Source organism: Oryctolagus cuniculus, chromosome 2 (assembly GCF_051225735.1).
Source record: "Oryctolagus cuniculus isolate XC-2025 breed Fujian yellow rabbit chromosome 2, ASM5122573v1, whole genome shotgun sequence".
Lineage (NCBI taxonomy): Eukaryota > Metazoa > Chordata > Mammalia > Lagomorpha > Leporidae > Oryctolagus > Oryctolagus cuniculus.
The window spans coordinates 93,275,782-93,347,629 of NC_142868.1; the positions used below are offsets into that span (position 1 = coordinate 93,275,782).

A 71,848-nucleotide genomic window follows, 5' to 3' on the forward strand; every position below is an offset into this window, starting at 1 on the left:
ATTAGAGGTGCCTGGGTTTAAGACCCAGCTCCCGCTCCTGGCTCGAGCCTTCTGATAACCAGATCCTGGGAGGAAGCAATGATGGCTCAAGTAATTGGGTTCCTGTCTCTCACATGGAGACACAGACTGAGTTCCTGGCTCCTGGCTTTGGCCTGGTGCAGACCTGGCCAGCCATTGTGGGCATCTGGGGAGTGAAGCAGCAGATGGGAGCTTTTTGCCTGTCTGTGTCTCTCTGCCTCTCAAAATAAATGGATAAATAGAAAAAGAAATAGAGTTACACTGGATTGCAATTGGTCATTTTGAACCCGTTGCACTAGAAAGATGTCTCATTCTAAACAGGAAGCATCTTTCAAAGTTTCATGGAAATTATGCATTATTTGAACTCTTAACATAGAGTTAGCCATATGTGTATAAAGTTAGCTGAAAATAGATCTTAGTAAAAAATAAGAATGGGAATAGGAGAGGAAGGAGGAAGAGGAGGGGTGGGAGAGTGGATGGGAGGGTGGGAAGGGTGGGAAGAATCACTATGTTCCTAAAGTTGTAATTATGAAATGTAAGAACTTTGTATTCCTTAAATAAAAGGTTTCTGGGGAATAAAACTGCACATGATTTCAAATTTTTTCGCATCAAAATAAACTCCTCTTTTAATTTCATTTTTCCACAAATTTTTGAAGTCCTCCTGTATCATATTTAGAGTGTAACTTACTTCCCATCTTTGTGACAGACTCCTTCCTTGACAAACCCTAAGCCATTTCTTCTCTGAGCCCTGAGCACTTGTCTGTGAGCCTTGCCATTAATAGCCGGAGTTAGCAAGAATCTTGCTAAACGCAGTTATCCAGAATCCTCACCCCGGATATCCAAGCACCTTGTCCTGCCTTCAGCAAGAATCCTATCGGATGAATTCACCAAGAATTCCTTAGCTCTGTTTTTCATCCACTGCCACATCCACCCTGCTGTTTTATTACAAATTTTCCCTTTTCTATACTGTATTTAGAATTGAGCCAAGTTCTATCCTGACGTCTCTTCTCTTCTATTTCAATAGTCTCTGGTTAAAATTTGCTTTTACTGCTTTAACTGCTGTTCAGTTCAGTTGTTTTTGACAATGGAGGTGTGACTGTTCTTGATCAAACAGTTTCTTTTTTGTTTTTTAAGTTTATTTGTTTGAAAGTCAGAGTTACAGACAGGGAGGGAAAGACAGAAAGAAAGAGAGATCATCCATCTGCTGGTTCACTCCCCAGATGGCCACAACAATCAGTGCTGGGCCAGACCCAAGCCAGGAGCCAGGAGCTTCTTTCTGGTCTCCCACATGGGTGGCAGGGACCCAGGTACTTGGGCCGTCTTCTGCTGCTTTTCCCAGGTCATTAGCAGGGAGCTGGATTCAAAGTGGAGCAGCCGGGACTTGACTGGGCACCCATATGGGCTACTGGCATTGGAGGGGGAGGCTTAACCAAACAGTTTCTTATGAGAGATCCAGAAATGGCTTGGAAAGTACAGAGAGAAGATACTTGGGAAATCTCTACCTCCCAGTACTTGACACATCATAAAAGAAGTACTGTACTGGGTGCATGGCATTCAACCTGGAATGTGCTACCCAGAACACTTGGATGCTTGGCTGACTCCTTTTCGGGGGCCTCTGGCCGTGTGGAAACCCTGAGCCGCTGAAGGCATAGGTCTCAGGGAAGAAGCGGTGGCCATGGATGAAGCATTGACCCTAAAGGAGATAGAAAAGCTGCCTGGGCTTTATAGCAACCTGGCCACGTCCATGCAGAGACAGATCAATACATTAAAGAAAAACAGTGCGTGAGAGCGAGTCTGAATCTGTGGTCTCCGAGAGCAGACTTTTCCAGAGCTTTTTCAGTTGATTCTTTGTTGTGCACGCCTCCCTACAGCACCAACACAGGCTGCCGGGACCTGCTGGGGTCATCCAGTGACAGTGAAGCCACAGGCAGGGAGGCCGTCTCATCGGAGCTTGATGAGGAGTCAAAACAGAGACCATAGGGGCCTTGTTCCTTAGCCCTGAGATGTGATCAGGGCAGCGGGTTTCTGTCCTAACAGGCAAAGACTTGAGCCATTGTGGTTTGCCCAGTAAAACTGAATGGTCCTGTATTTATACTGGGAACTGAGAAAGTCTGTGCCATGGGACTCTCCTGCCCGATGTCAAATACGTAGGCCCCCAGAGTCGACAAGAGCAAGGCAGGGCCAGCTAAACGCTCCGGCTTGGAATCAGACTACAGCAGGTTTTTGTTGAGAGGGGACCCTAGGGAAAAAGCTGCCTCTCCAACGAGCTTGTGTGCCACCCAGTACCAAAGCAGAGTCAGTTGCTGAGCCCAGAGGTGACTGGGGACACTCAGCAGTGCCAGCTCCCTCCACTCTTACCTTGGGGCGATCACTATTACCATCAATTCAGCACTGCAGGTCAAAAATAGCAACACAGAAAATGTGAAATCTCTGTGTTTTGGCTGCAGGAGCTGGGTTTTGACAGTAGAACCAAATCGCTTAATAGTTTCCAATTTAAGCACTCGCAGTCTCAATTCACAATAGGTAACTAATTGAGCAAAGTGGAAAATATTCAAGGATGATTTCTACTAAAACTCCTAAATAACAAGGCAAGGGGAAAACAGTGGAAGCTTTATTGAAGATTTTTTAAACTCCCCTTTCAAGTAATGTTGTCTAGATTCTTTTGACCAACTATCCCACTGAGCACAGATAAATAATACATTACTTCTTTTTTTTTCCATCTTGAAAGTCTTGACGATGTTAGGATGTGTAGAAAAGAATCATCAGGAGAAAATCTAGGGAAAGGAAGGAGCTGGTGAAGTCAAGATGACAAAGACCATTTTTGCTTTGGGAGTATCTGTCTACCCTGGAGCATTAGAAACTTCGGTCATGGCCTCCTGCCTTGGGGGAGGGGAACCAAGCCCAAAGAGTTACAGAGACCGAGAGGTGACCTTCAGACAGTAAGTGGTGGCCCCAGAGAGCTTTCCTCCCCAAGTAAACATAAGCTAAAAATACACTCACCTCCGTGCTCACACTCAGGGGACTTCTAGAGGAATCCCTGTATCCTCAGTAAGCGAGGATGAGGTCACACCGTCCCCAAGAAGCTGTAGGTGCAAGCCAGCCTTTTTGCTGATTAGAAGTCAAATTCGCATCTCCCAAGTAGCCAAAACCAAAAACAACCCTGCAGGCTGTAAATTCAGTTGAGAGTTCCAGGATGATGAGTTTTCTTCAGGACCTTGCATATGAGAGAGAGCTCTTTCTAAAAGTTAATGGAAAATGCATCCATGAGAAAACAAAAACATACACAGATTTTGGGTGCAAACTGTTTTGCACCCAAATACATTTTTATTTTAATTCTATTTCCCATGCAGAACGTCTGAAAGGCGCCTGGTATAAATGTTCCTGTAGCGTAGGCCTCAAAGCACAAACGTTCAGAAGAAATCTTTGAAAAACTATAATGGAGCACCTAACTACAAAGTAAACCATGAGCAAACAGCATCAAAACCAAAACTAAGTGCACTAACAGGCCGGCACCGCAGCTCACTAGGCTAATCCTCCGCTTTGCGGCGCCGGCACCCCAGGTTCTAGTCCCGGTCGGGGCACTGGATTCTGTCCCGGTTGCCCCTCTTCCAGGCCAGCTCTCTGCTGTGGCCCGGGAGTGCAGTGGAGGATGGCCCAAGTGCTTGGGTCCTGCACCCCATGGGAGACCAGGAGAAGTAAATGGCTCCTGCCATCGGATCAGCGCGGTCCGCAGGCCGCAGCGCACTGGTCGCGGCAGCCATTGGAGGGTGAACCAAAGGCAAAGGAAGACCTTTCTCTCTGTCTCTCTCTCTCACTGTCCACTCTGCCTGTCCAAAAAAAAAAAAAAAAGCGCACTAACAAATGTGTCAAACACTTCTGAAAAGTGTGGATAAAGTATAGATTATAAAATACAATATCTATGCAAGAAGAAAGAAAAAGGGCCAACTTGCAGTAACTGCCAAGAACCAGAAACTATAGAGAGTCATCCAAGTTTATTAAAAGAGATCTAAGTAGAAATGCTGGAGATGATGACTGGGTTAAAATCTTTGAACTAAAACAACCGTTTAGATGCATTGAAAAGCCAGTAGGACACAGGGATATGTAAATGCATGAGCTGGAAATGATGTCAGAAGAAATACTGTAGAAAGTAGAGTAGAGCATCAAGAAGGTGGAAACGCTGGCGACGAGATAGGAAATAGTAACAGCCGAAGAGAAAATACAATATGGGAGCATTCAAATAATTCATGGAAATACGTATTACCAAAAGTTGCAAGGATTTCAAAATGTTGTTGCAATGAAATGAGTTTATCATTTAATTCCGTTTTTCACTTTTGGAAGTACCTGCATGTATATTTAGTTGGAATCACTGAAGGAAAAGAGAGAGAACAGAGTAAATGTGTGCAAATGGAGGCTGCCATACTTCCAGACACAATGCCAGACATTGAAGAATCCCAGCTCATCGCTAGCAAGTAATTTTTCATTCTTACATCTAAAGACATCCAGTAAAGTACAGAGCACCACAGATAAAGAGAGTATCTTAAACATAGTCAAAGATACGGGGTATTGCCCGCAAAGGAGCTGTAACTGACTTGTAAGCAGAAGCATTGGAAAATCAGGAGATAATGAAATTAGGTCTTCAATTTGCTAAAAGAAAACTATTGCTAATCTACAAAATCTCTGTCCAGAGAACCAGCCAGTACAAAAAATTAATTTTATGTTCAAATATTACTTATTTCTTAAAGGCAGAGGGTTAGAGAGAGAGAGAAAACTTCCATTTGCTGGTTTCTTCCCCAGATGCCTGCAAACAGCTGGGGCTGAGCCAGGCCAAAGTCCAAACTCAGAAGCTCAACTTGGTCTCCCACGCAGGGGGCAGGAACCTAACCACTGATGTTACCACTTGCTGACTCCCTGGGTGTGCATTAGTAGGGACTCAAACCCAGACACTAAAATGGAACGTGGGCATTCCAAGTGGCATCTTATTCCAAATGCAGCCTTCTTCAAATACTACGCACAGACATTTGTTGGGGTCAGAGAAAACTGAAGGGAAGCACAAATAACTAATGCTGGTCATGGAAGACGCTACAGGCCAGAGGTCAGCCAACTCCGGCTCACACATTTGCTACTGTTTTAAATAAAGATTTATTCAAACACAGCCACACCCATTCACTTCTACACCATGAATGTGCTTTTCACAATACAATGCAGAGCTGATTAATTGTGACAGAAGCTTCGTGAGCTTCAGGTCTGCATGTTTAATATTCTACCCCAGAAGGAAAAGAGCACACCGTGAGGCAATGCGTGGTAATAAATCTCACACAGAATACGCTTTGTGCAAAAGGTAAGGCTCAACGTAGAGATGGAAGCCCAGCTCCATTATGCAGATTTCAAAAGCAGACCAAGCCAGGCAGAGGCTGTATAAAGGTGCAAACCCAGCTGGTAACACTGAAGAAAAGAACTATCTGGAAAGCCAGAAGCTTGGTTCCATCTGGTGTGAAACGGGAGCAGGCGAGGACTCCCGGGCTGTGTGTTTGGGAAGGGTGCCTTCTTGGTCTGCACCTCGACTGTGCGTTTGGTTCGTGATTGTTCAAGGCCTTGTACTTGCATGCTAACCGCACCATCGCGGGCAGCTTCTGCCTCGGCTGAGTTCCTCCGGCCCTGCCCTAGCCCCCGTGAGACGGGTGTTGGAGAGATGGCCTCTAAAGAAGACGAAGAGACACAAGCAATGCGAATGCACAGAGACGTTATGTGAGGCCCTGGGAAGGGTGCCATCTGCAAGCCAAGGGCAACCAACCTCAGGGGAAACCCAACCATCTGGCCTTGGGCTTGGCCTTCTGCCTCCGGGAGTGTGAGACCGGAACTCTCCACTGTTCAAGCCACAGACGGGGATATTTCACCACAGCATCCACGTAGAGGATTAAGAAGGCACTTTTCAGTTCATGTTAAACTTTACAGTTGTTAAAGATGGAGGATTTCTACACACTTTACATGCATTTCTCAAAAAAGTGGAGACTGGATTACATAACTTCCTAAAGGGCAGTTTTCCTAAATAGAGGTATATTAGCTGTTCAATTCTGGGGACACCCTGGGTCCTGTCCTAGCTATCTGTTCATGAAGCCATATGTTTTTGTTAAGCTCCCCCGTGAAGAACCTTAAAAATCAAACCAAGATGGAGTGACTTAAGCTAACACTATTAAAAACAAGAAGTCACCTTTGCCCCAAATAAAATTAAAGTTTAAAAATTATAGCCCTAAACTTTTTCCCCCAAAGCTAAAATTAGGTGCAACTGTAAAAATAAGGGACCCTATGCTTAGCTAGCTGCGACACTTGTGCCTGGCTGTGCTAAGACCTAACCCAGTTTGTATACCTCCTGATACTCAGATAACGGTGTGGGAAGCGGGACGCCGCTCTCCCTCCAGGGGAACGAAGGGAGCGAGACGTCGTCCCCCTCAGGGTGAACAAGATGACGCTGGCAGGGGAAGGAACTGCTGAAGAAGTAAACAACAAAATGGCGACGAGGTGCATGCCTCCCATGTGATCCCGTAGCTGATTGGATAGAAGACGCATGCCTTTCACATGATCAGCTCACGGATTGGACTGCTGTGTGTGTGGACACTATAGTGCTTTTTTTTTTTTTTTTTTTTTTTTTTTTTGACAGGCAGAGTGGACAGTGAGAGAGAGACAGAGAGAAAGGTCTTCCTTTGCCGTTGGTTCACCCTCCAATGGCCGCCGCGGCCAGTGCACCACGCTGATCTGAAGCCAGGAGCCAGGTGCTTCTCCTGGTCTCCCATGGGGTGCAGGGCCCAAGCACTTGGGCCATTCTCCACTGTCCTCCCTGGCCACAGCAGAGAGCTGGCCTGGAAGAGGGGCAACTGGGATAGAATCCGGAGCCCCGACTGGGACTAGAACCTGGTGTGCCGGCGCCGGAAGGCGGAGGATTAGCCTAGTGAGCCACGGCGCCGGCCTACTATAGTGCTTTTGATTGGTTGCTGCGGGTATATAAACCGTGTGGCTCTGTGCTGGGGCCGTTCTCTGGACTCCCGAGTTCAGGAGGCCCGTCTGCGCAGACGCCGAATAAATCCTCTTGCTTTTGCATTAGCCGGTCTGGACTCTGAGTCTTTGGGGTGTGCCTCTCGACGTGTTAGCATCATCACTCAGAGGGTCTAACACCCGTCATGGTATAAGTGTGATCTATTAAGACTGACCTAATTTGCAGCCTCCTTGGGTCTCTGGGTTCTTATCAGAGGGGCTATGTTTGGTGAGGGAACTGCAGGGGTCATTAGTTCTGTTGGGGATACATTTAGTTTGCGTTGAGTGGGATCTACTGTTTGGTTCCCAGTCACTTCTGGGAATAGTTAATTTAGTTAGCCATCTGGAGCCGTAGTTTGCATCACACTACAAATATTTGTCTCCTAACAGGAAAGCGTCCACCACAGGAGGCGTCTTGATAGTCAAAGAGAAAGAAGTGTGAAATGTTTGAACTACAAGATCTGGTGTGGGAATTGTTTTCCAAATCATGTCCTATACAAAATTATAAGCAATACCCAGTAAAAAGATGCTGTCTCATATCCAGGATATATTAATAAGCAATATGTATTTTTTGATTAAAATTGTGCGAAATAGAATTTATCATGATTCTTATTTGTGAAGCTTAAATCTCTAGCAGTACTACCAATAGCAGCTACATTTATAAATGAAAAGAAACTTCACAGGAGTTTTTTTTAAATGCTTGTTTATTTATTTGAAAGGTAGAGTTACCGATGAAGAGGGAGAGACAGAGAGAGAAGAATCTTCCATCTGCTGGTTCGCTGCCCAGATGGCCAGGAGCCTCTTCCAGGTCCCTCATGAGGGTAGCAGGGGCCAAGCACTTGGGCCATCCTCCACTGCTTTTCCCAGGCTATTAGCAGGGATCCAGATCGGAAGTGGAGCAGCTGGGACAGGAACCGGCATCCATGTGGGATAATGGCATCACAAGGGGCAGCTCCATAGATTATTTTTTTTAAACAAGATCTATTTTATTTGTTTGAAATGCAGCGTTACACATAGAAGGAGAGACAATGGCCAGGGTTGAGCCAGGCTGATGCCAGGAGCCTGGAACTCCCCCTGCACCTCCCAGGTGGGTGGCAGGAGTTTGGCCATTATCCGCTGCTTCCTCAGGCACCTTAGCAGGGAGCTGGATCTCAGTCAGGATTTGAACCCGAGACTGTATGGATGCCATCATCTCAGGTGGCAGCTTAACTCGTGCCCCACAATTCTGGCCTTATTGATAAGATTTTTCAGATTTGACAACAATCCTAGTAGTCTATAATTACCAACACCAAGTGATGAAGCAGAACCAATCTTTTCTAAATCATCAGTAATAAAAGTTTGATCAGTGATGCTGAAGGAAAATTGACTATCTTTCTATGCTTTGTGCAGAAAATATTACCAGAAAACTCTTGTCATATGAAAAGGCAATCAAAGCAGCAGGATCAGGCCGGCGCCGTGGCTCAATAGGCTAACCCTCCGCCTAGCGGCGCCAGCACACCAGGTTCTAGTCCGGGTCGGGGCGCCGGATTCTGTCCAGGTTGCTCCTCTTCCAGGCCAGCTCTCTGCTGTGGCCCAGGAGTGCAGTGGAGGATGGTCCAAGTGCTTGGGCCCTGCACCCCATGGGAGACCAGGAGAAGCACCTGGCTCTTGCCATCGGATCAGCGTGGTGCGCCGGCTGCAGCACGCCGGCCACGGCGGCCATTGGAGGGTGAACCAACGGCAAAAGGAAGACCTTTCTCACTCTCTCTCTGTCTCTCTCTCTCTCACACTGTCCACTCTGCCTGTAAAAAAACAAAAACAAAAACAAAAACAGCAGGATCAAAATGCAAGAAGAATCATCTAATCATCTTAGGTAGGTGTGTCCTTAGCCATTGTTTGTTTCTTCGGATTTGGTGATATGTTTAACACTAAATACATTTGTAATTTATTGTGATTTCTTTTCTCATTCTAGATTAATATTCACTGCTACAAAAATCTTTGCATCCACAGTGCAGCTTTTTAAAGAACGTCCCCCCAAATTATGTAAGCTTTAGGCTCCCCCAAATCTGGATCTGCCTTAATCTAAACCATCAGATATTTGTCTGCTGCTTGTCTTGTCTAATAGTCTGTCTGCCCTGTGCAAAGCTGCAATTTTTCCGTAGCTCTATCTTGTCCTATTTTTGCACAGTAATCCTATTTGTGAAATTACTGTTACTCATCGATTAGCGTCACATTGGTTCGCGCTATCCTCTCCGTGGAAAGAGCTATTTCCACAGGTTTAATCTTGAGATGTGACCCTCAGTTATGCCGACTGCAGGAAACCCACCTGAACTCTTAGTAATTTCGACCTTGTAAGTCTTCAACCTCACACCCAGTGTTTTAGGGACTTTGATGTCTTCCTATGATTCTCCAGTGAAAAAATTTGCTTCCGTCTCACATGCTTTTAATGCTGTTATAGTTCACCTGCTACCTTAGTCTAACCATTTTGAACAACCCCTTCAGATTTTATTTCTGTCTGTTTTCATCATCCTTTCAAGTGCCTGATTTTCCCAACCAACTAAATTATTTAATAACATTAATCCCAAGATTCCAGTTAAAAGCTCCGAGCTGGAAGCAGGTAAAGAAGGAGTCTCAATTTAGACCTGTCAGGCAGTCACAATTTAATCTACTTTTCTCGGCATGCTTGAAATAGTTCTGTGGCAAAGAACGGAATTCTCCCAGCTACTAGGCTTCCTTACTTGCAAATAACAAGAAGCCTTCAAGATCATTTAGGACTGAAGTTAATCTACCACACACAGGCATTTAATCAAGCTGTGGAGGATGTGGCATTCGTAGTCCTTCATTGCTTTTATTTTTTTCTTAAAGATTTATTTATTTATTTGAAAGAGTTACACAGAGAGAAGGAGAGGCAGAGAGAGGGAAAGAGAGAAGTCTTCCATCCGTTGGTTCACTCCCCAGTTGGCCATAACAGCCTGAGCTGGGCCAATCCAAAGCCAGAAGCCAGGAGCTTCTTCCAGGTCTCCCACATGGGTGCAGGGGTCCAAGCACTTGGGCCATCTTCTACTGCTTTCCCAGGCCACAGCAGAGAGCTGGATGGGAAGTGGAGCAGCTGGGTCTCGAACCGGTACCCATATGGGATGCCAGCACTGCAGGTGGTGGCTTTACCCGCTACGTCACAGTGCCGGCCCCGTCCTTTATTGCTTTACAAACACTTTGTACTCAGGGCTGAGCTAGGTGCTATGGCCACTGTTAAGTAGATGATGCCAAATTGACTTGTAGGAGGTTGTATCTAAGTGGTATGCACAAGGGGAAGATCTAAAAACAGTTAACTCCAGTATCAACGCAAACAGGAAGGAGACCTTACCCTCAATGTAAATAAAGTCAGATAAATAAGCAGGATTGGGAAGGATTTCATTTTTTTTAAAAGATTTATTCCATTTATTTGAAAGCCAGAGTGAGAGAGACATGGAGAGTTGAATGAAAGAGATCTTCCAGCCGCTGGTTCAGTCCCCAAATGGTTACAATGGCTGAGACTGGGCCAGGCTGAAGTCAGGAGCGTGGAATTCATCTGGGTCTCCCCTGTGGGTGGTGGATGTCCAAGTACTTGGACCTTCTTCCGCTGATTTTCCAAGTGCATTAACAGGGAGCTGTTTGGGAAGTGGGGCAGCTGGGACTTGAACCAGCGCTCACATGGGATGCCAGCATCACAGGTGATGGCTTAACCTGCTGCACCCAACACTGGCCCTGGGAAGGATTTCGAAAATGAATTTAAGCAGATAAGCCAAAAATGTGATCTGTTAGGTATCAAGCATTTGACATCAGTGTTGGCAGATGACTCATCTCTCCAGGTCTAAAGCTCCTAAATCTAACGCCTTCCCAAGCTAACTGATCAGAATGTAGCATTCCATTCTCTTAGCTCTCTGCGCTTCTCTTGATGCAAATTGGCCAATTCAGACATAGACAACTCACCCATCACAGGGCAGTCCTGGACCCTCATACATGTAATAAAGCAAATAGTACATACCACAATATTATATGAAGACACTTAAAAGACACTTTGTTTCCATCTGTGGCAAGGGCAAAGATGGGTTTTTTAATGGAATGGAAAAAACCCTGCAGGGTCGGGTGTGGTGTAGCCTGCTCAGCTGCGGATTGCAAGGCCAGCATCCTATATTTGAGAGCTGGGTGGAGTCTCTGCTGCTCTGCTTCCAAGCCAGTTCTCTGCTAATGTTCCTGGGAGGCAGCAAAGGATGGTCCAAGTGCTTGTGTCCCAGCCAACTATGTGGGAGACTCGGATGGAGTTCCTGACTCCTGGACATTTTGGCCTTTTGGGGAGGGAGCCAGCAAGCAAAAGGTCTGTTTCTCCCTTCTTCTCTCTCTATCACTCTGCTCTCAAGTATAGAAATAAATGTTTAAAAATTTAAAAAAAATTACATGGATGAGGAAAAGTACAACCAGGCTGACACCAAATTAACAGGACGATCAAGTAGGCTACGCGATTTCAGGCACAACTGAAAATGATTTGCATAGTAAGCACCAGACACACGACAGTGAAGAGGGACTTGTTGAAAATAAAACAATGAAACAATTATAATTTTGATAATGCACACTGTGGATTAGAATGAGAGAAAGAGTGAAGCAGAGATATCAAAATTGTAAGCCATGGATGCAGATTGTCCATTAATGGAGATAGAGAGATGTTCATTTAAAAACTGTATGGAAAAGATAAGAAAAACTAAGGGACTAAGGATATATGTGTTGAGGAGGGAAGTAGTTCATGATGGTTTATAATATTTGCTTTGGATAGATATTTGGAGAGAGAGGAGGGAAGTATGAAGTATGTTTTATCTTAAATAAAATATGCCTTTAAACTCAACAGATGAACAACTATCTTAGAGTACGTGTTTTGAGCAGCACGGAGGAGCTTGAGTGAAAAGCGAGCAGGAGAAGAGAGAAGCCATTATCAGTGCTCATTCGGTAGTGGAAGCTGATACATTGAAGGCAGTTTCTTTCCAAAGGAGTCAGCGAGTACGAAACTGAAAATGACTGGTGGCCACCGGGAAGAAGAGAAAGATGCCGAATTGCCCAGGTTCAGGGAGGGGGTGAGAAGTTCAGTTGACTTGGCTAAGCTGGACTGGAAAGGAGAGAAAGATAAGAAGACAGTTGCAAATGGCAACAAGTCGCATTGAACTCACATCTCAGTGAGAAGCAGTGATTAAAAAGACAGCAGCCAAGTGTCACAGCAGAAATCCCTAATGGGAGGAAAGACTGAGCTTCATGGCCAAGGGCACAGATTACTCTTTCTTGGTCTTGCAGGGGAGAGTGTCTGCATTTTACTGACTTGGCCAAAGGGTGTCTGGGAGGTGCTCTTTCTCACCAAGTTCTAACACTGTCTCTCCTGCCTGGGGGAAGGGCATTCGCTTAAAGTGGGGGAAGAATCAGGAGAAGCCAGGAGAAAAATCCCTAGTGTTTAGGTGGAAGAAATTATGGGATGCTTCTGAAGTCTGGAGAGTCCACCAGGATGCATGGGCTGCTCGTCAGTGTGGGCAAAGGAGAGCATTATCCAAGCTGACTCCACACAAGGAGGAAAGGACTACAGGGAGACCTTGCAGAGCAAGGACAGCGAGCTCTGCTCACCCCACTCCCGCTGTAGGGAGCAGCGAGGCTGGGTGATGGCTGCTTCCGTATCAGCAGCTGATACTGATCAGCTGATCCAGGGCAGGCTTCCTGGATCCACTTCTAAATCATCCTGTGACTTGGAGACATTTCTTAACCCCCTCGGCCTCATATTTCCCAGAAGTAAAAGAGTGTAGCAATAGTAACCCATGTGAAAGGGTTGATGTTAAAAATCAACAAGATACCTTACAATAATGTCAGATTCATGGTGCACATAAATGCTACGTACTACTTTTAGATACCTCTGGATTTGGGTTTTGACAAAGAAAATCTTGGATAAGGACTCTGAAGACTAACCTAAGATGTGGTGAGACCTCAATGAATTGAGCTTTAAAAACTATTTGAAAACACTCTTGGTATTTTCAAATAGTTCTGTTGTTACAGCGAATGTATTTATTTTTACATTTAAACCAATGGTATATTTATACAAGGTTTTATTATGGATGTCATTTAGAAGACAGTCATCCGAACTCAGTAGCCTGAAGTACATGGCTACAGATTGTTCAACTTGGGTCATTAATTTGCTCATTGTTGATGAACCCACTCACTCGTGTACTGAATCAGCTAGTATTTATATCAAGCATCTATAATTGCATGGTTAAGAGTCTACTTTTATGAAAACCATGGAGAGAGAATTAATTACTGCACTTTGAATAGAAACGTATGCAGCGCCATTGCCTGTAAGATAATTCTCTTTACAATGTCACCCAAGACTTAACTTTTGTGAGATTTAAGTGTATGATTGTAAATGTTTACCAATCTGAAGACAATTCTGCTATGTAATACAAGACCAGCTGGGGACAATGCAAGTAAGAAAATGATGTGTTTGATACACACATCTTTTTTTGTTGTTGTTTAAAAAGTTTATATAATTTATTTTAGAGGGGAGAGAGAGAGAGAGAGAGAGAGAGAGTTGCTTCTATCTGTCTGCAATAGCTCAGGCTGGAGCCAAACGGGGATCCACTAACTCATCCCAGGTCCCCATAAGGGTGGCAAGCACCCAATGACTTGGGCCATCGCCTGCTCCTCCCAGCATGTGCATTGGCAGGAAGCTGGAGTCAGGAGCTGGGTATCAAACCCGGGTGCTCTGATGTGGGGTGTGGGCATTCTAACCACTAAGTGAATTGCCCACCCCTAACTTAAACAGTTCTAAAGGGAGTTTAATTGCATCTCATCCTGGCAGTAATTTGCATTACTTAGTGGTTCATGGCCTTCAGCATCTTTTCCTGGGCCTACTTATCCATTTACCACTTTTGATGACATGCTTCTATACATCGTTGTTCCACTTGTATCCCCTCCCTCCCTCCCTTATTATCGAGCTGTAAAAGTTCTGGAAGTTTACTGCGGATGCCAGTCCTTTATCAATTATGGGTTCTGCAAAATTTTCTACCATATCCTGTCCCTTTTATTTTCTTTTTTTTTTTTTTCTTTTTGACAGGCAGAGTGGATAGTGAGAGAGAGAGACAGAGAGAAAGGTCTTCCTTTTGCCGTTGGTTCACCCTCCAATGGCCACTGCAGCAGCACACCGCGCTGATCCGAAGGCAGGAGCCAGGTACTTCTCCTGGTCTCCCATGGGGTGCAGGGCCCAAGCACTTGGGCCATCCTCCACTGCACTCCCGGGCCACAGCAGAGAGCTGGCCTGGAAGAGGAGCAACCAGGACAGAATTCGGTGCCCCGACCGGGACTAGAACCCGGGGTGCCGGGGCCGCAAGGCGGAGGATTAGCCTAGTGAGCCACAGCGCCAGCCCTTTTATTTTCTTAATAATGTTTTTCAAAGAGCACATTTTTTGGTTTTTGATGAAGTCTAGTTTTATCAACTTTGATTTTATAGTTTGTGTTTTCTTTGTTTTACCTCAGAAATACTTGTCTCACTCAAGGTTGCAAAGAGGTTTTCGTTATCCTAGAAATTTTAGTTTTCAGATTTAGGCCTACAATCCATCTAGAATTAGTTTTTTAATGAGATGCTAGTAAAAGTCAAAGTTCATCATTTTGGTTATGGATATCCAATTGTAGCAGCACTGTTTTGTTGTTGTTGTTTGTTTGTTTTCTCTTTCTTTTTTTTTTTTTTTTTTTTTTTTTTTTTGGTAAGACAGATCTTTCTCTTCTGAATTGCTTTGGCATCTTTGTCCAAATTCTATTGACCATATTATGCGTGGGTGTATTTCTGGACTCCGTTGTTCCCTATCGATCTATGGATCTATTCCCTTATCTATAGAACACGAACTCTATAACTGGCACCTTAAAGTAAGTCAAGTAGCTCAGGTCTGTAACTTTGTTCTTTTTCCAAATTGTCTTAATCCAATTCCATAGGATTTCTATGTAAATTTTAGAGTCACTCTATTGATTTCTACAAAATAAGACCTTGCTTCAGTATTAGAATTGCATTGACTCTATGGGTAATTGAGGGAAAATTGACACAGACAGCAACAATATTGAGTCTATGAATCTGTGAGCATGGTATCACTCACTCTGTTTATTTAATATTTTTGCGTTTCCCTCTTCAATGTTGCTCTGCAATATTTGATGCTATTGGAAGCAACACTTTAAAATTTTCAATTTCGATTTATTGTCATCTTTAGGAACAGAAGAGCTTTTTGTATATCGTCCTGTCCTGCACCTTTACTAACTCCAGGTTATTGGTCCTCCCAGCTTTATTGCAGATTCTTTACATTCGCGATTTCTACAGGGACAATTAGGTCTTATCTGTGAATTAACGCAGTTGTAATATTTCTTTTCAACTATGTGCTTCTATTATTCCCTTTTCTAGGTGTATTACATTAGCTTTGTCTTCCATTATGGGTGGAAAGGAGAGGGGAAAATGGCATGCTGACTTAATTTCCCATCTTAAGAGAAAGCATTCAGCATTCAATGTAGAATGTACTTTGTTTTCGTAAGATTTAGTTTGGGTACCAGTTATAAGGTTAGGAATGGGCGCTGCTAGGTGGAGGATTAGCCTAGTGAGCCGCGGCGCTGGCACACTGGGTTCTAGTCCCAGTCAGGGTGCCGGATTCTTTCCCGGTTGCCCCTCTTCCAGGCCAGCTAGACTCTGCTGTGGCCCGGGAGTGCAGTGGAGGATGGTCCAAGTGCTTGGGCCCTGCACCCCATGGGAGACCAGGATAAGTACCTGGCTCCTGCCTTCGGATCAGCACGGTGCGCCGGCCACAGCGCGCCAGCTGTGGAAGCCATTGGAGGGTGAACCAATGGCAAAAAAGGAGGACCTTTCTCTCTGTCTCTCTCTCACTGTCCACTCTGCCTGTCAAAAAAAAAAAAAAAAAGGTTAGGAATGCTCCTTTTAATTCTTTCTTTGGATAGGGATTTTTGCATGCCTTCTTTTTCTTATTTTTATTTTTTATTATTATATCTTTAGCTTTCAGAACTAAATCTGTTTAAAAAATTAACCTCATTCACGGTTTTTGAGCAAACTTTAGCTTTATGGGATCATGCTGCTGATTCTTCACAAACATGAGAAAGACTTCACGGCTGAGTCGCGTGGTTGCAGGGTTGCCATAGGATGAAAGTGTTCTTTCCCATGTCAGCCTTCCAGAAACACAGAATCAGAAAAAAATCCACACCTCCCTCATTACAGAGGAAAGTCGGTGTGACGCGGCCCGGACCAACTGCACTCCTTCTAGTGTAGCTGTGTCATCAGCAAATCACAGATTTCACTTCCAAAACCTAACTGTGTGGCAACATTATTCAAATTCAGTTTTCCTTCATAAAGAATAATCATTGAACAATATCTTTTTTTCTTTTAGTCTTTAAGAAATAAGTTCTGGAGCAGTGGCATAGTGGGTTAAGCCGTGGCTTTCCGGCCTGGCATCCCATATGAGTGCTGGTTGCAGTCCCGTCTGCTTCATTTTTGATCCAGCTTCCCGTCAATACCTGGGAAAGCAGTGGAAGACAACTCAAGTGCTTGGGCCCCTGCCACCGACATGGGAGGCCTGGAAGAAGCTCCTGGTTCCTGGCTGCGGCCTGGTCCAGCTTGGGCTGTTGCAGCCCCAAACCCAGCAGACAAAAGAGCGCTCTCTCTCTCTCTCTCTCTGTAACTCTTGCAAATAAAATATATCTTTTTTTTTCTAAAACAAAAATAAATTATTACTATGTGCTGTCGCTCCCCCTCTTCGTGGAGGAACGACACAGGACCCTGCGTTGTTCTTTCGTCTGCTCGGCCCTCCCCGGGTTTGCTGCTGGTTCTTCCCGGGTTGGCTGCCGACCCTTCTACCTCCGTGGAAGGGCGGCTCCCCCTGCCACCTTCCCCACTTCCGCGGGGGAGCAGCACACCGCCGGCCGGCTCTATCGGGGGCTGCTCAGATGTTATCCGGATGTTCCCTTTAGATGTTCCTGGTGCATGGTGTCTCTCTCCTCCTTCATAGTCCTCTTCCACCAATCCCAACTCTGCTACCCACACGCCGAGTACGCTGCTCTCCTCCAATCAGGAGCAGGATCAGCTCCTGCAGGTTATTGGTCGAACTGGAGGCAGCTGTGTAAAAATTGTTTACTCCTCTCCCAGCGCCATATTGTGGGAGAGCAGATGCATAGAATAAGTCTTAATTCCAGTAACTTAGTCTAGTCCGAGTTGCTCCCCACAATGTGCTCTTTTCAAATGTTGGGTATGAGGCATCTTTTATTTTTTTAAGCCATAAGTAGGTGCTACATTTTGTCCATTGCTTCCTCTGCCTTGATTGAACTGCTCATGGGGGATCCAGCTCTGTGGCGTAGCAGGTAAAGCACCGCCTGCAGTGCCAGCATCCCTTATGGGCACCGGTTCAAGTCCCAGCTGCTCCACTTCCCATCCAGCTCTCTGCTGTGGCCTGGGAAAGCAGTGGAAGATGGCCCAAGTCCTTGGGCCCCTGCACCCATGTGGGAGACCCAGAGGAAGCTCCTGGCTCCTGGCTTCAGATCGGCACAGCTCCGGACATTGTGGCCATCTGGGGGAGAAAACCAGTGGATGGAAGGCCTCTCTCTCTCTGCCTCTCTTTCTCTCTCTGTGTAACTCTGACTTTTAAATAAAATAAGTAAATCTTAAAAAAAAAAAAAAAGCAATACTTATGTAACTTTTTCTCCATTTGTCTGTTAATATGCTGAATTAAATGAATGATTTTCAAATGTGGATTCAATTTTGCTCTTCTATGATAATTCCACCTTATCTGGGATATATTCATTTTAAATATTTCTGAATTCAATTTTCTATTTTTTTTTAGAATTTTTGTGTCAGTATTTATCTTGGTTTATAGCACTGTCATATAGATACATAATAAAAATCACATTTACAGTTTGAATATTTTTGTAACTACATTAAAAAGAAATAACAAAAAGTAATTCTGATTATATATTTTATACCAATGTTGTCTATATTTATAATTTATGCTCAATATAAACTATTAATGAAATATTTTGTTTTTTTGAATATGATATATATTTTATACTTATAGCACATCTTTTTTTAAAAAAAAAGAGTTATTTATTTTAGAGGTAGAGTTACAGACAAAGAGGGAAAGACAGAGAGAAAGGTCTTCCAACCACTGGGTCACTCCTCAAATGGCCTCAATGGTGGAGTTGACCTGACCTGAAGCCAGGAGCCAGGAGCTTCTTCCTGGTCTCTCACTCAGGTACAGGGTCTCAAGCACTTGGGTCATTTTCTGCTGCTTTCTCAGGTCATAGCAAAGCGCTGGATTGGAAGTGGAGCAGCCAGGACTTGAACCAGTGCCCATATGTGATGCTGGTGCCACTGGAGGAGGCTTAGCCCACTACACCACATGCCGGCCTCTTAGAGCACATCTTAATTTGGACAAGCCACATTAGAAGTTCACAATAAGTATATGTGGCTATTGGCTAGTGTATCATACAGTGGAGATGTATAGTCATTATGTTCTTGAATATCTATGTCTTATATTGTTCACGAGGATAATGTTCTCAAAAATTGGTTAGAAAGTACTTTCTCCTCTTATATTTCTCTGGAAGAATTTCTGTAAAATTGGTATCATTGACATTTGCGATCAGACAGTATGAAACGGGGACTTCATTCATTTAGCAGTGTGGATTTGTTTCTTCCGTGTTTTTTTTTATATTAATAGGAATCTTTCTTTTCTTTTTAGAAAGATTTATTTATTTATGTAAAAGTCAGAGTTGCACAGAGAAAGGAGAGGCAGAGAGAGAGAGAGATCTTCCATCTGCTGGTTCACTCCCCAATTGGCTGCAACAGCTGGAGTTGGGCTGATCTGAAGCCAGGAGCCAGGAGCCAGGAGCTTCCTCCAGGTCTCCCACGTGGGTGCAGGAGCCCAAGGATTTGGGCCATCTTCTACTGCTTTCCCAAGCCATAGCAGAGAGCTGGATCAGAAGTGGAGCAGCCGAGTCTCGAACCGGCACCCATATGGGATGCCAGTGCTTCAGGCCAGAGCATTAACCCACTGTGCCACAGCACCGATCCCTCCTCCATGTCTTTTTATGGATTGGTAGCTCATTTCTTTCTAACATAGAATAGTCCATTGTCTGAATGTACTACACATAAAGGACATCTTGGCTACTTCCTAGTTTTGTGTTGATAAACAAAGCTTCCATAAACATCTGTGCACAGGCCTTTGTGCAGACATCCCAGGAAGCATGACATATAAAACTGGCGGCTTACACGGTTAAGGTATGTTTAGTCCTTTTGTTACAACATTTTGTTTCAGACAAGTTTAAAATATTTTAAAGATTTATTTATTTATTTAAAGGAAGAATTACAGAGAGGTGGAGGGAGAGAGAGAGAGTGAGAGAAACTCTTCCATCCTCTGGTTCACTCCCCAAATGGCCACAATGGCCAGAGCAGGAGCCAGTACCTTCATCTGGGTCTCCCACATGGGTGCAGGGGCCCCAGCACTTGGGACATCTTCCGCTGCTGTCCCCGGTGCATTAACAAGGTGCTGGACTGGAAGTGGAGCAGGTGGGACCTGGACCCATATGGGATGCCAGCATCACAGGTAGCGGCTTTACCCACTACGCCACAGCACTGGCCTGAGAAAAGTTTAAAATCTACCAAACAAAAATTGTGAGGCCCTAATATGAAGAGTTCCCATACGCCCCTTCCCTCACTCCTCCAACCTTTCCCCTGCTGTTCAGGTCTCTGTTCAGATTGGAGGCGTCCTTTAAGCTCCCACATATAAGGAGAACATGCAGTGTTCATTTGGCTTACTTCGCTCACCAGGGTGTGCTCTCGTTCCAACCATTTTCCTGCAAATGATAGGATTTCATTCTTTGTTGTAGCTGAATAGTGTTGCATTGTGTGTGTGTGTGTGTGTGTGTGTAAATGTCTCTATCCATTTATCTGATGATGAATACCTTGGTTGAGTCCTTATTTTGGCTACTGTGAACAGTGCTTTTATAAACACGGGGAAGCAGGTATCTCTGTTACACGTTTGGGGGTATATATCCAGTAGTGGGATTGCTGGACCATGTGGCAGCTCCATTTTTTTTTTTTAAGAAATCTTTTGTTTTCCACAGCAGCTGCAGTAATGTACATTCCCACCAATAATATACAGGAGTTATTTCTCCACATACTCACCAACATTTGTTCTGTCAGGGGTGAGGTGAATTCACTGTGGTTTTGATTTGCATTTCCCTGATGGCTAGTGATGTTGAGCAATGTTGTTTTTTTTTTTTTTTTTTTTTTTGACAAGCAGAGTGGACAGTGAGAGAGACAGAGAGAAAGGTCTTCCTTTGCCTTTGGTTCACCCTCCAATGGCCACCACAGCCGGTGCGCTGCGGCCTGTGCACCGCGCTGATCCTTTGGCAGGAGCCAGGTACTTCTCCTGGTCTCCCATGGGGTGCAGGGCCCAAGCACTTGGGCCATCCTCCACTGCACTCCCTGGCCACAGCAGAGGGCTGGCCTGGAAGAGGGGCAACCGGGACAGAATCCGGCGCCCCGACCGGGACTAGAATCCCGTGTGTCGGCAACACAAGGCAGAGGATTAGCCTAGTGAGCCGCGGCACCGGCTTTTTTTTTTTTTTTTTTTTTTTTTTTTTTTTTTTTGACAGGCAGAGTGGACAGTGAGAGAGAGAGAGAGAGAGAGAGGCAATGTTTTTATCTATTTCTTGGCCATTTGCATTTCTTCTGTTGATAATTGTCTCTTCAGGTCCTCTGCCAATTTCTTTTTTTTTTTTTTTTTTTTTTTTTTTTTTTTTACAGGCAGAGTGGACAGTGAGAGAGAGAGACAGAGAGAAAGGTCTTCCTTTTGCCGTTGGTTCACCCTCCAATGGCCACCGCGGCCAGCGTGCTGCGGCCGACACACCGCGCTGATCCGATGGCAGGAGCCAGGTACTTCTCCTGGTCTCCCATGGGGTGCAGGGCCCAAGCACTTGAGCCATCCTCCACTGCACTCCCTGGCCACAGCAGAGAGCTCTGCCAATTTCTTAACTCTATTGATTGTTTTGTTGTTGAGTTTTTTCTTTGCTTGTCTTTTTTTTTTAAGATTTATTTATTTACTTGAAAGGCATAATGACAGAGAGAGTGAGAGACAGAGTGAGATCTTTTCATCTTCTGCTTCAGTCCCCAAATGTCCACAATGACCAAGGGTGGGCCAGACTGAAGCCAAGAGCCAAGAGCTAGGAACTTCATCCAGGCTTCCCATGTGGGTGACAGGGGCCCAAGGACGTGGGCCATCTTCTGCTGCTTTCCTACGTGCAAGAACAGAGAGATGTACTAGAAGTGGAGCAGCCGGGACTGGAACCCATGCTCACATGAGACGTCGACGTCACAGTCAATGGCTTTGCCTAGTGTGCTGCAGTGATGGCCCCTGTGGTTGAGGTTCTTGAGCTGCTCATATAGTCTGGATATTAATCGTATAGTGTTGTAAAAGACTGCCAAACTGGTTCACAAGTGGCTGTGCGACTTTGCATTCCCATGAGCAATGCTTAAGCGTTTCTAGCACTCCACATCCTGGTCGGCATTCTGGACTTCGGCCATTCTGATAGATAGGGCGGTATCTCATTGTTGCTTTGATTCGCATGTCCCTGAAAATGCATTATGTGGAGCCTGTTTAATCTTCTACATATTGTCTTTGTTGAGATGTCTGTTAATTTCTTGGACTCATTTTTTAACTTTTTTTTAAGTTACTGAGTTTTAAATAGTTCTTTGTATATTTCAGAAAACAGTCCTTTCAATAAATGGTTTGTCTTTTCAATCTCTTGACAGTGTCTTTTGCAGGCTAGCAATTTTAAATTTTAATGAATTCTAGATGATCAATTTTTTCATAGATGCTGCCTTTGGGATATTTAAAAAGCTACTGTAAAACCCAAGGTCATTGAGATTTTCTCCTGTGATGTCTTGTGGGATTTTTCTCGTTTTCATTTTATATAAAGTCTGTGATCTATTTAAGTTAAATTTTTTGTGAAGAGTGTGAGGTCAATGTCTAGATTTTTCTGTGGATGTTACGCACCACTTGTTGATGAGATCATCTGTTGTTTCACCCTTGCCTCTTTGTTAAAAGTCAGTTGCCCATTTTTGTACAGACTTACTTCTGGGCTATCTGTTCTTTCAGCCTATTTATCTATTCTTTCATCAGCACTAGAAGGTTTTATAATAAGCCTTGATGTCGAGTAGCATCAGTCTTCCAATTTTGTTCATTTCTGTCACATTTCTGCTGGTTGTTTTGAATCTTTTGCTTCTCCCTGTATACTTCAGGATCGGTTTGTTGATCTCCACACAGTCACTTGCTGGGATTCTGAGTGGGATTGCATTGGAGATGAAGTTCGGAAGAAAGAAAGGCTTGATAATATTGTCTTCCTGACCTTCCCTTATTCCTGATTTTAGTGGGAACGCGTCTAGCGTCTCACTATTAAGTAAATTGTTAGCTATAGTTTTTTGCAGGTATTCTTTATCAATTCCAAGTCTTTCCTTTCTATTTCTTGTTTTTTTTTTTTTGATAGTTTTCCTCATGAATGGATGCTTAATTTTGTCAGTTTTTTTTTCTTTTTCTTCTACTTTTTTTTTTTTTTTTTTTTTTTTTTTTTTTTTTTTTTTTTAGAGAGAGAGAGAGACAGAAAGAAAGGGCGTCCTTCTTTTGGTTCACTCCCCAAATGGCCACTACAGCCAGCGCTGCGCCGATCTGAAGCCAGGAGCCAGGAGCTTCCTCCTGGTCTTCCATGTGGGTGCAGGGGTCCAAGCACTTGGGCCATCCTCCACTGCCCTCCCGAGCCACAGCAGAGAGCTGGACTGGAAGAGGAGCAACTGGGACTAGAATCTAGCGCCCACATGGGATGCCGGTGCCACAGGTGGAGGATTAACTAAGTGAGCCATGGCACTGGCATCCCAGTTTTTTTCTGTCTATTGGTATAATCATGAGATTTTTTTTCTTCTTCAGCTTGTTGATGCTATGAATTACATCAACTGATTTTCAAATTTTTGCCAAGGGGTACATGCCTGTGGTGAATTCCAACTGGTCAGGGTGCAAAATTATTTTATAAATTGTTGGGGTTTTTTATGAAGATGTTTGCATGTGTGTTCGAATAAGATATTGAGTTGTAAGTGTCTTGTAATATTTATTTTTTATCTTGCTTCGTAGAATGAGTTGGGAAGTGTTCCCTCTGCTTCTATCTACTATCTTCTGAAAGACATTGTAGCACTCTTTCTTTGTTAAATGTGTGATCAAATTCACTAAGGACCATCCAGGCCTGACGATTACTGTTTTGAAAATGTTACTGCTGATTCAATTCTTTAATAGTTAGAGGCCTATTCAGAGAGTCTGTTTCTTCTTACCTGAGTTTTGGCAAATTGCATCTCTAAGGAATTTGTTTATTTTATCTGGGCTATTAAATGTGTTAGCATAGAGTTTTTCAGAGTGTTCCTTTATTTTCCTTTTGATGTCCATGGAATCTGTACTGATGCATGCCCATTTTACTTGGATGTTAAAGTTATGTGTTCTCTCTGTTCTCGGCCTGTCTAGAAGGTTATCTGATGTTACTGATTTTTAAGAGTCATTATTTTGCTTTCACTGATTTTCTCTGCTGACTTACTGTTCTCAATTTCATTGATGTCTACTATCATTTTTATTATTTATTTTGATCTGCTTACTTGGGAGTTAACTTGCTCTTCTTTGTTTTCCTAAAGTAGAAACCTACAGGATTGATTTTAGATCTTTATTCTTTCCTAGTCTTTATAACATTGACCTATAAATTTCCCTCCATCCACTGTGTTTGTTGCAGTCTACAAATTTTGATGTTTCCATTTTTATTATTTAAAATAGTGTGCAATTTCTCTTGGAATTTATTCTTTGACCCGTGTGTTATTTTGAAGTCTGTTGTTTATTCTCCAAACAGTTCGGGCTTTTCCAGTTACCTTTTTGGTTTTGATTTCTGATTTAGTTTCACAATAGTCTGAAAGCAGACGTGGTGTAATTTCCATTCGTATAATTGGTGGTTTGCTATGAGCTGGGTGTGGTGTGTCTAGCAATGTTCCACGTGAGCCTGAGAAACATGACTATTCTGCTGCTGTTTGATGAAGTAGTCTATAGCTGTCCCTTATAACCAGTTGACTGATGGTCTTGTTGAGGTCATCTCTAGTGATTTTCTGCCTGCAGAACCTGTCCACGTAGGAGAGAAGAGCGTGGAAGGCCCTGGCTGCAGTAGTGCACTCGTCTATTTCTGCTTGTGCTTCTACCAGTCTCTCCCCACCGAGTGGTTAGGCACACACACATTAAGGATTGCTACGTCTCCTTGGAGAACAGACCCCTTGTCACCATGCAATGTCCTTTTTTATTTATTTATTTATTTATTCATGACAGGCAGAGTGGACAGTGAGAGAGAGAGACAGACAGAAAGGTCTTCCTTTTGCCGTTGGTTCACCCTCCAATGGCCGCCGTGGCCAGTGTGCTGCGGCCGGTGCACCGTGCTGATCCGAGGCCAGGAGCCAGGTGCTTCTCCTGGTCTCCCATGGGGTGCAGGGCCCAAGCACGTGGGCCATCCTCCACTGCACTCCCTGGCCACAGCAGAGAGCTGGCCTGGAAGAGGGGCAACCGGGACAGAATCCGGCGCCCCAACCGGGACTAGAACCCGGTGTGCCAGCACCGCAAGGCGGAGGATTAGCCTAGTGAGCCGCGGCGCCGGCCCGCAATGTCCTTTATCCCTGATAACTTCCCTTGCTTTGAAGTCAGCATTGTCTGAAATTAATGCAACTTCTCCCCCTTTCTTTTCGTGACTGTGAGCATGATACGTCTTTGTCCACTCATTTACTTTCCATTCTATGTGTTTTTATGTGTAAAGTAGGTTTCCTGTAGACAACATTTCTAGTCTCATCCCGCCAGTCTTTGTCGTTTAATGCATGGATGTAGGCCGTTGGCACCCACAGTGGTTCTTGATGTAGTTACTGTTTTCTATTTTGTTGCCTTTGTTCTCCTTGCCTATTTTTGTCTCCCACTGGTCCGTGCTTTTTCTGTCCTTAGTGATCTCCAGCTGAGCATTTTATATGGTTCTATTTTCCCTTCTTTATCAACGTATCGACTATAACTCTTTGTTGTTAACTTTTTAAAGTGGTTGCCTAGGAGATTCCAATTTACATTTTCAACTAATATGGGTCCACTTTCTTATATTTTTTAAAAGATTTATTTATTCACCTGAAAGTAGAGTTACAGAGAGAGAGGAGAGACAGAGAGAGAGAGAGAAAGAGAGATTGATCTTCTATCTGCTGGTGCACTCCCCAAAAGGCTGCAATGACCAGGATCTGGCCAGGCCAAAGCCAGGAGCCAAGAGCTTCTTCGGGGTTTCCCAGGTTGGTGCAGGGGCCCAAGGCCTTGGACCATCCTCTGTTGCTTTCCAGGTGCATTAGCAGGGAGCTTGATTGGAAGTGGAGCAGCCAGGATTAGAATTGGTGCCCGTATGCGATGCTGACACTGCAGGCCATGACTTAAGCCACTGCACCACAGTGCTGTCCCCTTCAGGTCCACAGCCAAATGATACTACACCACTGCACAAGTAGTGCTGGCATGATGTAATAATAACATGATCCTAATTTCCCCTTCCTGTCTATTATCATTATTGTCATGGATCTCAACTTATACACATTTAAATAGAAATGCATAAGCATAATTTAATGCATTTTTATTAGTTTTTAATAAAATACTATATTTTAGGATTATCAAGAATAAGAAAAACAAAAGTTTGCATTTTTCCTTTCACTGTTTTTCTCTATGATACTCTCTTTATGTGTGTCTGAGTTTCTGACACATACACTTTCCCTTCTCTCTTCTGTTAACATTTCTTGCAATTCATGTTAATAAATTCTTTCAATTTTGTTATGGTTGTTGCCTGAGTAAGTCTGTTTCTTTTTTGCTTTTGAAGTATAATTTTTCAGGGTACAGAATTATAAGTGTGTTTGATTGTATGTGTTTTGTTGTTTCTCAACACTCTGGATATTTCATTCTGCTCTCTTCTTGCTCTATTGGTTTCTGAAGTGAAGCTAGGTACAATTCTTATTTTTGCTCTAAATACAGCTAAGATGTTTCTTTGGACTTTTATTTTTTCAGAATTTGTCCTTTAACTTTGATTTTCTGTAATTTGAGCATAATATACTTAAGTATTGGATTTTTCTTTTTTTTTTCTTTAAGATTTATTTATTTATTTCAGAGGCAGAGTTACAGACAGAGAGAGAGAGATCTTCCATTGGCTGGTTCATTCCCCAAATTGCCACAATGGCCAGGAGTGGGCCAGGCCAAAGCCAGGAGCCAGGAACTTCTTCCAGGTCTCCCACATGGGTGCAGGGGCTCAAGCAGTTGGGCCATCTTCTGCTGCTTTCCCAGGCCACAGAAGAGAGCTGGATTGGAAGTGGAGCAGCCGGGACTCAAACCAGCGTCCATGTGGGATGCCGGCACTGCAGGCAGAGACTTAACCTACTATACCACAGCACTGGTCCCTGTTATTTTTTGTTTTGTTTTGTTTTGAGCATTCATCCTGTTGTCTTCTAAACTTCCTGAATCTGTAGCTTTGTATAAAACATCAATTTGGGGGAAATTGTCAGTCACTGTTATTTCACACATTTCTTCAGAAACTTTCTCTCCTTTGTTATTTTCATGTGTGTACGCAAAGTTCTGCAGTTGCCTCATGACTCTTGAATATTCCGCTCTGTTTCCCTTTCTTCAGTTTGTTTTGTTGACCTCTCAGTCTTGGAAGTTTCTACTGAAGTTTCTCAGGCTCAGAGGGTGTTTTCTCAGCCGCAGGCAATCCACTAATAGATTAACAGGAAAGCACGCTTCGTTTCTCTTAGTGGTATGATTCCCGGCATTCCACTTTGATTCATTCTAGCGTTTCCATCTGTCTGTACACAATGCCCATCTTCTTCCACGCTGTCTACCTGATCCGTTTGAACCTTATTGTTTAAAATATTACTATTATTATTATGTATTTGAGAGGCAAAGAAATGGGGGGGGAGGGAGGGGGGAGAAAGGGAGGGAGGGAGGGAGGAAGAGAGAGAGAGATCATCTATTGGTTCACTCCCCAAAGGTCTGGACAGCCGGCAGTTTGAACTCAATCCATGTCCCATGTGGTTGGCAGGAATCCATTTATTTGGGCCATCACCACTACCCCTCCAACACCAGGATAGCAGGAGGCTGCAATCAGGAGCTAAAGCCAGCATCAAACCCAAGCAACCCAATGTGGAATGCGGGCACCTGCGCCCCTAGGTTAAATGTCTGCTCCTATTCACAGCTGTTTACCATCTCTGTCTGTTCTATCAGTACCTTTTGGCCTTTTAGTGCGCCTTAATTTCTTCTGGAGAGTACTGGGTAAAGGACGTCTAGAAACGGTCCTGCAGCCATGTGGTGGGCGAGGCAGCAGCTCTCCCAGGTCTGTCTGTCAGCAGCCTGTCCCCCAGGCTGTGACCGTCACAGGTGCTCTGGCTCTGACCCCCACCCACTCTAGGACAGGACGGCCAGACTGGCATGGACTTGGCTGTTTCCCTTCCCCTAGCTAGTTAGGCTCTGAGCAAATCCCCATGGGTTGGGCTGTGGTCCAATAGTTTCTACTGAGGACAGACTTGCTAAAGAGGGCCAGAGCGCTCGGGGGGATTCCGGGGGGCCCCTTTCTCCCCGGGGACTGCGGGTTTCTACACTAGCAGCCGTGAAAGCAGACCAACCTCAGGGCGGAGCTGCCGCAGTGTGGAGGCCCTCTCTGCCCTGGTGCCCTGTGCTTGGCAGTCTCAGAGCTGTCCTCACGGTTTCTCCTGCGGTGCAGGAGTACAGTGCAGACTCCCTCGCCCCAGTCACAGTCCCACGGAGTGCCTGCTTGTGCTTTCTGCTCCAGTCGGTTGTGCGTTTCTGCGTCTGGGTGCAGCGGCTTGCCCTGGGCTGTCACCTCTCGGATGGGTCTGAGGAGTGTGGCTGACTTTCCACCGTGTGCAGCTTCCTGCGGCTTGCCAGCTCCTCCTGGGTGGCACCAGAAGCCGAAGCCCTCTCCTTTTTTCTCCTTCTTGGACCTGTGCTGCTGCATGCTTAGCAGTTGTACCTTCTTTTCGCAGAGACAGCTTTGATTGCATTGATTCTCTCTATTGGTTTTCTGTTTTCAGCTGGATTGATTTCTGCTTTTATCTGTATTATTTGCTTTCTTTTCTTTGCCTTGCCCTTAACTTGCTCCATCCTCCTTTGCTGTCTTCCAGGTCCTTAGGGTTGGAGCTTTGATCGTTGATTTGAAAGCTTCCCTATTTTCTGGTAAAAGAAAAAAACATTCAAAGCTTCAAATTCCTCTGTAAAGATTACTTTAATTGTATCCCACAAATTTTGACATCAATAATATTGTGCTTTCATTCTATTCAACTCAAAAATATTTTCCAATATCACCCTTGATACTTAATGCTATTTAGAAATGTGTTGCTTTATTTTCAAGTATTTGGAGATTCTTTCCATTTATCTTCCTGCTGTTGATTGCTAGTTAAATTCTTTTGTGCTGAGAGAACACACTTTAAATGATGTTGGTACTTAGACACTTATCAAGGATGGTCGTCAGGTCTACGATATTATCTACTTTAGAGAACTTTCCATGTGCAATTGGAAAGGAAATTGATTCTGTTGTTGGGTGGGTACGGATTGGTTTGTCATTATCATTTAAGTCAAGTTTGTTGATAGCGTGGTTCAGGAATTCTCTGTCTTACTGATTTTTTGGTCTAATTGTTGCATCAATTATTGAGAGAGAAGCATTAAGTTCTCTAACTAGAGTTGCAAATTTGCCTGTTTCTCCCTTTCAATTATGTCCATCTGCGTTTCAGATACTGTGAGGCTCTTTTCTGAGACTGGGAACATTTCTAACTGGTATGTCTTAGTGGTGGAGTGAACCTTTTATAAGTATGCAGTGTTGGTCAAAATGCTGAAAAGTTCTCCAATTTTTAGGTTGCTTGTAAAATAAAATCAAGTATGAGGGCCCTTCAAGAAATTCACCCTCTCAGTCATGTAAAAAATAAAACAGTTTCTGAAACAAATTTGTTCTGAGGTCAATACACACAAAGACTCATGGAAAATGGAATCTTTTGGTACAAAAAACAAGTTTGAAATCCATGTACATGAGTGGCCCTCAAAAAGTTCATGGAAAACACATAATTCTGAAGAAATGGTGCTTGAATTTCAAACTGCTTTGCACCAAATCAACTTATAGTGTAATTCTTTCTCCTTGAACTCTTTGAAATACTCTTAGCATTGTTGACTCCCAACTTAATTTGTTTCAGAAAGTATTTATTTTAATATATGATTTAGTGAATGCAGTTATTGATTAGAAAAGCTGAATTTTTTTAGAGTGGCCAAAATTTTAGTTTACTGATATATTTAGAGTATACGAATCTTTATTTTATTTTTTTAAAGATTTATTTATTTGTTTGAAATGCAGAGTTACAGACACAAAGAGGCAGAGAGAAAGTGAGAGTGAGAGTGAGAGAGAGAAAGAGAGAGGTCATCCATCTGCTAGTTCACTCTCAGAAGGCTGCAACGGCTGGAGCTGGTCCAATCCGAAGCCAGGAGCCAGGAACTTTTTCCAGGTCTCCCACATAGGTGCAGGGGCCCAAGGACTTGGGCCTTCTTCTACTGCTTTCCCAGGCTATCGCAGAGAGCTGGATCAGAAGTAGAGTAGCCAAGATTCAAACTGGTGTCCATATGGGCTGCTGGCACTGCAGGCAGTGGCTTTACCCGCTAGGCCACAGCACCAGCCCCCGAATCTTTATTTTAATACCTATAAATATCATAATTAAAGCTTAAGAAATAGACATAGGATATATCCATTAAATTTTCATCATACTCCTATGTGTCCCACATCACCTTGTCCATGTATTGTACCAGAATGTTCTGTTTGCCTGTTTCTTTCCCTTCATTTGCCTATACCTGGGTCAAAAACACCGTCTCAAACTCTGGTGCCCAGAGCAGTAGCTGATTCTCAGAAGGTGCGCCATGCAGCGTGACTACACAAACTCGGAAAGCGTAGCTCAGGTTCTCTGCCCTCTGCAGCTGTGTTTGGCTTTCAGCACTGAGGGTTCTTACGGGAGTTCCTTGAGTGTCACGTTCCAGTGGACCTACCATGCCAGTGTGCTCTTGTTTCACCATGGAAAGGAACCCCTCGGGTCCTGGACCAACTTAGAAAGCCTCAGGTTGCATCTGACTCCTTAAAGAGGAGCAAAATAGTGACTTGGATACCTCCTAAGGTGGAGGACCTCCTGTCAGTTAGAAGCAGCCAAATGATGATGATTGTATCACAAAGTTCATTGAGGATGAGTTTAAGCTGGGCCAACAGATGTTCAAAATTCACAGCAAGAAGGAATGATCATTAGACATTTTAATTTCACGTCCTGTGGACACTTGTCATTCCTTTGAAAAAAATAATCAGCATTTTCTGACTTGCTTTGGTTGACTCTCGGTTCCCAGGAAGCCAGCGAGGCAGCACTGAATTTCAGAATGCGGTCTCTCCTTGAGCGTCAGACCGGACCAGGTGACCTGTAGAGCACCTGTTAAGAAGTGAGGTGGCATCCGAGTCACAGCACACAGTATGCTGCTGAACAGATTCGCTTCCGTGTGTGTCCACCACCGCTAAGGAAGGATAGCTTAATCTGCTGCAGCAAACTGGTAGAATAAGCTCTTTTCTTTCACAGTGACAATTCGTGATCTCGCTTTCCCTTCTATGAATCCCATTTGCAATGCGTTCCTGTGCTTTTTCAGCAATGTGCTTCTTAGTACCTCAACAGATGTGATGCGACGATAAATCACACTGGATTGGAGTATTTCCTTAGTAGCCAAGCAATGTCCTCACTGGCGAGATAAGTGTACTTGTCTCTAATCGTCCTTTACTACATTGCAGTCTGAATGGAAAAAAAAAAGAACATATTTCTATTTGCAAATAGAAACCATCAATGAGACCGTGTATGTTGAGAATAGAATAGCTAACTCAGGAAGCCCAAAGCAGCTCACTGCGGTATAGGACCAACTTCCTTGATGCCTTCTGACTGGAGATGCATTTGACATTTGTAAGTGATAGGACCGTCCTATGTGTCTTTCACACACTGATGGACCCCCTAAAATCCTATGAGTCTAGCGTAATTGGAAAACAATTGCTTACAACAATTTTAAAAATGCTTTGTAAAAAAATTTTATTTACTTTTATTTTATTTGAACGGTGGAGAGAAAGACACAGAAAGAGATCTTCCATCCACTGCTTCCCTCCCCAAATGCCCACAACTGCTGGAGGTGGGACAGGCTGAAGCCAGGAGACGGGAACTCATTGGAGTCTCCCACACAGGTGGCAAGGACCCAGGAACTTGGATCAGCACCTGTTGCCTCCCAGGGTACGCTGAGCAGGAAAATCTGGAATCAGAAGCAGAGGCAGCTTGAGCCCAGGTACTGTGATATGGGATGCAGGCACCAGCAGCGTCTTCATCGCTGGGCCACTTGCCTGCCCAGAGAAAGAACTCTAAAACACGCAGGTCAGAGGTCAGTATCATAGATGGGGTGCAGGGATCAACAGAATGTGAGATGGCTGTAAATATCTGAAGCCAGTTGTGTTTTCTTCTTTGAATTTTTAAACCAAAAGATGCATGATGTATAATACCGACGTTGGGAAATATTTAGAAAGTTAATGGAATTGTGTCTATTAGGTCCTTTTTTTCATGGACGTCTCAGTTTAAAAAGAGATCTTAATTTTGTGCACAATCCTATCCTGCCTTGGTAGACTGGACATCACAATATTGGAATATACACAGTGCCTGCGGTGACTCTTCCTCATCACCACCAGAGAATCAGGCAGGCTGCCCACAGCTTACCTTGGCCGAGGAGGGGAAGTGCGCCACCGGCCACTCAGCCTCCCCAAACCCCGGGGACAATCAGACGTGGTGGGGAGTCCAGTCGAAGCAGGATCTCACTTTATTGTAAAAGGGAGGTGTTTAGAAAGCTACCGTACAGAGCAGTTGCAGGCAAGGGGTGGGGTGATGTGATGCAAAAGGGTCTTAGCCAATCCTATTATAACACCTCGATGATCCTTAGGCAAAAGTGCCCTGGGGCTGGGTCGTTTACCGCCTGGGATTTGAAACTTAGGTTTTCAAACTGGAGGCAGGCTTAGGAAGTTCCTCTAGGCCTTTCCGGATTCAGCCTCCCCCACAAGGGCCCAATTATAGTACAATGAAGTGCTGTATCATTTACCTAGTAATCAGCTTTTATGAGACTTGTAGTGCTATAAACCTATAAGAAAAATGCTTGTAAGCTGGCATCGTAGCACAACAGGTTAAGCTGCCTCTTTAAACACCAGCATTCCATGTTGGAGGGCTGGTCTCAATCCCAGCTGCTCCATTTCTGATCTAGCTTGCTCCTGGTGTGCCTGGGAAAGCAGTAGGGGATGGCCCAGGTGCCTGAGCCCCTGCTGCCCATGTGAGGGACCCATGAGGAGTTCCTGGCTCTTGGTGCTGGCCTGGCCCAGCCCTCGCCGTTGCTGCTGGCCGTTGCTGCCATTTGAGGAGTAAACCAGAAGATACTCTTTGTCTCTTCCTCTCTCTCACTGTCACTCTGCCTTTCAAATAAATACATCTTTTTTGATGCAGAAAAAAGAAGAGATTTTAGAAAATAACGCATGAAGAATTCTGTGTAAAATGTTCAGGCATGTCAGGCATCGTTCCCTGCAGGGAATACTTCATTCTTCTTTATAGGGATAAATGAAGATATCAGGCTGACTTTTCAAAAAGTAGTCAAAGATATTTTTCTAAATTCATTAACAATAGTCCAATATTGAGTGTTTGCTCTATGCCAGGCCAACCATGCCTATGAGGGACTTCTTATAGCAATTTTAAAAATTAAAAAAATAAAATGACAACCTCAAATCTCAGATTTAGCTTCACTTGTTTCTTCAACAATAAGATCAACAGCTAGCAGACGGAAGAACCGGTTTTGCATCTCGCAATCCCTGAGCAATCCAGTGTGTTTCATGGAGGCCTCTGCACCTACAGGGATCTCCTGTGCACCCACAGGAAACCAGGAGCCCACATTTATGCTGGCACATTTACTAATATTGGAATCTTCTTCTGGTTTATGAGCAGATTTGTAATGGATTTTTTTTTAGAAAGTCTTAACATTATCCCCAACTATCTCCTATTAAGTTGTTATGTCTCGTATGTGAGATCCATGTGTAGCAGACTTCTCACCCATGCATCATTAACCATAAATGTGACAACAGATTTATAGATGGTTTAGTGAAGGAAATAGGACTTCGGGATCCTTACTTTAGGAGCCCAAATGGCTCTGGGCGACCATTAGTCCCCGACACCTACCACAGCCTAACCTTCCGGGTCATGACTGCCCTGCCTATTTTGTGTCCAACCTTACTAGACAACTGCGAGGATTCTTCCCACAACTTACTGCCTTACATGCACCGTTGCTTCTTATGGTTTTATTTATAGTCGCATAACATCCTGCAGTCATTCCAGTTAAGTAGCATCTATAAAAAATAAGTTGTGCTGAATTGCTTCAATAAACCTTAGCTACCTTGCAGGAGAGAGAACTTGTGGCTTCATAGGTTGATCAAATTAATGACTTAAAAAATCATTTGAATATGTGTGACATTTAGAGACAGTCCATTCTGAAATCTGACTAGTAATGATCTGAAGGCCACGTCAGGGTTCTGTACCTCGGGTCAGACTTGAGGCTCAAACTGTAGGTGACTTAATTTGTACCTCACTGCTTTTATGTCTTTACATGTTACTTCAGTGATATTTTGGTTTGGGGGTTTTGTTTATTTGTTTGTTTATGTTTTTAGTGCCTGGTTGAACCTAAAGTAAAATCAACATCCAAGCAAACATCAGAGGTACTGAAAGAGAACAAAAATAAGTACATTTATTCTAGTAGAAAGAAGACAGACACACGATAATAAATGACAAAGCAAAGGTACAATGCAGAGTTTCACTCTAACAGAATAATCTGTAGCCATCTATGACTATCGAGCACTTGAAATGGGGGTAATTTAAATTACAATGTGAAAAGACGTAAAATACACGCTGGGTTTGAAGACTTGGTGTGAAAGAAAAATATCTATTAATAAATAAAACTATTTTTACATTGATTATATTTTGAAATGAAAGTATTTTGGATACTTTTGTTGAACATGTTGAACACTTTTCAATGTAGCTACCAGAAAGCACTGCAGCAAATCCGTGGCTCACATATTTCTCTTGAATAATGCTGATGTAAAGGAAAAGAGATTCATTTTTCAATTTTCATGACCAAAGAAAGCTTAGCAGAGGAAAACCAGAAAAAGGTGCTGAATAAGATTATTGTGATCTGGGAAGGGAAACTCAACCCAGAGGCCGCCATGCTGCCTTGGAGAAACGGCCAAGTGGACTTCGATATGTGGCCCCTTGTGGTGGCCTGGAGTTCAGAGCTCACCCAACATCTTGGTGAGGGACTAAAGGGTAAGAGACAGAGCCCTGCAAGATCAAGGCTGGGAGACTTGAGGAGTGTGTACTCAACATTGTAGGACATAATTTACACACAGTGACAGCATGTTCTTGTCCATGAAACTCCACGGTCCCCAGACCTGACACGGTTGTCCAGGGAACAGTCTAGACTATAAAGCATTCTCCCATCAGCTCTGGGCTGGCCCACATAACTAGCTGCACCAGTACCAGTACAGCGAAGGTATTCAGGGATATTTCCTGCTTCTTTTGTGCTTCTGAGGTCCTGTCTCCTGCAGGATGTGAACAGACTCCCGGATGTGGCTGCTCCTCCAGTCTGGGTCCAGAACAAGAGACAGATGGAGCAGACCCCGCCAACCCAGCCTGCCGAGCCGGAGCCCAGGCACAGGCTGTGAGCAGAAGAGGCGTGTGTGAGGGCTGCTGGCTGTGCAGCACTATTCCCATAAAGGCTGACTCCTGCACATACGCGGTGTGCTTCTCTTCCTTCCAGCTCTGTGAGAAAGACACAAAAACGGGGAAAACAAGGCACAGAGAGCAAGAACCCAGGGCCCACAACACAGGAGTGGGACTCCTGAGATTCACTCCATGTGTAGACTCCATTGGCCCCTAAAGAACATTTATTCCTATTTTATACCTAATACGCATGGAGCGTGTAGTACTGACTGCTGAATATTTAGAACCAGCATATTGGCTTTGTTCTGTTGATTGTAGATTCTTGTCGACCGAAGGATGAGTTTCTTTGAAAGTTGGATCCCTGCGTGTTTTCAGAGCAGTATCTAGCCTAGGGTGTAACATGATGCGGGCTCACAGCAAAGTTGCAGGTGGACGTATCGGCCTGTTATCATGTGTTCACCTCTCGTGTAACAGAAATCATTAGCACCAAACCACGTGATGCTCTCCTTCACGCCAGGTTCTTGGCTGAGTTTCCTGGTTGATGGTTTGTACTCTCTCAGTGCAAAAAATACATTGTAATTTTTAATTGCTACACAATAATCCTACATATTTATTGAGTACAAAGAGACATTTCAATACAAATACACAATGCAGAATGATCAGATCAGGATATTGTTTTTGTTTAAGGAAGAGCAAAAATATATAGGTGTGGGGCCAGTGCTGTGGTACAGCGGGTAAAGCAGCCACCCGCAGTACCAGCAGCATCCCATATGTCTGGTTGGAGTCCTGGCTGCTCCACTTCCCATCCAGCTCTCTGCTATGGCCCGGGAAAGCAGTAGAAGATGACCCAAGTCCTTGGGCCCCTGCACCCGAGTGGGAGACCCAGAAGAAGCTCCTGGCTCCTGGCTTTTGATCAGTGCAGCTCTGGCAGTTGCAGCCATTTGGGGAGTAAACCAGCAGATGAGAGACCTCTCTCTCTCTCTCTCTCTCTCTCGGCCTCTGCCTCTCTGTAACTCTGCCCTTCAAATTGGGGCACAGGAATAGAGAGATATATCTTTGAGAAAACAGATGAAAAACTCCTTGTTTAAAAATTCCAAGTAAAGTAGTAAATAATGCAATGAAAAACATTTTTCTAGATTTGCCACAATGCTTTCCTATAGATTCTGTCTCTAAAACATGAAAGCCTTCGACACAAAAAATTATTTTAATATATTAGTGCATTTGCTTCCTTCTCTCATAATGTTATGGAATTCAAAAATATGCAAACATTGGGGCTTGTTTTATGCCATAGTAGGTAAAGCCACCACCTGAAACACCCACATCCCATATGAGAGCCGGTTTTGGGCCTCAACAGCTCTACTTCTGATGCAGCTCCCTGCTAATGGCCTGGGAAGCAGCAGAAGATGGCCCAAGTGTTTGGGCCCCTGCTCCCCCCATGAGAGACCCGGATGAAGCTCCTGCCCCTGGCTTGGGCCCCGCACTGGATGTTACCATCATTGGGGGAGTGAACCAGAGCATGGAAGATTCTCTTTCTTTCTCTGTGTGTTTCTTACTCTGTAACTATGATGTTCCAAATAAGTAAATAAATCCTCAAAAATAAAATGTGAAAAAATTGAAGAAAGGGGTTAGAAATCTGTAGAATCAGAAATTAGAAGAAAGGGGTTAGAAATCAGAAATTAGGGTAAAACTGCTTTCAAATAATTTTTTTTCTTCATTTTTTAAAAACCACAGTCACCTTCGCCAGTATTGTCTATTTCTTCAATTACTGTTGAGTGTCCTACACTTCAGCATAAGTGCTTGGTAGGACTGGTCTACCAGCTGCAAACACCCTGTTCAACTGGCAGCGACTTCTTTCCTCCTTTGTGTTGTTGGACTGGGAGCTCCTGATAGAATGCTTGCTTGTGGATGTGCTTCCATTTAGTCCTTTAAATGTCACATCTGTCCTCCACGCTGAGTTCACTGCTGACCTCAGAGAGCAGGAGGTGCTTGCATTACTGCACATCAGACAGCCTGTCTTGTTCAGCACCTGTTAAGACACAAATGAGGGAGCCAGATTGAAAAAACAGGAGTGACTGAGAGAGAAATCAGTATTTCTTTGGATCATTGAATCTCGAGGCTAAAATGAACATCAAAGACCATTTGTTCAACCATTTTGGCTAATAATATGTGACTTTTCTTAATGGATTCTCATGATATCCTGAGCAGCTTTTGGGATTCAAAAGTACAAAATCTGAATCAGTTGCACAAAATGGAGGTTGTGCATTATCGAGGTTGCATTAGCACTGCTGTGTAAGCTAATTTTATTTAAGGCCAGCCAACTAAAGAGTATATACGACCAGGGCCGGCGCCACAGCTCACTAGGCTAATCCTCTGCCTGTGGCGCCGGCACACTGGGTTCTAGTCCCAGTCGGGGCGCCAGATTCTGTCCCGGTTGCCCCTCTTCCAGGCCAGCTCTCTGCTGTGGCCCGGGAAGGCAGTGGAGGATGGCCCAAGTGCTTGGGCCCTGCACCCCATGGGAGACCAGGAGGGGGGCACCTGGCTCCTGGCTTCAGATCAGCGTGGTGCGCCGGCTGCAGTGGCCATTGGAGGGTGAACCAATGGAAGAGGAATACCTTTCTCTCTGTCTCTCTCTCTCACTGTCCACTCCACCTGTCAAAAAAAAAAAAAAAAAGAGTATATGCGACCAGAAAAGACAACTTCATTCTCTTAATCAGAGCCACAGCAGACATCAATGGTCAGCTGCAGAATTTTCCCACTTTTCACTTAAGAATCCTTCTTGAAACACATTTTCCACTCTCCTACAGTATCTCTGACAGCTTTTCTCCAAAATGGAGAGTGACGAGTTGCTGGGCATTTGAGCTCTTCCCCTCCTGTCTGCATCCCCACTAACCCTGCCGGGGATCAGGTTGCTCTGTGGGCTTCTGGACCCAGCCCTCACTCCTCATCCTGGATCTGCACTTCCAGAGAACAAGAATCAAGTCAGGGCAGCACAGAAGCCAGCGCAAGATCTTATCATCAGCTTTCTTGCTCATTCCACACTGTATTAACCAGTGTCTGCTTATTCTGAAAATTGGGAGGGAAGCAGAAAGAAATGGACGAAGAATAGGCAGATAATTGATCAAACAATATGATTTCTACAGGAGAAAGACACCCTCTCCTTCTCCTTTGCTTTGTTTCCTATTTATTTCAGGTGTAGGCTTCATTGTATTAGCTTTGGAGTAGTGGTGCTTGGAGGCGGGGAGGGGTGGTGGGTTTGGCTGTTTCTGTACCTTCTGACACTGTTCATGTCTCCTGGCATCTACTTGCACGTTAGGAGGTGCTGAGCAAGATGGGGGAGAGATGGCCTGAGGAGAAAAACAGGCAAGTGGAGGAGACAGCAGCAGGTGCTGAATTTGTTCCTCAGCCTCAAAGACCTTAACCCTTTGGTAACTTGTAGAGAAGAAAATAAAGGCTGTGGCACTCCCAGCACATACAATTTCAAAGTAGAAATGAGGGGTCTTGCGGAAGCTGTGAGGTGGAAGGAGAGACATGACACAGAAAATATCTCTCTCTTGCATTGCTGTTCCATTGTGCGTGAGACATGCCAAAAGATGACTGTGAAACTCCACGTAGATTTGCTCTGTCCCCCTAAGATCCCAGGCTTTCCTAAAACAACAGTTTTTCAGAGTAGACTTTCTCTCATAGCTTGAAGACATCTTAGAATGCGTCCAAAGCAATTTCACCACGTTTTGGGTAAGGAGGCCAATTCTTTCCAATTAAACAGTTTATCTCCAGGTGGAGGGCAGGTTGGAGGCTGACCTTCCTCACCTGGACGCCTCCTCCACACCCTAGAACGCATAGCACAATGTGTGTGATTCTCTACCCAGTTTTCCTAAGGGTGGTTCACAGCTACAGCTGTTCTAAAGTTATGAGAGAGAAGCGGGTACCTAGCAGTGAATGGGTACTCCACGGCCTTGGTAGAGACGGCCTCCGTAGCACCTGCCATTGTCTGAGGTCCCCAAACCAAACTCTTCAGCAGTTGACTCCCAAGTTGTCTGGGACCCGTCTGTCACGGGGAAGCCACGGTGAGTTTAGGAGAGTCCTCCAATTACAGAGGACCCTATGGCTCTGTGCTACGAGAAGGCTTAAACGGTGGAGCAGGTTCTGTCCTCTGTGACCTCGAGCTATGGTTGATATTATATAACAAGAAGTGGATAATGCATTCAAGGGAAATCACCTTCGCTCCACCTTGACACAGAAGCATAAATCTCATTCGTGTTGGAGTTCTCAGTAATAATGGCCTTACCATAAAATGTCTCCGAAATAGCTCACCACTGGAAGAGCTGGCTAATAAAAGCACTTCATGTGCTTATTAGAGAGAGAGGAGAGAGAGAGGAGAGAGAAGTGCCACAAAATGAAACAATCACCTGCAAATAATTGTCAGGAACTTACTTCGGTAAAGGCGTCAGCTTTTTCTGCCTGTGGGTATTCACAAAGGTATAGGGAGGCAGCAGCCACTCCCACTTAGATCCCGGTGACCACACTCAAGGAGTAATCCAGAATCAACAACAATTAAAAACACCAGGAAAGCACTCAGAGAAAGGAAGCAGGATTCTGCAGTGGCCAGGACCGTGTGCTGATTCCGATTTATCGCTTGTAACAGATGACTGCTGTTTTTGTGCGTAGTGTGTCCACGGCTGCTCCTCTGCGGACGGAGAACACAGCCGCGGTCGCGGAGGCGAGATGTCCACGGCTGATCCTCCGCGGACTGAGCACACAGCCGCGGTCGCGGAGGTGAGAAGCTTGCCGCTTTGATACCTGCACAAAAGTGCATGTTGATTTAATCCATATGTAAGCATGCATTTTAACCCAATGGCACTGTGTATTGGGAGAGGGGCTCATGTTTTCCAGGAGATTTGCCCCTAGGGCTTGATGAAGTCCTAGGACCCTTCAGGATGAAGTGCCGAGTCACTTGGTAGAGTGGCTCTGAGCTGTCAGCAGTGAGACAGTGAAATCAAGGCCAGGAAGCAAGGTTACAAAACCACATCCCAATTCTGGGCGGAAGGCCGCCGGTCACCACCTTGCCTGACTCAACAGCAAAGCCTGGGGAATCTGGCCAGTGCTCACCTGGCCAGCCTACTTTGGAGTGAGGAGTGAGCACGGAACAGAGAAATTTCCGGGCATTGTTCTTTGCTTTCCTGGAAAAAAGGTCAAAGGTCACTGGATACTCCCCCCCCCCCCACACTCTTTTCTTCTTCCTGCCTGGAATGTGGATGCAATATAATGCAATTGAATCGCTATGTTCCTAAAGTTGTGTTTATGAAATGCGTGACGTTTGTGTACCTTAAAAGGTTTCTGGAAGGGAAAAAAAAAGAATTCATGGAAAATGGAAGTAGAAAGAAAATTTATTTGGGTACAAACATTATTGAAATTCATGCATAAAAGGGAAAAAAGATTTATTTATTTTAGTTGAAAGTCAGAGAGAGGGAGAGATCTTCTATCCCCTGATTCACTCACCAAATGGCAGCAATGGCTGGGGCTGGGCCAGGCGGAAGCCAGGAGCCCGGAAGTCTATCTGGGTCTCTCATGTGGGTGGTAGAGGCCATCTTCCATTGCCTCCCCTGGGGTATTACTGCGAAGCTGGATTGCAAGTGGGACAGGCAACACTAGAACCAGTGCTCATAGGGGATGCCGTCACACCAAGTTGCAGCTTAACCTGCCGTGCACAATGCTGGCCTCAGAAAGCATTCTTTTTCTTTTCCTTTTCAAGATCTATATTTATTTGAAAGGCAGAGTTACAGAGAGAGAAGGAGAGATCTTCCACCTGCTGGTTCACTCCCCAGATGACCACAACAGCCAGGACTGGGTCAGGCTGAAGCCAGGAGCCAGGTGCTTCTTCTGGGGCCCCCCAACATGGCTGCAGGGGCCCAAGCACTTGGGCCATCCCCTGCTGCTTTCCTAGGAACATTTGCAGGGAGCTGGATCTGAAGTGGAGCGGCCGGGACTCGAAATGGCACCCACATGGAATGCTGACACTGCAGGCTGTGGCTTTAACCTGCTGAGCCACAGCACCCCACCCCCATAGTGTTCTTAAAACAGTGTATGAAACTGTGTATTCTGAAAATAACTATGCATGGGTTTCAATTTTTTTGCAATAAACATCTTTCATTTCCATTTTCCATAAGCTTTCTAAGTACCCTCCTATTGTCTCTGAAGGGAAGAATATGATGACAAAAGGCAATAGTCTAAAGATGAAACAGCGAATAAGAGTTTAAGCAGCAGTCCCTAATTAGCATCACAGAACAGGTAAACTGAAGCTACCAACCATCTGCTTGAGGACTTTTTGTTAGCACAGAAAAATGTGTTCCAATTTGTTTACATCCCTGTCTTTGGCATCTACTGTTACATTCAGGTCATCAAAATAATAATTGACAAAGACAACTGAAATGAAGCCAGGAACCCAGAAACCAGAATGACGAGAGTCAAGGGTTGTTGGAGGGCCATTGCTGCCTTCATCTATTCCTCTAACAGCAGTGAAGGGAATTGCGCGAACATTTAGTGGTGGCTGAGTTGTGCAGGGTTCACGCTGCCTCCAGTGTCTGGGCAGGGAAAGACCTCCTCCTGTCTCTGACTGCTTTCTGTAGCTGCTTCCCCAGAGCCCTGGGAAGCCTGTAACAGCGGCAGAGCAGGGGAAGTGGGTAATCACACAGCTTTGCTTCACTTAGAGCCAAGAGGATCAATGATAACTCTTATTAGACTTGAAGAGCGGCTCTTCTGCTGGAAAGCTGGAGGCTTAGCCAGGAAGGAAATTATACAGAGACACATATAAAATATATCCTGGGGACAGCCATGCAGAGTGGGGTCAATGACAAACCTGTGGCCTCCGTAAAAATACCGGTGTGCAAGCCCTCCAGTCCCAGGACAAAGCAGCTTGAAGGAGGGACTGGCTCTCCACTAGGGACACAGACCCAGACCATTGTTGTACACTCAGGATAATCAAGCAAGATTGAAAGCATCTGTAATTTGTCCTACTCTGATAAAAGAAATGCTAAAGTCCTGCCTTTTAAAGTTGCAAATCCCTAAGTTTAAAATACCCTTCATTTTCCATCCCCACCCAAACCACGGAGTCACTCTGTTTTGTCGTTGAGGCATCTTCCTTTCAAAGCATCTTCTTCAAAACCCTTGGAGAAGGAGGGGGAGAGAGAGAGGGAAGATCTTAGCAATGCTGGTGGAAGCCTACAGGGAGCCAGGGAAGGCAATAAAAGCCTTAATGAGCAGGTGTCACGCAGTGCAGAAGGTGCATACATGGGCCTAGGTTGGGTGGGGAGGGGAGGAGGTACTGTGGAGAGAGTGGGTCCGGTGGGGCTGGAGGTGCATGCATTGTGGGTTTGCGGGGTAGAGAGGCGTGGGTAATACAGAATGCAGGACACACGAGGGCGCTGAGTGGCACAGGACACTGCATAGCACCACATTGGGACGTCTGGATATGATCCGGTTGCCTGGGGAAAGAGTCATTGCTTGAGCAGCAAGGAGTGTGTGTGTCTGTGTGTGTGTGTGTGTGTGTGTGTGAGAGAGAGAGAGAGAGAGAGAGAGAGAGGGAGAAACAACGAGGAAGCATCAAAACAGATGTTGGCATTTCCCATGGTGTCTGGGGAGCAAAGATTTGCGATCCTTCCAGTGAGGGGAACCCAAGGGGCTCGCTCTAAATTCCACCCCTACCCCCCACACACACTTTGCAGAGGACCAGACAAGTGCACAGATGAAACACATTAGCATGTTCCGGAGCTCATCACTGCTACCTGGCAGCAGCTAGCCTACCAACAACACTCCCAAAAGGCAATGCTGCTGGGGACTGTTAGCTCAGGAAATTAATCACTGTGAAATAGTTTCAGTTCCCAGAGAAACAGTGGCTGTGAACAGGATCCGTGTTCACTGTCAACAGGCTTGAAAAATATCTTTACTTAAACTTAACCATGGGCTGGCTTCACAAGATCCCCCCACCAAAAAAAAAAGAAGTTAACCCAAGTATTTTTATTAACACCCAGTTAAGGAGACTAAATTATAAGAGACACATGGCTGAAGAAGCAAACTAAAAGCAGCAAGGATTTGAGCAAAGAGCCCCAATACCTTCCATTCTGCTTCATATGACTCTGAATATAAAAACACAAGAAATGCAAATACCAGCACTCATAAGGTTATGACTGGAGTTTAACCAATCTTGGTGCTCAGGCAGAATTCACAAAACCTTTGATTTTTCCATGGGACTTGAAGCCTTTCACTTGTACCAGAGAGACTGTGTACAATGGAACAACAAAGGGACCAGAGCTGTGGCATGGTGGGCTCAGCTGCCGCCTGCAGTGCCGGCATCCCACATGGGCGCTGGTTTGAGTTCCGGCTGCTCCACTTCCGATCCAGCTCTCTGCTGTGGCCTGGGAAAGCAGTGGAGGATGGCCCAAGTGCTTGGGCTCCTGCACCCACGTGGGAGACCTGGAAGAAACTCCTGGACCCTGGCTTCAGATAGGCTCAGTTTCGGCAGTTGTGGCCATTTGGGGAGTGAATCAGCAGGTGGAAGACCTCTCTCTCTGTCTCTCCCCCTCTTTCTCTGTAACTCTACCTCTCAAATAAATAAATAAAATCTAAAAACAAAAGACGCAATTGTGAAACATGAAAAAACGTGGAAATGGAAGAGCATGGGGAGAGGCAGGTCTCGCTAGCCATGTTTCTCTAGTACTTAGGAAGACAGCCCTTCTGTTTTTCTGCAACCCAGCTGTAGGATTTGCAGATCTTTTATAGTCTCTCATGCCCAAGGTGCAACATGAGACTGCAGGAACTTTCATTGTCATGTAGATGCCCAGGTCAGACATCAGAGCGCTTGGGTTCCAGTGCCGGCTCCAGCCCTGATTCCAACTCCTGCTAAGGGGCACCCCGAGAGGCAGCAGGTGACGGCCCACGCAGTTGGGTCCCTGCCACCTGTATGAGTCCCGGATTGAGTTCCTGGATCCTAGCTTTGACCTGATCCATTCCAGATCGTTGGAAGGCACTTCTGGGGTCAACCAGCAGATGAAAGTGGTCTCTCTCTCTCTCTCTCTTCCCTTCTCATAAAGAAATAGATAAGTAAGCAAAATTTTAAAAACCCAAAGCTATGTTTTGTGATCCTGGAGACAATAATATCTATAAAGTCAATAATTACAAGATATATGTTACTTAGATTTTGGGCAGAGAACAGTATCTTATTACCTTTAGGAATTTCTGAAAGGTGGAAGACAGAAAAATGGAGATTTGAGATGTTCTCCAACATCACTTTTTTTTTTTTTTGTCTGATCGGTTCCCTGATTCTTCAGGAGCTGGTACCCTGTCTATGTTATATGTTCTACATAGCAAAGGATCATGTAAAACAAATGTGATGACATGAAATATGAAAGTGATTTATGGAGGAGAAGGAGTGCCTTCATAGGCAACCATTCTCTGAGGAGCTTTCCCCATAGCCATAGTCTCTGGAAATTTATGAAATGATTTTGCTGATGAACCGTATTTTCAGCCATACCCCATGGCAGTCTCTTGTGCAAAATAAATGGGGATTCCGTTTATGCTACAGAAATTGAAATTCTGCACAGCAGTCAATAGAAAATAACAGGTATCAATTACACAGCTGGAACTGCTGACTGGATCCGATTTTATAACTTTCTTCTCTGGGGGTCTCTTTTATTAAATCCATGGAGAGGAGTAGTGCCATGAGTTTTGTGGGAACCTTCCAGTGTTTTGTTCTACATATAGAAACAAGTAACCAAAGGGAGCTTGACCAGCTTCCAATAACTCACATGCTAAATACATAAAAATTAATGAAAAGCACACAGGGATGTTAGATCTTTATTACATCCGGAAGGTGTTGCTGGCTTCGATTCTGGGGCTTCAAGGGCTGTCTGATTCCTTTTGCTATTCAATACTTTAAAAAGGTATGCTGTTCATCTCTCTGCTCGGAGGGGAGCTGGCCGGATGTGTGGCTGTAAATGAGCCCATTACTCTCCCACTTCCTCTCTGAGTGCCTTCTTCCTGCCCGTCCCCCTGGTGGGCAGCATCTGACGTGGGAGAGTTTAGCTCATCTTTTACCTGGAAATTAGGGATAAGAAAAAACACCCACTCTCCAGATGACATTGCCATGGTGACTCAACGAGATCTTGCTTGGAAAGAATTTGGAGCAGTGCCTAAGAAGTTCTTACACATTTTGCTCATGAGCCATCAGCCCAAGTGGCTTACTCTGTCACCCCACTTCCAGCCAATGGTGATAGGACCAGTGAGAATAATCATAAAGTGCACGTCCTCAGTTCTCACAGGAAAAGACCTAGAAATCCGAGAAGAGAGCGCCTGGCTCATCTTTCATCTTCCTTCTCTATCACGGGTTCCAACTTCTGGAATGTTTTTCTCACTTTGTGTATGAGAGCCGCCCGGGGTGTGCAGGGCCTGGGTGGTGAGAGTGGTTAAAATGCCAGTCCTGAAACAGGACATTCATCTTGTTCTCATTCTCAGGAGGTTAGTTCAGCAGACTCGGGGAAGTGTCTACTTCTCTGGCATTGCATGATCGACAGCCTTCTCCATCTGCCAGCCTTGTGCAGGTGGTAGAGCTTATTGCAATGCCACTAAATTTTATTTGATGTTTTTTGGCATATTGATGTGTTGGGAAGTCTCTGCCGCTTAAAGAGATCTCAAAAGCTTCCACCTCGTGTGTGGGTAGAATTCCCAGTTCTGCCTAACTTTCCTGGAAGAATCCCAGCTAGAATACTTACACCGTCACCCCACAATCTACGAGTTTTCTTCCAGAACACACAGGAGGAGCCAAGAGCTTGCCAGGATCACCCAATCAGAGCTTGGCCACCTGCTGGCTCTGGGTCCTGGGGTGACCAAGTCCCGTAGAAAGTCCTCGGGCGCTCGAAGTTGGTTCGTCCCGGCTCACAGCAGGTGCAGAGATGAATGCAGAGTGTCTAGCCATATTTCTCATGTGGGAGCTCGAGAAATGACTCACAAATTATTCATTCCACATGCTCGCCTTTTATGCCTGCTTCTCTACAGAAGGTTTTAGGCTCTTTATAGGGCAACAAATTAAAAATAAACACGCTTGGGTCTCTTGAGTTTCCCTTCTCACACACTGGGGGAAATGGTATGTATACTGGATAACCAGTTCTCTGCACCATAGAATCTGTCTACTGCTTCCCAGCTCCTGGGGGAACCTCACCAGCTTTTTCCTGTAGGGATAAAATTGCCTTCCCTTCTCTCACAATGAAAAGTAGAATTAATTGGAAGTCTTTCCTGGAGATAGGCCGCCTGCTCATAAAATACAAAGCATGGCATGCGGTCCTCCTCTCCATATGCAGAGCTAACTCCCACAGCACTGAAGGTGCGTTAGACGCTGGCACTGTGGGAGAACGCCACCATATGCATGTAACTGTAAGGAGGGAAGGAAGAGAAATAGCTGCTCTGGTCTTCGCAGGGCTCCATCTTGGGTGCATTCTTTATTTATGCGTGCCATCATACAGGTTTCTAAATATGGAAGCCTCGCCTCTCCTATGTGACAACTTCCCTATGGTAAATCTAATTAAACTGCCATTAAAGTCTGTGTTTGCTCCATTATGCCAAGGTGACCGTCGTGGCTTCTAAATATGAACAGTATCTTCCTTTGCCCAGTGCCAGGCATTTCGGGAGGAATCAGCAGCAGTAGTCTTTTTAGAAATAGAGGTTAGCAGCTGCTTTTTTTGTTTGTTTACAATAAATATTTGCTGATTTTGAAAATCAACAGAGATGATGAATTCCCTTTTAGAAAAAGAAAATACATTTTGGAAATGTTCTGGTATTTAACAGAGTTTGATGGACAGTTCAAGACACTGTTTGACTTTTTCTCTGGTTTTGGGATCAAGAACTCCAGCATTTATTTCAAAGATAGCCCTGTGAGCATCCCTAGTGCTATTGCTGACATCTGAATGTAGCTGGTGGGCTTTAGCCACCATGATTTTGTTCATGGAAATGTCCATTTGCTATATATAGATAGATATAGATATAGATATAGATATAGATATAGATATAGATATATAGATATTTAAAATCTAAATCCAACCACCTTTAGGACTTGGTTTGAAACAGTGGCCCAACTGCTTGCTCCTTCACCTGCACTCAGTGGAGAAAGCCCCTGTGGCCCCTATCTCATACGCACTTGCCTTGTCACTCATCTCTGTTTGTCAAAAGCGTTGGTTAGATCAATGGCCCGAGGCAGAATGAAGGGCCTGGGTGATTCCTCTTTATCCGTCATTCTCAATAATACTTCTTTAGGGATTTGCTTTATTTTGTTTTGCCTGTCCCATTTTTTTGGTCCTACTGGTGCTTGACTTATACTCTGCTGCTCTAGGCAATCAAGGTCCTCTCCCTTGAGGCCCCTCACTCCAACCCTGTGCAGCAGGTGCACCCGACAAGGTCTGCGTCATCGCTGGCGCTGGCCATACCTCTGGGGATGCAATGCACAGCAGGAACCTGCCTCTCACTGGGGCCTCTTCTAGGTTTGCATCAACTCCAATTCTCCTCCAAGCACAGCTGCTGCTCTTCCTTGCCTCAGCTCAGCTCCCTGAGTGGGGGACCTGCTGGTCCAATTCTGTTTCTCTCTGGGAACACCCCGGGGACCTCCCTGAGCCACACAGACAGGCCTGAATGTGCCCCCATCTTTGCCCTTTCTTTCTCTTCTTTGGGGGAGGTTCCTTTTGTTATGCACCCAACGTCACCATTAGATGTCTCTGTTACTTGGAATCAGCTACAAAGTGCATAGGAAAGGAAAGCAGCCTTCTCACCAGCAGACTCTCCGCGGTGCCCTGTGTAAGTTCTGTGCTTGGTGGACTCCACAGAGATGGGAGCTGAAGTCCGTTATCCAAAGCTGTGCTCAGAAACCTGCGGCGATTAGAGGTATGCTGTGTCCAGCTTCCCTTGGGCTGCCGGGGTCTTTCCTTGAATCATCTCATTCAAGGCCTACACCCTCGTCATGAGGCAGGTGTTCACATTTACTGCATTAAAGGGGATGAAAATGAGACTCAGAGAAACGAAGCCACTTGCCCCGTGTCGCCCCGTTGCTACGTCAAGGAAGAGACACACACAGCTGCTCTGACTGTATAGTGTTGTGCACACAGCATGCTGGTCTCCAGTGATGGGCAACCTCCCTTGGCAAGATTTGCAGGTGTAATTCCAGGTGTGATCAAGAAGCTGGAGCCTAGCCAGTGCCACGGCTCACTAGGCTAATCCTTCGCCTTGCGGCGCCGGCACACCGGGTTCTAGTCCCGGTCGGGGCGCCGGATTCTGTCCCGGTTGCCCCTCTTCCAGGCCTGCTCTCTGCTGTGGCCCGGGAGTGCAGTGGAGGATGGCCCAAGTGCTTGGGCCCTGCACCCCATGGGAGACCAGGAGAAGCACCTGGCTCCTGCCATCGGATCAGCACAGTGCGCCGGTCGCAGCGCGCCGGTCGCAGCGCGCCGGCCGCGGCGGCCATTGGAGGGTGAACCAATGGCAAAGGAAGACCTTTCTCTCTCTCTCTCACTGTCCACTCTGCCTGTCAAAAAAAAAAAAAAAAAAGAAAAAGCTGGAGCCTCAGTATTGACCAGAGAACACCCAGCGATCCACACACTGTGACCAAAATATTGAAAATGCTAAAAAGAGAGAGGTGCTTCCTTCATGCTTAGCACATGCCGTTCTTTGAGAATTGCCTAGGAGCTTCGGAAGACTCCAGTCATACTGAGTTTCTTCTCGGAGTCCCAGAGTTCTGTCTGGAGCTGCAGATCTGGCTTTTGACCCAAACGCCTGGAGCACACCTTCCCTTCGGACAGTTCAAACTGAAACATGTGTCCCCTAAGGAGGTAATCTGTCAGTTGAAGGCTAATGACAGCGAAATGCTAATGACCAAATGGCACTTCAAGGTGTCGTGCTTTGTAACCAAACTCCCTGAAGAGGCAGCACTGCCTAACTGTGGTCTAGAAAGCCTTGCCTCCTGTGCTAAAGCCAAGGCAGGGAACCTTCCTCCTTGGCAATGTGCTTTGTCTTCTGTCTTTCCCTGTTTGGTTTCACAAGTTTCATAAATCCCTTAGCAGCTGCAATTGTTATCACAATGTTTTGGTTGCCAATGTAAATATTTATAAGCTTTGTTTTATTTTGCAAAACAGAAAGGAAGAACTGTGTGCGAAACAGCAACCTGAATCACCAATGCTTTCAGGAGGAGACGAACCACCAGGCAGGCCCAGGAACCTGGTGGTGGCCCTTTCTCAGGCTCCTCCTTGAAGATGCACGGTCCTCACGAGACAGCAGGTGCCAGCTCAACAGCGGGAATCCGAATTGAAGGCTCCCCAAACCTAACTAAATTGTGTGGATGCAGTCAGACTTCACTGTGCCCTGAATACGTGATCTTCATTGCAAATGCCGGGCTCAAGTGCATTTCTTCTTTTTCCTTTTAAAAAAGGATTTGTTGTATCCAGGAGCGAGACGCTTCATGAGGGTCTCCCGAGTACTTGGGCCATCTTTTGCTGCTTTCCCAGGCACTTTAGCAGGGATCCGAACAGGAAGTGGAACAGCTGGTTCTCGACCCTGCGCCCCTATGGAATGTTGGCATTCCTGACAGTGGCTTCACCTGCTAAGCCTCAATGCCAGCCCCCGGGGAAAGTGCATTTCTTCAAGGTACTTGGATCTTCAGGCTTCAAGGACCTTGAGAGCTTTTATCATTTCTGTTTATATAAGATGACACTCAAAAATACACACACCAGTCCCTCCTTTCTCTCACCCTCCCATCCTCTCCCTTATCTCCTGTCTGAGAAAGTGCCCTTGTCACAGGTAAGCTGTGACGATGCAAAGCAGTCAGGGGTCTCAGTGTCCCCATAGCCTTGCCATTTTTAAGGGATTACTGGAAAATTTCCACCCAGGTTCTTGATGTTAGCCCAGGAAAGAATTCTAGGACGTGGCAGGGTTAATTTGAATTGAGTAAGCAACCGAAGTTTGTTATGGACAAAAGTATAATCGCAAGAGCAGAGGAGCGGGCAGGCTGAGAGGCGGCAGTGAGAGCCCACCCCAGGGTCTGAGCTTTCTGTCTGTCTGTATCTGCTAGCGGTGGGGCAGGAATATTCATGGGATGGGGTGGAAGGTTCTAGAAATAAGGTAGGGCTTTCCCTGGAGAGGCGTGCCACCCATTTTCTTCCCTAATTGGGTGCTTTTGGATCTGTCATGGCAATTTTGGAGGCGGGTCAGAGCTGAAACCACAATGCTAATGATATTATAATGAGCCTAAGGTTAATTAAGGTAATGAGATGACTGGCAGTGCGGCTGTCTTTTCTGGGACATTTGCCAACCCCGTGGTTTTCGAGTTGTTAAGATATGAAGAGTCCTTGAGACTTTCCGGGGACATCTGGGCTTGGCTCGCATCTAGCTGTCTGCATCCTGCTCCAACAATAGGAATCAACATATGAAGAAGGATTAATGTGTCAATTTTTCTGGAAAGTTTGTTTTCCAAAGGAACCCACTACAACTTATAATGAAAGTGTGCAATTGCAATGATGATTTTTTAAAGATTTATTTATTTATTTGAGAGGTAAAGTTACAGACAGTGAGAGGCATATATATATATATATATATAGAGAGAGAGAGAGAGAGAGAGAGAGGTCTTCCCTCCATTGTTTTACTCCCCAATTGGCTGCAATGGCTGGAGCTGCACTGATCTGAAGCCAGGAGCCAGGAGCTTCTTCCAGGTCTCCCACGTGGGTGCAGGGGCCCAAGGACTTGGGCCATCTTCTGCTTTCCCAGGCCATAGCAGAGAGCTGGATTGGAACTGGAGCAGCCGGGACTCGAACTGGTACCCATATGGGATGCTGGTGCTGCAGGCAGAGGGTTAAAGTACTGCACCACGGCGCTGGCCCCACAATGATGATTTAAAAAATGAAAATTAGAGACAGGAGAAAAGTAAGCCACATAAGCTAATAGAAACAGACTTACTGTGTGCCAACACTGACTGCTGTTCTGTTTCCTGGAGACTTGGGAGGGGAATGACAGCACCTTGCCCAGCATTCACATCACTACCACCCCCCCCCCTTTTTTTTTTTTTTTGGCAGGCAGAGCGGACAGTGAGAGAGAGAGACAGAGAGAAAGGTCTTCCTTTGCCGTTGGTTCACCCTCCAATGGCTGCTGCAGCTGGTGCACTGCGCTGATCCAAAGGCAGGAGCCAGGTGCTTCTCCTGGTCTCCCATGGGGTGCAGGGCCCAAGCACTTGGGCCATCCTCCACTGCATCCCCCAGGCCATAGCAGAGAGCACCACATTTTAATAGAAAACCAAAACCGAGTTTGTTGTTAATTTTGAGGATGAGGAAAGCATAACTCCCCAGACTGAGCAAAGCTGTCTTTTCCTCCTTTCTTCTTTAACATATTTCACTTCAGACTTTATTCTTGTGGAAATCGCCTTGTATTGGTCCATTCTCTACCTATAAAATTTCATAGTCTTCTCTCTTCCTCAAACCCACGTAACCATGTCAGATGAATTTTGACAGAAAATAAATGAACAAGAATTCAAAGTTACCCCCCAGGAGTGCCTGGCTGTGTGCTGGTGCTGCCTGGAGGTGGAGGCAGGGGCAGCCATGGTTCCTGATCTATGGGTCATGGAGGTCTATGAAGCTTGGAAAAGCTAGGAAATTTCCCCTCAGAAAACATGCTATCATACAATCATAGAATTTTTTAAAAAATTTATTTATTTATTTGAGAGGCAGAGTTAGACAAAGAGAGAAAGAGAAAGAGAGAGAGAGAGAGAGAGAGGTCTCCTGTAGGACCCCAAAAGCGGTGTCCTCTTGTGACGACCCCAGAAACACAGACTCCAGACCAGACGATGCAATAGAACAGGAGGTAATTTTATTTCATTTGCACAAATGGGCCCTCTACTGCTGCAAGCAGCAAGCAAGCGAGAGGAGCCCCGAGCAGCTATCTCACACAGCTTTTAAAAGGCAAAACCACAAAATTAACACACTATAGACTGGCGTAAGTTCATTGGATAATTTTCAGTAGCGGGCCTTGTATGGCAGTCTATAAGTGGTAATGTCGGTGGAAAAGTACTAAGTCAAAGGGATACATTAGGGGAGGGGGTCTCTAGGAGAGAGGAATAGGTTGCTACGTGCCTTGCAGCTTTCTTAGTTAACCTTGAGCAAGCGTAGGGAAGGGGCTTATCTACAAGGCAGGTGTTCTGTGTATCTCTGGTTAGTAGCTGACTGCTTTCTCTGTGAACCGGTTTACTCCCCATTTCCCAAGGCCGTCTCTGGAACGGTTTGTCTCAGGAGCCCCATTTTTTTTTTTTAAAGGCTATTTTTATGGTGGCTCACAGCCGCTTCTTTCACTCCCATCTGCTGGTTCAGTCCCCAGATGGCTGCAATGGCCAGAGCTGGGATGATCTGAAGCCAGGAGCCAGGAGCTTCTTCCAGGTCTCCCATGCAGGTGCAGGGGCCCTGGGACTTGAGTCATCCTCCACTGCTTTCCAGGCCACAACAGAGAGCTGGATTGGAAGAAGAGCAGTCAGGACTCAAACCGGTACCCATGTGGGGATGCTGGCACCGCAGGTGCAGGCTTAGCCTATAACACAGTACTGGCCCCACAATCATAGAATTTTACAAAGCAATTTCAAGACATCATAGAACCAAGACTGAAGAACTCCGAGGCAGCATTAACTGCAGTGAGACCTACAGACGGAAATGAGATTCTTCCAAGGAGTTGCTCCAATGAAGTAGACAAGATTAAAGACAACTCCTGGCACAGGAATGGGGCGGCTCTGAGGCCCAGTGCTTCGGGTGTCAGGATTCAAAGACTTGGGGGCTGGCACTGTGGCATAGCAGGTAAAGCTGCTGCCTGCAGTGCTGGCATCCCACATGGGCGCTGGTCTGAGTCCCAGCTGTTCCACTTACAATCCAACTCTCTGCTATGGCCTGGGAAAGCAGTGGAAGGTGGCCTAAGTCCTTGGACCCCTGCACCCACGTGGGAGACCCGGAAGAAGCGCCTGGCCCCTGGCTCCAGATCGGCACAGCTCTGGCCGTTGCAGCCAACTGGGGATGAACCAGTGGATGAAAGACCTCTCTCTCTCTCTCTCTCTCTCTCTCTCTCTCTGTAACTCTGACTTTCAAATAAATCTGAAAAAAAAAAGACTCAAGGACTAGAAGCTTTTGAAGTGTGGGTCTCAAATGTTTTAGTTTTGGGATTTCATTTTTTAAAAATCAACATCCTTATTCTTTTTAAAAATTGTAAAACTTTTTAAATTATTTGAAAGGCAGAGTGAGAGAGACAGAGACAGAGTAAGAAAGATATCTTCCCTCCTTTGGTTTTCTCTCCAGGTGGCCTCAATGGCCAGAGCTGGGCCAGGCCAAAGCCAGGGACCTGGAACTCCATCGGGTTCTCCCACATGGGTGGCAGGGGCCCAACCACTTGTGCCATCACTGGCTGCTTTCCCAGGGAGCAGGATCGGAAGTGGAGCAGCTGGGACCCAAAACCCTGCTCTGATGGGGGATGCTGCTGTTGCAAGGGGCAGCTTAACCCAGCTCGCCACCACGCTGGCCCTTGAGACGTCGTCACACTCTTTAAAATGATTGAACATCCCAAGAATTTCTCGTTGATAGGAGCCCCGTCCATCAATAGTCACTCTGTGAGAAATTCTTTGTCCACTTTCTATCACTACAGGAAGTCCCCGAGGCTGCGGACTTAACAAAGAAGAGCCCGAACAGCCTGGCATCAGATCCTGCCGCTCAGGGAGGCCCTCCTTGTGGAGGTGAGGCCTGACCACTGCTCAGAGATCAGGCACACCCCTCACCCTTCCGAGAACGAACCCTCCTGAGGGAGGGGCCCGCAGGGGCTTCCCACAGGCTCCACCTCTTCCACATCCCACCTTGGGGCCAGGGCTGAGGCACAGTGGGTTAGGCCACCATAGGTGACACCGGCATTCTATATGAGCCATGTCCCAGCTGCCCCGCCTCCGATCCAGTCCCTGCTAATGCACCTGGGAAAGCAGTGGAGGATGGCCCAAGAGCGTAGGTCCCTGCACCACGTGGGAGACCCGGAGGAAGCTCCTGGCTCCTGGCTTCAGCTCCATGGCAGCCATCTGGGGAGTGAACCAGCAGATGACACAGCTCTCTGTCTCTTCCTCTCTCTCTAACTCTGCCTTTCAAATACAATGAATACAATTTTTATCAAAACAAAATAAAACATCACCCCCTCCCATGTGGCTACTCTGGGGACCAAGCTTCAAACACACGGACTCGGGCAACAATCCATAGAAGAGATCAAAATGGAGACATTTTAAAAAATATATTTATTTAAGACGACAAATGTAGGTTCATTACATGTGAACGTACATTCATGGGAAAATCACAACTTTTTTCTTTTCAAAAGTAGTGAGAAATTGGCACCACTTCCCATTTTTACAAATCTCTTTAGCGCCTGTGTTAACAGAAGACAGCTGGATGCTCACATTTGCTTCTGCCTTCAATCTGCTGTGTGACGTTGTTTTGGTTGAAGCAAACCCAGCTCCACACAGATAGATACACCGTTAGTAAAAGGAGAAGTGGATCAATACACGTTTCATATAGTTCTGAGCTCAACACCACTCCCCAAAGTTCAACAAGGGGTAGATTTTAAAAATTGTTATTTGAAAGAGAGAGAGAGAGATCTTTCATCTGCTGGTTTGCTCCCCAAGTACCCACAATAACCAGGACTGGGCCAAGGAAAACCAGGAGCCCTGAGCTCCCACACGTGTGTCAGGGACTCAAGTGTTTGAGTCATCACCCAAGGCCTTCTCAGCATGTGTGTTTCTAAACCGGGCACTCTGACACAGGATGCAGGTGGCCCAAGGACTTTGTAACCCTCGTGCCAAAGGCTTACTCAAGCAATAGATTCTTATTTATTTATTTATTTATTTTGACAGGCAGAGTGGACAGTGAGAGAGAGAGACGGAGAGAAAGGTCTTCCTTTGCCGTTGGTTCACCCTCCAATGGCTGCCGCGGCCGGCGCGCTCTGGCCGGCACACCGCGCTGATCCGATGGCAAGAGCCAGGTGCTTCTCCTGGTCTCCCATGGGGTGCAGGGCCCAAGCACTTGGGCCATCCTCCACTGCACTCCCTGGCCACAGCAGAGAGCTGGACTGGAAGAGGGGCAACCAGGACAGAATCCGGCGCCCCGACCAGGACTAGAACCCGGTGTGCCGGCGCCACAAGGCAGAGGATTAGCCTATTGAGCCGTGGCACCAGCTGCAATAGATTCTTTTTTAAAGATTTATTTATTTGAAAGTCAGAGTTACACAGAGAGAGGAGAGGCAGAGAGAGAGAGAGAGAGAGAGAGAGAGAGAGGTCTTCCACACGCTGGTTCATTCCCCAGATGGCCGCAACCGCTGGCGCTGTGCTGATCCGAAGCCAGGAGCCAGGAGGTTCCTCCAGGTCTCCCAAGGGCAACTCCAGTTCAAGGCCTAAAGGGAATAAGACAAGGAGAGAGACACATGTTGATGTCAAGAGAGAAAAATGATCAGAGAGAAGGTGTGCTCACAGAGCTCCCACCCCAGGGGGCTCTGGCTTACACGTACTTGTCCTGAGGAATGGAGCCCAGGTATAATGACAGCTGGGGCACAGAAGTGGGTGTGGGAGATGTGTTACAAGGCTTGTTGGGTGGGCATTGTGGTGCAGCGGGTTAAGCTGCCACTTTGGGAAGCCTACAGCCTCAGTTTGGGTCCCAGCTACTCTGCTTCCAATCCAGCTTCCTGCCGAAACACCCTGGGAGCCAGTGGAAGACGGCCCAGGCACTTGGGCCCCTGCCACCCAGATGGGAGACCTGAATGGAGTGGAATTCCTAGCTCCTGGCTTCAGCCTGGCCCAGGCCTAGCTGTTGTGGAAATTCGGGGAGTGAACCAGAGGATAGAAGATCTCTCCCCCAACCCCCGTTGATTTGCCTTTCAACTAGATAAAAACAAATAAACATTAAAACAAATTCAGACAGACTTGCCTAGAAGGAAATTTTGCCTGGAACTCAAAGCAATGTTTTTACCTCTCCTTTCTCCAAATTCCATCTACTTGCAGGACAATTAGGATAATTATTCACGCACACACACATAACATAGATAAAGGTTTAGCAAAGCTACTGGGCCAACCAAACTTAGATTTTTTTTCCCTACCATTAAAATCCCTTCTATTCTAAAAACAAAATGGGGGTGGGCATTTGACCAAAGATTAAAACTCCCCTTGGGATGCTTGCATACCCTACTGGAGTGCCCGGGTCCAGTGCTGGCTCGGCTTCTGACTCCACCTTCCTGCTAATGTGCACCCTGGGAATCAACGCTGATGGTTCTGCTAGTTGGGTCCCAGCCTCCCCCGCTGTGGGAGACCTGGATTTAGTTTCCTACTCCTGGCTTCAGTCTAGCTCAGCTCAGGCTGATGTGGGCATTTGGTGAATGAATCAATGATGGGAGTTCTCACTCTCCCCCTGCCACCTGCCTTTCAAATAAATTTTGAAAATACCTAAATAAAATTTTAACTAATAATAACAGCATTGGCTTCCTCCATTGAAGACAAAGTAATCTCAAATCTAACTAGCCATTTTTTTTTTTTGACAGGCAAAGTGAACAGTGAGAGAGAGACAGAGAGAAAGGTCTTCCTTTTGCCGTTGGTTCACCCTCCAATGGCCACCGCGGCTGGCACACTGTGGCTGGCACATCACGCTGATCCGAAGCCAGGAGCCAGGTGCTTCTCCTGGTTTCCCACGCAGGTGTAGGACTCAAGGACTTGGGCCATCCTCCACTGCACTCCCGGGCCATAGCAGAGAGCTGGCCTGGAAGAGGGGCAACCGGGACAGAATCTGGCGTCCCGACCGGGACTAGAACCTGGGGTGCCAGTGCCGCAGGCGGAGGATTAGCCTATTGAGCCATGGCGCTGGCCTATCTAGCCATATTTTAAAAACATTTATATAAAATAAGTATCATATATTTTAAAAATATATCAATATATCATATTCTCTGTGTGTGTATGTAAGTGTGTGTGTGAGTGTGTGTGTGCAATGACCAGGGCTGGGTCAGGGTAAAGCCTGGAGCCAAGAGCTTCTTCTGGGTCACCCATAATGGTGACAGGGGCCCAAGCACTTGGGCCATCCTGCACTGCTTTCCCAGGCTATAGCAGAGAGTTGGATCGGAAGTGGAGCAGTGGGACACAAACTGGTACCCATATGGGACACCAGCATTGCAGGTAATTGTGGTGGAATGAGGAGGTGAAAAGGCCATGCCAAGATGGCCACTGGGAAGTGAGCGTCAGTTACTCAGGAATGGCTTTGAAACCCACCTGGCAACAGCTCCTGCCTGGCAACAGGCTGTGATTGGGTGGCCTCAGAGCCTGCCTGGCAACAGGATGTGATTGGTTAGAGCATAAACCACCCCTTGACCGGATTGGCTGTCTTGGCTATTTAAGCTGTTGTACCAACTGAAATAAATGAGTCTGCGGGCTGCTCCCTCTGGCCTGCTTTCACCCGACTCCCGGGGTCTGTGTGGTGACTCCACGCCTCTTGTCCCCACCACGCTCCTCCTCTCAGAACGAATTCACAGAAGAAATCAACTGCAACAGGTAATGGCTTTACTCCCTATGCCACAATGCTGCCCCTTGTCCCCTCTTCCAACCCCGGTAAACTCAAATCAACACAGATGAAAAAGAACTAGTATTTTCTCCTCCCTAGTGGGAGATCCAACACTGTATTTTCAAATCTGGACTTACAGAATCCAGAAGATGCCCAACCCACTGCTTTTAGTAACAGTCTCTGACAAAACGTTGGGAAGTTTGAGCAACCCGTGCTAACGTGGGCAAGCCAGGGAGGCCTTAGGGGTAAGGAGCTGAGGACTACCCACACCCAAGCCACGTGTATCACACAAATCCCATCGTCTTCCATGCTGATTCAGTATGGCTGAAGACAGCATACCCACTCATCGTGCAGCCAAGCCATGACACCTTGGAGATCAACACACACATGCAGCTTCACTCCAAGCCTTGTCTTCATTGATTTCCAATCAGACCCTGCCCTAAGCACCCACCCACCCTACCCTAGCAATGTAATGATCCCAGCCTAGGTAGGGGCAGTGCGCTCTGTTGATGTTGTTCAAATTCACATCTGAATGGAATGTGTAGTATTCTCTTGCCTTTCAAGAAATCCTTCTCTGTTCACTGCCACTACTCACAGTCCCCACACCGTTCCCAGAAGACAAGAAGCTAGACTAAGTCCGGGCCTAGTCAGGGCTCTCGATCTCCCCAACATAATCTGGGGGGTCCCATCCCCACAACAATGCCAGCTCACTTTTAACCTTGCTACCTGCCACGGAAGACTCCGAGGTGGATGACCTTGGAAGAGACAGGTGTTGGGCGGCCAGAAAACAGTTGATTCCACATTCCTGCTCCAGACCTGTCCCTCTGCTGCTACACATCCCATTCCGAGAAATCAGCCCTCTGCCCAAGGAGCTGGCCCCGTCGGGAAGTCCCTGGATACGGAGAGCTGAGGGCTGTGACCTTGAAGTGGCCGTGTTGATTCTTTACAAAGCAAGATGCCTCTCCAAGGAAGCCAGTGGTCACCTTAAGCAAAGGCCCTGAGACAGAGACATTTCTCGGCATGCAGGTCAGGTTCAAGAGGAAGCCTTTGCACAAGGCCTTTGTGTGGGTGTGGATGCTTCTCCACGGCTTCAGGGCCCAGCAGGCCCCAGCTTGGGTGCATCTCAGGGATCAGTTGTGATCAGCACTTCTGGGACTTAAACCTCTTCCTCCCTGAGCTCATTATTCCCTCATTTTGCAAGGAAAGGGGCACCACTTGCTACTGACTGGCTTTCTATACTAATGAACTATTTAAAATTCGTCTCCGGTGCCTGCCACATCGCTGTTATGCAACTCGTGTCCCCCAAGGAACCGTGGTTTGGAGAGACTAGGGCTGCCGGAGGAATGAGGCGGAAGGGCGGGTGCCACGCCCCTGACAGCAGCAGACCCAGATTTGTGTCTCTTCCAGATGGCTCCAGGCTCCGGGGACACATTTCTGGTGTAGGTCTCTGTCAGGCTCTCCTGTATTTTCACTTTTAATGACTCAAGGGGGACAGGTAAAGGGTGATGTGTTGACAAAAAAACACAGGACCAATCCTGCTGACGCACCTTTTTGGCAGAAAGCAGGCGTGTCTGGTACCCGGTTGTCTCTCTGCCGCCCTGGTGGAATCACCTTACCAAGAAGAGCACTGTTGCGAGGCAGCCGTTGTGAACATCTGTGAACTGTAGCTACAGCTAATGTTTATTGTGTGTGGGAGGACTCGGGGAGTAATGGTGGTTTGATTGTCTTTAGATGGTTCCTTATTATCTTGCCCTTTCTCTTGTGATGTGTTGGCAGAAGTTGCAAAAAGAATCCAGAAACGCAGTCCCGCGCTCAGCATAGAAATCCAGGCGCTTTTGCGTTTGCAAGCAAAATAGCAAGGGTGGGGGAAGGGTAGGGAGTTGTGCCGAAAACCTTCCTGAGAGATATTTGCTGTCTGATTTAGAGCTCTCCCCGCCCCCACAGCAAAAGGAGATTTTCCAGAAAATTCATTATCCTCCCCCAAGGGGTACTGACTTTGAACTCTTATTGCCGGGTAAACTTCTCAGACGTAAACTGGAATTGAGCTGGGAAATGAAAATACATGAAAGACTTTCTGGACTCAATCACAAGGCCCAGGAGTTGTGTTTTTTTTTTTTTTTTGGAGACGCAAAGGTAAAGAATCCATTCTTTGTTTTTTGTTTCCTTGGCTAAACTGAAACTGAATACAAATGAAGTTTCCATTATGTGTGCTTCCCTACTCAGGTGGTCCTTGTGGGTTGCCATGGATCTCTGTGTCCTAGGCAAATCTCTCTCTAGGTGTAAGCACACAGAACAGGCTCTAGCTCCCTCTCCTTGCTCCCCAGTCTGAAATCTGGACCCCGGGGGAGAAAAGTTTCCCAGTTGCTTAGAGCATTCTAGCTGTTGGGCATTTTAGCTTCCTTTTCCTAAGAAATCCGGCTGTCTAGACTTGAGGCTGTTCCTCAGTGCTACAGCCCTGAGCTCACAGCTGCAAAGAAGCGGAGTTGAGTGTCTTGGTAACAGCCACCTTTTAGAAGTCTTAGGAAAGCTTGCACACAGATATGTGCAGCTGAATTGTCTTCTTGCTGGGGGATGCCAAGGTAACCAGATCTGCCTGGCACCTGAAGGCCTAATTAACCACAGCGTCTTCCTCTCAGACTCGGGCCAGCAGTGGGCCTCCCTCCACATCCGGGGCAGCCCAGCCCAGGCCCTTCAGCCAATCACTCCGCTCTCCATGCAGGTGTTTCCCACTACACTAGAGCAGAAACAGCGTCAGGAGATGCCTCCGGACAAGCAGAAAACACAACAATAAAATAAAGGAAGACAAAAGCTTGCAGGAGAAAACCCCTTTGGTCTGAGCATGCACTGCATTTTCCTTTTGTTCTAGCTAGACTCTTTCATAGAGGCACCCAAAAGAAAGGGGAGAGAGCACTGAAGAAGACATATGGGATTGAAATTAGCCGTTATCTTCAGGATGCCGCAGGATTGCACATGGGATAATGAATTAAATGAAGTAGAAACCATGGGCTGAACTGGAAATGTGCTTCGTGCCTAATGTAATTAATCTCTATTGAAACAGCTAAGCCATTCAATTTGTGTTGCATGAATAATGAAATGAAAGGGGCACGTAGGAATTAACTTCTTAACCAGCAGAGAAGATGCCGCCTCCAAGCTGAAGAATAGGTGGAGATTTTCCTGACAACTGGATCTGTGTTGATCGGTCTCAGGTCCTTTCTCATTGGCTGGTCGAAGATTGATGTTGTTGCTAGCCGTTTCTAGGGCTTCTGGAGCCAGGATGTATGTGGGCTGTGACCCGAAGGGTACACATACAGCGCAGAAGGCTGCTAACGCCGTAGTCTTTTCCCTCAAAGCGATCAAACTTCTCCTTTCAGTGTTTGGAAACAGTTGGTGAGAGAGTTGTCTCGTGGCTGTTTCCCCATCGGTCTGTGTCTGTTGGGCCTCCCAGCGGCAATCCCTCGGGAGGGAATCCATGCCACCTCTTTAAATTCCTTTAGCACGTAACAAGGTTTTACTGAGGACTTAGTGATAGCGCATGGACAGGCCATGGACCCCACCGGCCCCCTGGTGTGCCAGCCCATGCCTCTGCCTGCCTCCACATTGCAGACATCATTCTCATCATGGCCCCTGGGTACAAACATCTGGGGACAGGAAGGAGGGGTGGGCGGATGAATACTATTTCTCAAACGCAAACACAGAAAGATCTATGAGAAGCCAAGCTACATCCATACTCTGCAATCTAGGGAACATATTATCTGAAACAACACTGATTTGGAGGGTTGGGTGTAACTCGGATGGAAATGTGCCCTCTGTTCTTTCTGCCAGCCATCTATTTTCTCATCCTTTGCTCCCATCAGCACTGGAACAAACACACTCTCGCTGCTGAGTCGGTGAACAGGATGGAGCTCTGATTACCATTGTGTGGAGAAAATGTCATCTTACAGAGGGAGCATTAGCGGCTAGAGGCAGGAAAGAGACACAAGGGGAAGCATGTGGTAGTTTCTAAACACAAGCAAAAGTGGTCTCAATTGCAGTTGGGTGCTGCAAGTTACAGAGTGGTTTTAGCTAAAGAGAAAAGGCAACTTTTTTTCCTGAAGTTTTCAGACATCAAAGTTGTGAGTATTTATGGGGTGCTATTTGATGTTGCGGTGCCTGGAGACTAAAAATACATCTATCTCTTCAAACATTTAACCTTCCTTTACAACGAAAACATCCAAAGTCCTATTTTCCAATCTTTTTCATAGCAAAATATAGAGTACGTTCACATTATCTATAATTGGCATATTGTGCAATAGAACAACAAAACTGCTTACTCCCGTCTAGCTACAACCTCCTAATCATTAATCAACCTTACCCAACCCCAGCGCTTTTCTCCTCAGACTCTGGACAGCACCATTGTGTCCATGTTTTTTTAGACTTGACCTGCGATTGAGATCATGCAATCTTGTCTCTCTGCACTTCGTTTATTTCTCTTCCCACACGGGCCTGCGATGTTGTTGCCAGTGACAAGAGGGCCGGCTTTGCATGGCTGAGTAGGTGCAAGCTCCCCTGTGCATTTGTACATTTCCTTTGTCTCTTGCCCATGGCTTTACCCTTCGGTTTCCTTCCATTTCTTGGCTACTGTGACTACTGCTGCAATACACATGGCATGCAAATGTATGCACCAGGAGTGGCATGGCTGGGTCATATGGAAGTTTTTTTCTTAGATTCTTGAGGAACCTGTGTACTCTTTTCCACATGGCTGTACTAGTTTACAATCCCACCAACATGTGCAACCGTTCCCTTTTCTCTACATTTTGTCAGCATCTTTGCTATCTTGTGTCTTTTTGAAGAGTAGCCCATCTACCTAGAATGAGGGTTATGTCATGGTGGATTTGATTTGCATTTTCCTGGTTTTTAGTGATGTGGAGCGTTTTTTTCATGGGCCTGTTGGTAATTTGTATGTCTTCCTTTGAGAAATTTATGTGTCTATCTACTGCCAGTTTTTAAGTGGATTTGGTTTCTTTTATTTTTTTAGACTACTGTGTTATTTGAGTTCCTTACATATTCTGGGCAGCCCCTCGTCAGCTGCGTAACGAGCCAATGTTTGCTCCTCCCCTGTAGGTTGTCTCTTCACTCTGAGGGTGCTCTCTTTTGCTGGTCAAAGCTCTTTTACTTTCGCTTTTTTTTTTTTTTTTTCCTGTGCTCTTGGGATCTCATCTAGAAAATCTTTGCCCATTTCAGTGTCATGAAGAGTTTTTCCTGTTTTCTTTGAGTAGTTTCAAAGTTTCAGATCTCATATTTGGGTATCTAAGCCATTTTGAGTTATTTTTACATAGTAGGAGACAGGAGTCTAATTTCATTCTTCTGTATGTGGAGACCCATTTCGCAGCACCATTTACTGAACACCGCCCTTCTCTCTCTCTCTTTTTTAAAGTTCTCTCTCTCTCTCTCTCTTTATTTATTTGAAAGACAGAGTTACAGGTAGAGATAGAGCCAGAGAGAGAGAAAGAGAGGTCTTCTACCCTCTGGTTCATTCCCCAAATGGCCACAATGGCCAGAGCTGAGCCAATCTGGAGCCAGGAGCCAGGAGCTTCCTCCAGGTCTCCAACGTGGGTGCAGGGGCCCAAGCACTTGGGCCATCTTCTGCTGCTTTCCCAGGCCATAGCAGAGAGCTGGAGCACAAATGGAGCAGCCGGGACTAGAACCGGCGTCCATATGGGATGCCAGCACTGTCGGCTGGGGCTTCAGCCTGCTGCGCCACAGCACCGGCCCCTGTCCTTTTCTCAGTATGTATTCTTAGCACCTTGCTCAAACAGAAGGGCTTACTTCTGTTCTGGCCCATTGGTCTATGTTTCTGTTTTATTCCAGAACCATGATGCTTTAATACTGTAACTTGTAATATATTTTAAAGTCAAGTAATGTAATGCCTCCTGCTTTGTTCCTTTTGCTCAGGATCTTTGTGGTTCCATTCAAATTTTAGTAATATTTTTTTAGTTCTATGAAAAATGTCGTAGGAATTTTCATTGGCACTGCATTAAATCTGTAAATCATTTTGGGTAGTACTCACATTTTAATAATATTGATTCTTCTAATCCATGAACATGGGATGATTCTCCATTTCTTTTTATCATCTTCAATTTCTTTCATCAAATTATTTATAGTTTTCATTGTAGAGATCTTTCACTTCTTTTTGTTAAATTTCTTTCTAGATATTTTATCAGTATTTTTTGGTTAGCTATTAGGAATGAGATTGCTGGACTGGTGCGGTGGCGTAGCAGGTAGGGCTGCTGCCTGTGGCGCCTGCATCCCATGTGGGTGCCAGTTCCTGGCTGCTCCACTTCTGATCCAGCTCTCTGCTATGGCCTGGCAAAGCAGTAGAAGATGGCCCAAGTGCTTGGGCCCCTGTGCCTGCGTGGAGACCTGGAGGAAGCTCTTGGCTCCTGGCTTCAGATCCGCCCAGCTCCAGCTGTTGTGGCCATTTGGGGAGTGAACCTGCAAATGGAAGACCTCTCTCTTTCTAACTCTGCCTCTCTGTAACTGCCTTTCTTTCTTTCTTTCTTTCTTTCTTTCTTTCTTTCTTTCTCTCTCTCTCTCTTTCTCTCTTTCTCTCTTTCTCTCTCTCTCTCTCTCTCTTCCTCCCTTCCTTCCTTCCTTCCTTCCTTCCTTCCTTCCTTCCTTCCTTCCTTCCTTCCTTCCTTCCTTCCTTCCTTCCTTCCTTCCTTCCTTCCTTCCTTCCTTCCTTCCTTCCTTCCTTCCTTTCTTTCTTTCTTTCTTTCTTTCTTTCTTTCTTTCTTTCTTTCTTTCTTTCTTTCTTTCTTTCTTTCTTTCTTTCTTTCTTTCTTTCTTTCTTTCTTTCTTTCTTTCTTTCTTTCTTTCTTTCTTTCTTTCTTTCTTTCTTTTCGACAGGTAGAGTAACAGACCATGAGAGAGAGAGACAGAGAGAAAGGTCTTCCTTCCACTGATTCACTCCCTAAATGGCCGCTATGGCTGGAGCTATGCTGATCTGAAGCCAGGAGCCAGGTGCTTCCTCCTGGTTTCCCATGGGGTGCAGGGCCCAAGCACTTGGGCCATCCTCCACTGCCCTCCCGGGCCACAGCAGAGAGCTGGCCTGGAAGAGGGGCAACCGAGACTAGAACCCGGTGCCCATATGGGATGCGGGAGCTGCGGGCGGAGGATTATCCAGTGAGCCACAGCACCGGCCCCTGTAACTGCCTTTCAAATAAATAAATATTTTTTTAAAAATGAGATTATTGTCTTGATTGCTTTTTCAGGTGACTCATAATCGGTATATAATGTTGGCACCAAATTTATGAGCTTTGCTGAATTTGCTTATTCTTTCTGTATTGTCCATCTTCTAGTATTCCAATATGGTAAGTATAACTTTTCTCAGCTTCACACTAAAGATACAAATAGCTCACACATAGCACATGTGTAATATTAGAGCGCTCTCACCCGTGAGATTTCTGCCTGCTGATTACTCTTCTTAATAGCGTTGTTTTCTTTCAGTTTGAAGAATGGCTTTGACTTTTCTTTAAAAAATATTTATTTGTTTATTTAAAATAAGAGTTGAGAGAGAGAGAGAGAGAGAGAGAGCGCTTCTATCTGCTTGTTCGCTCCCCAGGTAGCTGCAATAGCCAGGATTGGGCCAGGCTGAAGTCAGGAGCCAGGAGATTCACCTGGATCTCCCACGTTGGTGGCAGGGGCACGAGTACTTGGGGCATCTTCCGCTTCTTCCTGTGGGCACTAGCAGGGAGTTGGATCAGAAGTGGAGCAGCCAGGACATGAACTGGTGCCCATGTGGGATGCCAGTAAACTACTGCCTGCAATAGTTACTTGCTGCACTACAATGCTGGCCTCTAACATTTATTATATTACAGGGGTAGTGGTAATAACTTCTTACAGCTTTTGTCTGGGAATGTCCTTATATCTCCCTTTTATCTGAAAGATAGCTTTACTGGGTTCAGTGTTCCTAGCAGGCACTTATTTTTCCCTTCAGCACAGTAAAAGTCTCATCCCTTTCTTTATTGGCCTGTATGCTTTCTGCTAGTAAGTCTGCAGTCTGGTGAACTGGGAAACATGTTTGTGTTATTTGCTTCTTTTCTCTCACAGTTTTGAGAATCTGCTCTTTATTTTTTATCTTTTAGAGTTTGATTATAGTATGCCTTGGGATGCTTGAGTAGTTGTATCTTTTGCCCAGTTTGGAGAATTTTCTGTCATTATCTTCTTGAATATGATTTCTACCCCTTTGGATGCCTCAACTCCCTGTTGAATCTCAGCAGGAAATTTGCTGTTTTCATTTTGTCCCATTGGTCTTGTAAGCTTTCTTCATTCCACTTGATTCTTTCTTTTTAAAACCGCTTGTATGCATGAATTTCAGAAATTTTTGCACAAAAATATAAACTTACTTGTTAACTGTGCTTTCTTATTTCTCAAAAAAATTTATTTTACTTGAAAGGCAGAGTTGTAGAGAGGGAGGGAGGGAGGGAGGGAGGGAAGGAGGGAGAGAGAGAGACTTGCTGATTCACTTCCCAGATTGCTGCAATGGTCAAGGCTGGTCCAGTCTGAAGCAGGGAGCCTGGAACTCCTTCCAAGTCTCCTCCGTGGCTGGCAGGGGCTTAAATACTTGGGCCGTCTCCTGCTGCTTTTCCAGGCCATGAGCAAGGAGCTGGATCAGATGTGTGTCTTGTCAGACAGTGTCTTCAAGCTCATTGTGTTTTTACTTTCACTTACTAAACTTTTCAGTTGAAGGATTTCTGTTTGATTTTGTTTAGTTATACTTCCATGCATCAAATTTCTGTTAGAATATTAAACTGTTTCTCTGTGTTGTTTTGAGGTTTGTTGAGTTTCCTTGAAGCAACTATTTTGAAGTCTTCACCCAAGCACTTGAACTCAGTTCCTAGAAGGTTCACTTTTTCAACCTTATTATGCTCCACTGGTGAGCTCATGGTTGCCTGGAACTTCTTGACTCTGTGATGTGCAATATCATTTGTTCATTGATGAAGTAATCCTACTAATCTGGCTTTGTGCCAGTCCTTCTAGAAATTCTAAGCAGTCTGTTGATTTTCTTTGAGCCTATTTCAGCACTAGACAGAACCCTAACTTGAAGTTTACATGAAGTCTACCAATGATATGTGTTTTTTTTTTTTTTTACTGATTTAGTCTTACAGTTTATTCTCCAAACCCAAATTAGTCCCAAATCTGCAGTTTGTTTATTGCTTAGAATGAACTGAGATGACTAAAAAGGAACATTCTATTTCTACACTTGTTTTCCTGAGTCTGTTGTAGGTTCAAACTCCTGACCCTGTGTCTCCCAGCGCCATGATGCTATATCATATCTGTAGCTCATTGCCCACCAAGACTAGTGTGGTCAATGGTCCAGAGACTTCATCCACACCTTTTTAGTATTTCATTCTTCACTACACACAGCTTCAGGGAAAAGAAGTCATTTTTGCAGTCTCCATTTCACCTTCCTGGTTAGTACCCTGCTGAGCTGGGTATCTACCCTAGGAAAACAAAGTACCCCTGGTTCTCCAACACTGCCCTACACACACCATCTCCCCAACTAAGTCCACCTCCTCATCAAATATGCTTGTCTCATACCTTTCCTCTCAACTAGTTATGAGACCAAGTAAGACCTCAATAAATGTATACACATTAAGGTGTTAACCCATTTTAAAGCTAATTTCCTTTTGCCAAAATAAATGGGCCTCCAGGTGCTGCATATTACATATTAAGCCTGGTTGATAAAGGAGATTTTGGAGGAAAATTGAGAGAGCTTTCTATTATATCCCATTGCTAAGACGAGCAATTTCCTGGAAATATAAGGGCTCTTTAGGAATTTCATAGAAAATACATTTATCAAAAAATTATGCAAGGGTCTCAAAAATTTTTACACCAAATAAACACATCTTTTGATGTCCATTTTTACCCCATGAACTTCTGAAGTACCCTTCTACATTCTGCAACGGTAAATGACTTGCAGAGAGAAGTCTCTGGTTGTTCAGCACACTTAGTTCTATATCTTGCTCATCATTCAACATAGGACTTCTGAGAGGGGTCAGAAAAGACATTGCAGTCCCCTGCTTCCTGCCTCTTATAGATCTTGTAGGAAGCCAGCTACACGTGATACCCAAGCAATCCTTGGGGAGTTGTGGTCAAGAACCAAAGCCTTCTGACAATAGCCATGTGTGAGAACCATCTGGAAAACAGCTCCTCCAGTCCTGTCAAGGCTTCAGATGGCTGATAACTGGACCACAATGTCTTAAGAAAACCCACCCAGTTCAGCTGCTCCCAGATTTCTGATCTTCAGAAACTGAGGTCAGAGATGTTTATTGTTTTCTAGTCACCAACTTAAAACTTTAAGTTGCTGCATAATGAATCAAACTACAAAAATATACTGTATATAAAAATGCATAAAAGTATGCCAAATTACCAAAATGTAATATTCTTCCTTGTTCTAAAAGGGTTTGAGGCAACATTATGATTAGTTTTATTTGCTTGTGGAATGAGTGATACTTTTCAACAGATTTAGTTGTCATTTTATGTCACATTGTGCTACAATGAAGCTTGAATTTTCTCTGGTTTAAAGAATGTTATATATTTGTTTACATTCCCTTTTTTGGCCTGCTTCTTAGAAGCAAGGAAAAGCTATCAATCTTATCAAAAATAGAATTTGGTAATAGCACAGAAAATCAAACTAATTAGAGTAATTTACATATGAATAAAAGTTAATTACTTTTTGGATTATTTTCCACAAATAAATGTTTTCTGTACCTATTCAGAAGAATGATAGGCACTAATAGTGATTTTGAGTTTGAATTAAAAAACAGATCTTCTACCTTTCAATTATGCTGTGTTTCCTACTTTGGACTGAGTAATCTAATTACCCTTAGTTTGCAGAAAATGAGGAATCTGTAGCCAAAAAAAGCCAAGTAAAGAGCCCAGGATATACAAAGATTTGAGGCTTCTGTACATAAGGAGGCACCGTCTTTCCCTGGATAGTCCACTCAGTTATTCTGTGTTCTACAGAATTTGAAAGTTCCTTCCAAAATTGCCTATTTAAGTGTTTTATTCCTTACGTAGCCCAATGAATGTATTCAACTACATTTCTACAATTGAACCGCAGTACCAGGTAATTTGCTACAACTTGAACAAAACGAATATACTTGCTTTTTAGCCAAAACTGAGTGGCTTACACAATAATAGCAGGTATCAGCCCACAAAGTATCTACGGATCCAAACTTTGGAAATGACTCAGCTGTGTAGCTCTAGCTCTGGGTCTCATGGAGCTGCAGTCAGGATGGGAGCCGGGAGGCCATCATAAGATGGTTTGACAAGAGCTGGAGGGTCGCTTCCAAGGTACTTTACTCGCAAGGCAGTTGGCAGGAGGGCTCAGGTTCAGGCCATGGCCTCCCAACAAGGCATCTGGCTTTCCACAAATGGTCCAAGTCAGGTGGAATAGTGACGTTTCTCACGACCTAGTCTTCTAAGTCGCAAATCGGGATTTCTTTTTGCAATATCCTATTGGTTACCAGGTCATCTCTATTGAATGCAGATTTTTAGAGGGACAATGTGCACATATACTATATCTCTCATAGCCATCCCCAAAGGATCTGGTGGTAGCAGTCATTCTCATCAAATCCAAAATGGGTATTCTCAGTTCATTTTTTTATCCTGAGGAAGTTTCCATAATTCATTTTTAAATATTTAATTTTCAGAGCTCTTGAGATAGTGGAGAAGGTGTTGTAGGTCTGTTCCATTCACATGTCTCAAGCGTACCTACATGGAGGTCCACAGCTGAGTTGTCAAACTCTTTATTAAAATCCAAGTCACGTAGGAAAAGGACAGTTTAGTTCTAATGCAAAGCCCACTATGGAGTTTTTTTTAAAAACTTTTATTTAATAAATATAAATTTCCAAAGTACAACTTTTGGATTATAGCAGCTTCTCTCCTCCCCATAACCTACCTCCCACCCGCTACCATCCCATCTCCTACTCCCTCTCCCATCTCATTCATCAAGATTCATTTTCAATTATCTTTATATATAGAAGATCAACTTGGTATATACTAATATTTCAACAGTTTGCACCCACACAGATACACAAAGTATAAAGTACTGTTTGAGTAGTAGTTAATTTGCATAGTACAACACATTAAGGACAGAGATCCTTCATGGGGAGCAAGTGCACAGTAACTCCTGTTGCTAACAATTGACACCGTTATTTATGACGTCAGTGATCACTTGAGGCTCTTGCCATGAGCTGCCAAGGCTGTGGAAGCTTCTCAGACCACTATGGAGTTTTACACAGGATTGTTGTACAGCGGAGGTGGGCATTTCACCCAATAGTGAAGACACCCGTGAGATGCTTGCTTTCCATATTGGAGTGCCTGGTTCCAGTCCTGGCTTTTCTTTTTCCCACTCAGCTTCCTGGAAATGTGTACTCTGGGAGACCTCATGCTGCCCAAGTGATGGCTAAAGTACTTGGGCCCCTGACACCTATATGGGAGACCCAGACTGAGTCCCAGACTCCTGGGTTCAGTTCGGCCCAGCCCAGGCTATGGTGGAGCGGCATTTAGGAAGCGAATAAGCAGATGGAAGGTCTCTCCCTGTCTGTCTGGCTGGCTGGCTTTCAAATAAACTTCGTTGTTTTTTTTTTTTTGCCTTGAAAGAAAGCATTTGTCTTACTACATAGGTATTAAAAATAATTTAAAGATATTACATTGAATCAATAAATCTTAACTATTCTGTTGAGCATTCAACATGTGAAAGTATTTAATTATAAAAGTCTCTGAAAAAACTAGAACCTTTTGTCCTGAAATTTTCCCAGCTCTCACATCGTTCTGGTCTAATAATGTATGTCACTATAGCTACTCAAAGTGGAAAGAAAGAAAATGCATGCTAAGCTTGGACGCAATGAGAGCTACGCACATTACGTTAGAAGGAGGAGTGATTCGGGTGGATGGCGTGCTGTGAAGCCACACTGTGGATTTTTCTTCTTTTTTATTTTTCAAGCAGTGGGTCATAATGGAATGATTACATGCCTTGGAGTCAAATGGATGCAGACATGAATTCTTAGTTATATCTGACCTTTGACAAGCCCCTTAAACTCCTTGAGCTTCAGTTCTATAGGAAATGATGCCTAATTTTCAGGTGAATTAGAAGAATTAAGAAAAATTTTAGCAATGTTATTAGCCTAGATCTCATATTGAGCCTAGCTAGGGGCTCAAGAGGTAGCTTTTCCTGCTCCTCTCTGAAGTTGGATCATATTTAAAATGCACTTAGGAATTTGCCTATGATGCAATCCCTTGTTAACTGTTATTTGCAGAGACCAATCTTTGTGCAAGGAAACCATGACCTTGAAGGGAACACTAGGCCACGCTGGGTGACTTAGGTTGGCCTTGAGAGGGGTAAAGCACCCCCTTGTGGGCAGTGGGGTCCTTGGGAAATACAAGGAGAGGGAAAGTTTATCTCACCTTTCTCTCTGTCCCCACGACTTCCGCTACAGAGAGAGGAGCAGCTGGGCCAGTGCCAGAGACAATAAGCAGGAGTTTCTGCTTAAGTACATGCTCAGTGTTTACAAGGGTAGAAGTCTGGCTCAGGCCTTTGACATTACCTGACATTCTGTGCTACAGTTCCTGTTGTGTTAATGGACCTCATTCATATGCTGATAAGACTTCTGGGCTGGTGGCAAGAGGGATGCCTTTAAATTAATACAAAGGACACTGTAAATTTTAATTTACAACAACCCGATCAGCCCGATGGATGTGCTCTTCTCATCGTAAATTTCACTGTGGTTACACAGCTTGAGTGGATAATTAGAAAACGCACCGTTACTCTTACACTGAGTACAATATGTATTTTGTTTCTAGCCTCACTTCTTTGAACAGCTCAAAGAGTAAATTAAATTTACGGCACAATCTCCATGGAGGTGTGTGCAGGGATACTCTGTCACCCAACAAAGGGCACTGGAGTTTGTCTGGCCCACTGCTTCATTTTATCACAGAGAAAATTCCAGAAGGCAAGGGATTTCCCAAGGCTATGCAGCCACTGAGAAGTAATCTGGTGCCAGAACCCAATTTCCTGTTTTCCCAATGCAATTCTCATTCCTCTTTGTTTTACATCAACACAGAGCAAAATGTGGTGACACTCTAAATGAGAGAGCTCAGGTTTGGTTTTCTTTTGCTTATCCACTCACACTTTATTTTAAAGAAATTAAAGCATCTGCCAGCTTCTCTATGGAGTATGAATTCTCTGCTGAGTAACCAGAGTATTTGTTGTGATTTTTGGGGATAGCAATTT

The 71,848-nt window shown here is 45.2% G+C and overlaps 1 long non-coding RNA gene across 3 annotated transcripts; it reads right to left on the bottom strand.

The window, feature by feature from the left end:
- Positions 1-36,302: 36,302 nt before the first annotated feature.
- On the bottom strand, positions 36,303-41,936 carry LOC149127906 (uncharacterized). Of its 3 annotated transcripts, none has more exons than XR_016229631.1 (4): positions 41,826-41,936; positions 39,404-39,769; positions 37,585-37,621; positions 36,303-36,998 (listed from the first exon to the last, which is right to left on the bottom strand). It is a non-coding gene; the product is annotated as an uncharacterized LOC149127906 (long non-coding RNA). The 3 variants fall into 3 exon arrangements; XR_016229632.1 differs by lacking the exon at positions 41,826-41,936 and adding an exon at positions 40,469-40,680; XR_016229633.1 differs by lacking the exon at positions 37,585-37,621 and having other exon boundaries at positions 36,304-36,998; positions 41,826-41,935.
- Positions 41,937-71,848: the final 29,912 nt, after the last annotated feature.